The sequence below is a fragment of the Caretta caretta genome, chromosome 10 (assembly GCF_965140235.1).
Source record: "Caretta caretta isolate rCarCar2 chromosome 10, rCarCar1.hap1, whole genome shotgun sequence".
In the NCBI taxonomy this organism is placed as follows: domain Eukaryota; kingdom Metazoa; phylum Chordata; order Testudines; family Cheloniidae; genus Caretta; species Caretta caretta.
Genome location: NC_134215.1, coordinates 69425238 through 69497326, shown reverse-complemented (window position 1 = coordinate 69497326; position 72089 = coordinate 69425238). Strand labels below are relative to the sequence as shown.

Below are 72089 nucleotides of genomic sequence, written 5' to 3'. Positions count from 1 at the left end.
CAGTGCAGCCGTGAAACAATCAGTCACGCTTGACCCTGTGCTTACTCACCATATTGGGGTTCCCATGGGTTATGTGCGCTCGCTTTGGGATGGGCAAATTATGCTATTGTGTAGACTGTGCTTGCCCTTACGTACAGGGGAATCATTGCTCTGTCTGGTGTGAACAATGCTGCCTCTGTTAAGTGTTGCATTTTGCCTTTACAGATGCAACCTAGAGATCTCAGCCGTCCATGTTATCACCGACTGAAAGACTCCAAAGAATCAGAAAGAGGCCACGTAGAAGCAAGGAAGACATGTTGCATGAAGTAATGCAGCATTCAAGTAATGAAAATCAAAAAGTGCAGGAGTGGCAGGAGAGTGAAAGGAGGATCTGCCAGCAGAATAAGGAGCGCCGGCCCAAAAGCGCAGTGCTCCAGCAGCAAAGCATAGATCGGCTGATAAGCATAATGGAGTGCCAAGTGGATTCTATCCAGGTACTCATAGCCATGCAGGCGGACCACTATCACCCCATCCCCCCTTGGAACCCTTGTCCCAAAACTCTTTCCCTTGTGCCCCCATGTCACCTCCAACCCACTTTCCCCAACATCTGGGTTCTTACTGCCACCAGGTGCCTCCAACACTTGTAGCTTCACCACCCAGCCATGAAAACTATGACCCTTACCCTCTGCACTCAACCCCCATCACCATGCAGTATAGCCATCCTGAAGTGCTGCACCCATTGCACAGCACTCCAGATAGGACATACGCAAACCTGTGACTGTACAGTTCCCCACCCCACCCCCTTGCCCTTTCTGTTTCCCAAGCAGTTGTGTTTCTTTTCAATAAATGAATTTTCTTTTCAATAAATGGATTTTTTGGCTTCGAAAACATTCTTTATTTTTGCATAAAGTAAAAGATACCTTAGCCCAGGAAAGAAACAGGCACTGCAAGTCAGCATAGCAAACACAGATTCCTACTAACTTTAGAACCACTGCACTTCACTCCCGTGCAGGGCACCAGACATTACTGGTGGCTTTTAGCCTCAAACTGCTCCCTCAAGGCATCCCTAATCCTTGCAGCACCGCACTGGGCCCCTCTAATAGCCCTGCTCTCTGGCTGTTCAAATTCAGCCTCCAGGTATTGAACCTCCGAGTTCCATGCCTGAGTGAATCATTCACCCTTCCCTTCACAAATGTTATGGAGGGTACAGCATGTGGATATAACCATGGGGATGCTGTCATTGGCCAGGTCCAGCTTCCCATACAGAGAGCGCCAGCGGCCCTTTAAAAGGCCAAGAGCACACTCCATACTCATTCTGCACCGGCTCAGCCTGTTGTTGAACTGCTTCTTGCTGCTGTCAAGGCTCCCTGTGTAGGGTTTCATGAGCCACAGCATTAAAGGGGAAGCAGGGTCTCCAAGAACCACAATGGGCATTTCCACTTCCCCTACAGTGATCTACTTGTCTGGGAAAAAAGTCTCGGCTTGCAGCTTCCTGAACAGGCCAGTGTTCCGAAAGATGCGTGTGTCATGCACCTTTCCGGGCCAGCCTGCGTTAATGTCTGTGAAATGCCCACGGTGATCCACAAGCACCTGGAGAACCATCAATAAATACCCCTTCCGATTAACGTACTCGGAGGCTAGATGTGCTGGTGCCAGAATTGGAATATGTGTGCCATCTATTGCCCCTCCGCAGTTAGGGAAACCCATTTGTGCAAAGCCATCCACAATGTCCTGCACGTTACCCAGAGTCACAGTTCTTCTGAGCAGGATGTGATTAATGGCACTGCAAACCTGTATCAACACGATTCCACTCCAAACTGGTTAGCGACCGATCGGTAGCTGTCTGGAGTTGCCAGCTTCCAGACTACAATAGCCACCCACTTCTCCACCTTCAGGGCAGCTCTCCATCTCGTGTCCTTGCGCTGCAGGATGAGGGCAAGCTCCTCACACAGTCCCATGAAAGTGGCTTTTCTCATCCGAAAGTTCTGCAGCCACAGCTCGTCATCCCAGACTTGCATGACAATGTGATCCCACCACTCAGTGCTTGTTTCCTGAGCCCAAAAGTGGTGTTCCACGGTGCTGAGCATGTCCGTGAATGCCACATGCAAACTCGTGTTGTATGCATTACTCGAGTCGATAAAATCGTCGGAGCCCTCACTGTCACTTTGGATCCTAAGGAATAACTCAACTGTCAAACGTGACATGCTGGCAAGACTTGTCAGCATTCTCCTCAGCAGTTTGGGCTCCATTCCCGCAGACCAAAAGGGAAGACAGAGCGCGCAGTACAAAACATGTTGAAAGATGGTGCCAAATGTGGACGGAAGCACAGGGAATGCAGAGATGCGAACCGATGCATCACGGGGCATTGGGACAGGACACATAAGCCACCGCGCCAGAATGGGAAGAGGTGCTCCGTGGGATAGCTGCCCATAATGCACCGCTCCCAGTGCCGCTGCAAGTGCCGCAAATGTGGCCACGCCAGTGTGCTTGCAGCTGTCAGTGTGGACAGACTGCAGCGCTTTCTCTACTGCGCTCTCCGAAGGAGGGTTTAACTCACAGCACTCTACATCTGCAAGTGTAGCCATACCCTCAGCTTTCAGGCTCAGCTCTAAGTCACTGCCCTGACCCAGGATTGCCCTCACAAAGGAATTTACAGTCATTCTCCCCGTTCTCCACTCTTGCTCCTGGGAAGTAAGTTAGGACAAAGGTGCTGCTTACTACGCCCTCCCCCTTGGCCAGCTACTGTGGAGAGCACACCTCTTGAGTGTGCATGTGGAATTAAAGCGCAATCCATTTTCCACCCCATCCCTGCCCAGTTGTTCAGAGTGGGGCGCATCCAGAGGGCAAGGGCTGTGTTCTGTACCACACCCAGACCCAATCCAGAAAGGACAGGGATGGGGGAAGTGAGGGGTTAATCCCTCTCACGCCCCTTCATGGGTTAGTAAAACAAGGACACAGTCTAGGCCTAGTTAATTAAGCCTCAGGACATTTCTGTGTTTATTGTCCTCATTCTATGGATGGGCAAACAGAGCACAAGATCAGCATTTGGTCACCTTCTATGTACTGAGTAGTACCTTACTCCTCCAGTAGATAGATTGATTTCAGTGGGGCCGTTCATGGAGTAAAGTGCTACTCAACTTGAGTAAAGCTGCCAGAGAATCTGACCCTAAAAGTCCACTCTAATCTCTGCTGAAGTGAGAGTTGGATCAGGCTTAAGGGGGTGAGCCAGTGGCAGGATCAAGACTATCCTGAGAATCCCCAATTACCTGTCCTGTGGTACAATCATTAGAGCACACTCCCTCCCACTAGCCTAGAATCTCTCCCTCTGTACATTCCCAGTAAGATTTTATCAGCATGGAAGTAATGTTTGGAGAATCTAATTTACTTTTCATCATTCATGCTGCAGTACTGCCAGCTCCCAGCATTGCAAATATGTCAGCACCCCCTCCCGCAAATCATGAGATTGTTTTAAAGTAATAAAATGTGGATACTTCATATTTGCCTTCTGGTTTCTGAGGCTTTAGAGTGTTTTCAAACTTTTCTCTGCAACTATGGGGGCTAGAAGCTTAATAATATATCTAAATGAAAGCTGAAATTCTCAAGTAAAAATCCCTTGGTTCCAGCAGTTGGGGCTTGAGGAAAAACACCAAATATTGGGAGATTCATAATAGAATCACAAGACTTGACAACACTGATGCTGTCACTGAATTTAGACGGGTAACTTCCCCTTCCCATTTAAAGTGAGTTTCACTTTCCAGATTTATACATCTGTGCCTCTGTGTTTGGGTTTCTAAAACCATCAAAGGAAGTTTTAATCCAAAAAGATAGACCATTTTCGCTGACGTTTTTTTCAGTTGTGTAAATATTTCTGTTCATGTTGGGTGAAATTCAGAACAATGCAGAGGCCAGCCATAGGCTAGAAGAACTGCCTCAAGGGGACAACACAACTGGTCTGCATCCTGGCCTTGGCTTGGGAGGTAGTGATTTCAACTTTCCAACTGCCCTGCACTCCACCTGCATGCAACCTGGTTAATTGGGCCTCTTGCCATTAGTCAATTTCACCCATTAAATTTTGGAATTATTCCCTTTAAGTGAGCTGTAGCTCACGAAAGCTTATGCTCAAATAAATTTGTTAGTCTCTAAGGTGCCACAAGTACTCCTTTTCCTTTTCTTCTTTGAACCTCATTTTTGAACCGAACACTATTTACTGAGCAAGGCACTCAATGGCCTGGGCCTAAGATATTTAAATCCAGGATGAAGGCTCTGGTTGACAAGTCTGTTCCTCTGACACAATGGATCTCTTTACAATAAGGATAATGCTTGCCTGTGCAGGAGGCAGAGCTTTGTTGGGGGTCCCTGACTATGGAATGAGCTCTCCTAGGAACTGAGGACCATCACAAACGTCACCACTTTTCATGCCACCTGCAAGGTGCACTTCTTTGACCTGCCATCCACAATATAAACACAGAGCAGCATATACATTTTAAAAAAAACCCACCAAAACACTCCACTGCACACACAATTCTTCCCCGGGGAGAGGATGAGAGAACAAACTACACGTGACAGCTATTAGTCATGCACTACTGGAAGACACCCAGATACTACAGTGATGAGCAACATATAAAAACCTGTGCAGAAAAACAGTGTTGCCAACTCTCACCATTTTATTGCCAACTCCTGCTGTGATTTTTTGTTTGTTTATTTGTTTGTTTGTTTTTCTTAAAGCTCCTAATTCTGGAATCATATTATCACTCAAGAATCTCAGCTTTAAAAAAAAAAAAGTTTCTAGCTTTCATGCTTACAGAAAAAGGTTAGAAAATGTGACTCAAAAACCAGAAGCAAAATAAGGGTAAGGGTCATAGCAAAATAAAAAGACCATCAAACTGTACTATTTTTTAAATAATTTGTAAGCCAATCACATCGTTTTCGGGGCCTGACTCATTATTTTTGAATCCTTGGTGCCAGCAATCATACAGTTTCCCTTTAACATCTGCATTTATGCTTGTGTAGCTTGGCTTACAACTCTTGCAATAAAACTACCATCATTATTCAGATACATATTAAACTTTGTTTATTTTTCTTTTAGTTCTCTAGTCACTAACTGGAGAGATAGTGCTCTGCAAGGCAATTTCTAAGACAGAGCAAGATTAAAGCCTGGAATATATTTCCTGGAGAAAAAATATTTACATACTATCTACTGCACAAATGAAAAAGGGATGAAAGCTTAAACACAACCTGTTCTGATTCCTTTCTACTCATAAAATAAACTATTTGTTTGGTTTTTCTTCCTTGAAAGCAGAAAAATTGTTGGAAGACAAGGATTCAAAACAGGGGTGGGGAACTCATTGAGTGAGTTGTGGGGAAAATGTTTGTCATCCCTCTACTGTACATAATGTCTCACTTCTATAAGGCTCTTGTACTGCAGGCAAAACATAATAACCTGACGATGAATAAAATATTAAATACTGCTGAGTCTTTTATAGGGACTTTTTTTATAGTTCTGGTTGGTATAGCAGCATTCTTCTAAGTACCCTGACACTGAGACAGCTACATGGTAAAGCATCAATTCAGTAGTATACATATTTGCCATAAAAAAATACACAGTCACTTAGAGTAATTCAGCAGTAACTAAGGACTGTTAGAGCCTGGAGACTCTCTTCTCTATATATAAATGTTTCTTTTGCTGTCCATCCAGATGTGTCCACAGCTATTACCCTGCCAACTTTCTGGAATACATTTTAAAAGTGGTAAAATCTGTGTGTACATCACATTCCATCCTTTTTTGGGAGATGAGGATGTTGTTGATCTGGTAAACTTGGAAACTGCTGATCAGACTGATGTGACATTCAGACCAGCTGTAGAAAGACACGAATGCCAGCATGGAACCAGTAGCGCACAACAGGACACATCATCAGAACAACTCACTGACTGCTGAGGTTGTCCAACTAGGGAGAGAAGAGCCCCACAGATACTGACATATGAACAGTTAGGAACACCTATTAATCAGTATCTGAATTTAACTTTTGGACTGGTGGGTTGTCTTCATGTTTGTCCCTTGCTATGTCAAGTGCCTATTCCTGTACTTTACCCTGCATTGTGCCCAAGTCTAAAGTAATATTGGTAAATTAAGGGTTTTATAGTTCTGGATAGTTTGTACTTATGTTAATTTAATACGTTTTCTAAATAGCGTATGCCCAGTGACTTGGAGTTTCATAGTTATAACATTGATCATATAGGAAATTTTATTTCATAAGATATTAATGATTATCTTTGGGGATTTAAGGTGTTCAGACCTGGCTCTTTAGCTGGATAGTGGAACTAAAATTGCCACAGAAATTTTCAGCTTAATATGAAATAAGCTGAAGAGAGACGTAGAAGCTTCCACCATCAGTAAATTCTGACAGAGGAGAGACCCAAAGACTTGAGGACCACTGTTATGAGCTGTGGAACTCATGGATGACTGCTAATAAGTCAAATAGATGAGCTGTGTGTTATATTTTGTTAATAGAAATTTCAGGATAACATTACATTTATGAGTGGGGAGCATACAACTCGTAACGGAATGTCAGAGTTAGATTGACCTGTGCCCTGTCTCTTTAAGAATTGAAAGTCTGCTGAAAGGCTCAAAGGAGGTAGCTCTGGTTTCAGCAACAGACTTGTGTATATTCTAAAAGGACTAAGCAGCAATGGGGCTTGTGCAAGATGCAGTTGTTTGGGTTTTATGCTAATTTAATAACACTCCAGTTTTAAAACTGTCCTTGATCTGGGAGGGAACACTAAGATAACTTATTTACTTTAATTTATTGGATTGTGTGTGCCACTCAGCATCTCACAACACACCTGTGAGGTAGGGAAGTATTATTACCTCTGTGGCAAAGAGAAATTAAGTGATTTGCCCAAGTTCACAAGGAAAGTCTGCACCAGAGCTGGAGGGAAAAACTCAGGATATCTTAGGTTCCAGTCTTTTGCCTAAATTGCAAGACCATCCTTTCTCTATACCAGTGGGAAAGAGTTTATACAGGTTGTATCGTATGTGTATTTCAAGTGTTCTGGGGGAACATTAGTACATATTCTATATAGAGGGGACATAATTCTTCTTAGATCTAATTAAACTTAGACATGGACTAGTACAAGGACCATCGGTTTTTATGGTTCTCTCTGATATAACATGACTAAATATTGATTTTTTTTTACTACACAAAGCCGTACTCCTAATGCACAGCTTGCTATGTTATGGGTTTATATGACTCCCCACTCCTTTCTTCCAAGACCCAATATGTGCAACTGTATAATTAGGTACTTCAGCAAATTAACAGCAATGATATCAATCACTATAGATATACAGAATTTCTGGGTTTTTTACAGTCTCACAGTATGTGTAGGCATCTATCTAATCTGTCTAGCTATCTATCTATCTCTATACACACACACACACACGCTACTCTGCACAGGTAGTAAGTGAAAAATAGGGAAGATGAGCCGTACTATGCAGTTCTGAGAGGAAAGTATTACAGAGGAGAGTAATGTATACTGCAAAGTGTATTTTATGAAATAATACTCGGGATCTAGTAGTTCCAAAAAACTTGATATACTTAGATATCCCAAAGTTCCTTCTGACTGAATGGGATAGATACACTGGAATCTATGATCTCTTCATTTAAGGTACACTGACTCCTAGTAGTAAAGAGATGTAGCTTTCAGAAAAATTGAAATGACCATTGGCCAAGAAAATGACAACCACTGTGTGAAGGTGTGTGCATGAACTGTGTGCCTGATAACTACTCTCATGCTACAAAATTTGTCACTTGCAATTGTCACTCTACTAACTGGCAGTTTCCCAAAGCAGAGAAACTTTAGTAAGCCCATAAAATGTGCTCAGGGTTAGATCAAATGGCACCTACTATGCAAATCACACATCCACCAATGTGATATATGCCATCATGTGCCAGCAATGCCCCTCTGCCATGTACATTGGTCAAACTGGACAGTCTCTACGTAAAAGAATAAATGGACACAAATCAGATGTCAAGAATTATAACATTCATAAACCAGTCGGAGAACACTTCAATCTCTCTGGTCACGCAATCACAGACATGAAGGTCGCTATCTTAAAACAAAAAAACTTCAAATCCAGACTCCAGCGAGAAACTGCTGAATTGGAATTCATTTGCAAATTGGATACTATTAATTTAGGCTTAAATAGAGACTGGGAGTGGCTAAGTCATTATGCAAGGTAGCCTGTTTCCTCTTGTTTTTTTCCAACCCCCCCTCCCCCAGATGTTCTGGTTTAACTTGGATTTAAACTTGGAGAGTGGTCAGTTTAGATGAGCTATTACCAGCAGGAGAGTGAGTTTGTGTGTGTATGGGGGTGGGGGGATGTGAGAAAACCTGGATTTGTGCAGGAAATAGCCCGACTTGATTATGTAAAGAGTTGTCACTTTGGATGGGCTAGCACCAGCAGGAGAGTGAATTTGTGTGGGGGGGTGGAGGGTGAGAAAACCTGGATTTGTGCTGGAAATGGCCCACCTGATGATCACTTTAGATAAGCTATTACCAGCAGGACAGTGGGGTGGGAGGAGGTATTGTTTCATATTCTCTGTGTATATATAAAGTCTGCTACAGTTTCCACGGTATGCATCTGATGAAGTGAGCTGTAGCTCACGAAAGCTCATGCTCAAATAAATTGGTTAGTCTCTAAGGTGCCACAAGTACTCCTTTTCTTTTTGCGAATACAGACTAACACGGCTGTTACTCTGAAACCTTAGAACAGTATATTCATTTTGAAGATTGCCAGCCAAATGAAGGATTGGGAGGACATAATTATACATCCACAGTCTCCAAGGATTTTTAAATGAAGGGATAAAGATGTGACCCTATATTAGTAAAGATAAACCTAATAAATAAAGAAAAAAGGAAAGAAAGAGGAAAAATGGTCAGTGCAAACTGTGGAGGCGCAAACATGCACTTGCAAAATGACTTCTGATTGAGCAAATCAGGACACAACGTATGCTGTTTAACACATGTGGGTTGTATTACGATTTTGTTTGTGTTCATATCCCTGTTTATATGGCACACATTTCAACAAATAGATCTGCACAATACAAATAACTGAAGGAGAATAAAGCAGAAGTAACAATAGGAGAGAAGTAAGGAAGATGTGGCTTATTGCTAATGTCACAATCCCTCTCATCCTCTTGAGTAGAAGAGAAGATGAAAAGAGGTAGAGGGAGGAAAGTTGGGAGAGAGGATTGACTTGTCTCTCTGATGTCATAGTGCGATTGCTTATCGGTTATGTCACAATCCCGCTGCTCAACAGTGAGTAGTTCATAGGGCAGCAGAAGAAAGGAGAGGAATGTGAAAAGTGGAGAGGGAGGAACGATGAAGAGGGGGAGGGAAAGAGGGGAAGGAAGGAGGGGCCAAAAAGGTCTGGCGTTCTAAGATGACTGACACACCTTATGAATCACTAGCTGTGCTATTTAGTGGTGGAGTTAAAACGTTTCATTGAGTGTGATGTTACGGAGAAGCCTATCTTCTACCATACAGTCTTCAGTAATCATAATCCTCTTCCACAGTCTTCCTCAACAGTTACTTATGAAGCCCAGCTTGGCATGTACTGTGGTGTAAGACTGGTAAGTGTTACTGATATATATTATTATATTTTTGCATATTGGATGAAATTTTCAAAAGCACCTAGGAGAGTTAGGCAGTTAACTCAGTGCTGCATTAGGATGTAGCTAACACTCATGCGGGGCCTGATTCTCTGTTGGACCAAATTTCCACAAGGTGTAGCAGAGACAGGATGGGTACGAGTGTGCTCAGGGAGCCACTTATAGTTCCCTGATTCTCTGCCAGGTCATGGCCCTAGCACAGGTTAGAGGGGGGCTGTTCTCATGTGCACCAGCTGGCAATGGTCCCCAAGTGACTGGCCGCCAGCAGAGAATAAGCCATCCTCATCCCTATTGTCCCTCTGCTTTCCCCACCCTCTGCCTTCTGCACTGGAGACTGCAGGTAGGGTGGTGTAGGATCTATTATCCACCGACAGAGGTGATAGGGCCAGATTCTGTGCCTCTTGCATTGTGGCTGGAGCACAGAGGTCCGTATTGGTGGTAGAGTTAATGAACGGTTGTAAGCCTTTGCGATCGTTGGATGAAAAGTGCTAGCCACATACACATATTGTTATTAATTTTAAAAATCCATGAATCTCTTTTCTGAGCCAGACAGTCAGTGCAGCATTCCCCTCTGTCAGATCAACTATACACTTAAGGTATGTATAAGAAAACCCAAAACAGAAGGGATGTGGCAAAATAGATAGCAATTGATGGGAAAAAATACACCACCATCAGGGTATATTATAAGGCTTTCCTCCAGACTTACTAATGAGCACTCAGAAGGTCTCAAAAGCATTATAAATATCCATGGACCCATAGATATGTTCTGTTTTATGATTTTTCTCTAGTAATTTACTTTAACTAACCCCCAGCCTTCCCCCATCCCTCCCCCCCCCCCAAAAAAAACGGATAAATTGTTCATAGTGAAGATTAATTAGATCACTTATGGAAACACTGATCAGATCTATTTTGCTGTAAAACTTTTTATTTATTGTTGTACATTTCAAGTCACTTCAACCCTTAATATTTTCTTATGGGGAGGAATTCAGGCAGTATAATTCACAAAAAGTAGATAACCGCCTGGAGATTTTGGAAGAACAAATAGTTTACTTTGTGAGCAATCAGAGGGACATTTTTGCCTGCCTAATGACCCAGTTCCATCATGAAGCTGGAGATTCTGACACAAGATATTCCCTCTGTAGCCGCAGCAGACTCTTCTGTCATTGACAAATAGCATTTTTGAAACAGCAAGTTTAGAGGGACAGTCACAGAACAAATGAAGGACACAGACTTCCTGTGTGCCCTTGGGCAAGTCATGTAGTCTCTTTGTGCTTCATTTCCCCATCTGTAAAATGGGCATAATAGCAGTGCCCTGGCTCACAGGGTTGAGGGAGGATAAATACATTAGAGATTGTGAGATGCTCAGATAGTACCATTATGGGGGCCACATAAGTACCTAGATAAGTGAGTAAGCACTGACATTGCACACACAGAATCTTTCCCTTACATGTTTCAAGTGCATATGATACTCACGGTAGATGCCAATTTGACAGTCCCAGAGACTGAAATCTTCCATGCACAAAGCAGGATTGATGACATGGGCATCAGCAGTACAAGCTCCCTGCATGCCCCGTTAATGTACTTCCAACCTAGCTTCAGGGCAGGGGCTAACTTTATATAGAATCTGAATCAGCTCCACTGAAGTCAGTAAGAGTCCTTCCATTGCCTTTCAATGGGAGTTGGATCAGGCCTCTAATGAAAGGATAGTTCAGGATCATTCCCCTTTAATCCTTGGACTCTCCGGCCCAGTTTGTTCCCTTCTATGTTCAAAGCTATGGGGAAAGAATTTTTGTGACGAAAACTCAGCAAGGAATTCCTCACAGATATTCTCCCACCCCGTCCTGTTGGGGATGAGGTTTGCCTCTCTTGCCCTTGTGGAAAAGCTGCCTCCAAATCTGGCAGATCTCTCAGGATCCACAGGAGGCCAAAGCTATCCATGAGAAGGCCCTGCAGCTCCAAACCTGACAGCTTCCCCACCCTCAACTCTGTTCCCTGACTATAAATGCTCCTGTTGACACTGGAGGGAGGTGGGGAATCCTCAAAATAATTCATACAGTCTAGGACTGTATTAAATATTTCCAGAACATCTTTCCTGCCTCAGGTCCACCCTTTCCCCTTACACAGACACCATATTGTGTAGAGAGAGCTCAGTCATATATGGGAGTGCAGACAGTGTCATGGGCCCCCAAGCCTCTTTTCAGGACAGAGAAAGGAAGATCTGAGTGAAGGACCCCACCACGTGCCAATCTATGGGGCACAATCCTGGCCTCTGTTGTGACTGCCAACAAGGGTGCCAATTAATGCCAATTATGGTGGTGGAGGTGGTTTTCCTGCTGTGAACATTGGTCCACTAATAAGTGATCAAAGATCACCAACTTGCTTCACACTGCAGATTAGTATGAGGATGGTGGCAATTGCCATTGACGACTGCCAACTTGTGCTAAACATGAACTAGAGACTTAATGGGGAAAGGCTCCATATTACATGTCTAGAATCATCCAGTCCCCTAGAACATACAATGAACATTTATTAGTGGTCATAGAAGCATTCTTATTTTCTTTTCTGGTTGAGGAAATATCACAAAATTACTCATGAAAAATTCTTCTCTTTTCCTTTAGCTTGCTATTGTAAGAGACTTCCAAAAGTATGACATATTGCCATTGCATTGGTGATGTCCAGCTTTAGATTCTATGTATGGTAGTAGATTGCTATGGTGGTTTGAGAATTAAAATATGGCAGGTGTGTTCTAGTCAGCTTCCTCTGACAGTAACAATAATATGATAAACCAGTGACACATTTCATCTGCTAATATGATTTTTTAAAATTATACCAGTAACTAATGAAAAGAAAGTTAAACAGTATGGGTCAAATCCTCAGCTGACTTCAGTGTAGCTATGCCAATATATGCCAGCTGAGGATCTGGACCATAAACTTGCACCTCCAATTCTCACTAGTAAGGGTTTCATGTCATTTTCTTTTACAACACTTTTTCATTTGGATGTACTATTCCTGAATGGCAGCAAATTGACAGCCCCTAGGACTGAAATCCTCTATTTAATCAGCAAATAGCAGCATTGATGGCTTCCTGGCATTGCCCTGCAAATGTGCCTGATTATAACATATCACTTTGTAATTTATTAAATAGTGTTTGATAGCTGCTGGTGCAATCTCATACCATAAGTAGTACAGTAAAATGGCATGTGAAATCAGCAATATAGTAACTTTCTATTACAAACAAAAGGTCCTATCTTATTTTAAAAAATCACAATGCATATGTGCATTTTCCATCTGTTAGCAATTCTCTCTCTTCAACCTCCCAGGGTACACTTGGACCTGGGAGTGTGATTCCTGGCTCAAGGACACAAACACATGCTAGGTCTCATCTAGCTAGTGTGATAAAAATGGAACATAACCACAGCAGCATGAGAGGCTAGCCGTTCCAAGTATATAGGCATATGAGATGGTAGGCATGTCTCAGGGTGGCTAGCTGCTCGCGCTGCCATGGCTGCCCTCTAGTTTTAGCATGCTAGCTCTGATCAAGCTAGCACAGGAATGTCTCTTCAAGATGGGAATTACACTCCTAGTTCCAAGTGTAGACATACAGTCACACACTACATAAGCAGTCCTTTTGTGTTATATATTAGCCTCTCTCTCATCTTATATTAGCAACTATATCTAGCTCTTGAAGAGATTTCTCAAGTATTCTGTTGCACTGGAATAAATAAAATTGATTCTAGGCCATAGGATATGGTTAGGTGGCAGGATTGCTTCCATGGAACAGTCCATTCATTTCCTTGCTTCTAACTCTGAAAATGTAGGTCCAGAACCTCAGCTATGCCAGAACTCTGCTCGCTGCTGCAGAGTTGAGCTTTAAGCCACCTGTGCTCCCCTGATTCCCAAGGGCCAACTTGGCCCTAAGCAACATATTGGCCCAGAGCAGCCTCAGGGCTGCTCTAAATTCTACTGGCTTAGAAAGGTACCTTGGGGACTAGTGAGCTGTCCCAGGATCACCAAAATGAGCTGTACTCTGTCCAGAACCCTTCCTGCCCCATAAACTGAGGGGACTAGGAGGAGGTAGCATAGAGCTGGCTCTGCGACATCTGGGACTTCCCCCATGCCAGGGGAGTACTTAGCAATCCTGTTAAGTCAGCTTTCCAGCCCCTTTGCACCTCCAGAGTATGGGGCCAGAGCAGGAGCCAGGATCTGAACTCTCTGTGTTTTGATCTCTGTGTGAATAAGGGTTTGCACAAGCATCATAGATTGGTATTTTAGTGTTCCAATATTAAGGGCTTCCAGATTTTAGTTTAAACTAATAGTTAATAGTAAAATCTGTTTCAACATGACAGTAAAATTAAAAACCAGTAGCAGCATTACAGTAGTACCCAGAGGCCCCCACTGAGATCAGGGATCCATTGTGCTAAATACTGTACATCATAAGAGAAAGTCCCTGCCCCAAAAGAGCTTACAGTCTATGTAGACAAGACAGACAAAGGGAATGGAAGCAAAGGAACAGAGGCCTTGTCTACACAGAGGTTTAATCCACAGCTTTTATATTAGTGTCAGGTAACACACACGATGCATGCTTCGCTATTACCCTGCACACAGCATGGTGTGCCCTCTTTCAGTGTGCATCATTGTGTACACCCAGTGGTGGCTTGTAGTGTACTAAGGGCATGGTGTTCCTATGATGGTCCTTTGCTACAGAACAGTGTACATTCTGGGATTTTTCTCACTGTGGGATGTACAGAGAAAGCAAGGTGAGTTCAATTTTTTTTTAAAATCCCATGATTCCTCTGTCTCCACCCCAGACTTCCTTTCTGTTTGGGCTAGCACCATTTTTTAATTGCTGTTGGCCAGCATGGACCTAATAATGCTCCACGATACTAAAACTGGCCGCCTCAAACACGTGGAGGCTGCTTGGGCTCTATTTCAGCACTCAAAGTCAGATGTAAAGAGACTGACTTCCCCAATGTTGCTCAGCAGCCAGGAATAGAACTCGGGTCTCCAGAATGCCAGTGCCCTAAAACACTTATTCCACATATTAAGATCTTAAATAGGGATTCACTAGTGCTTAAAGATGCTCATACCAACATTTCCAAAAAGGGAGCCAAATGTTATGTACTCAAAATCCACATTAAAGCACCTAAATAACTGGCTTGATTTTCAAAGGCGCTGAGCACCCATCAGCTCTGATTGAAGTCAGTGGTCTTAATGGGTGCTTGGATCTTTTGAAAAGCAAACTACTGTAATTATCTAGGTGCCTAAATAAGGATTTGGGTGCTTAAATTTAGGCACACTTCTCTAAAAAAGTTGGCCACTGACACTATGGCAATGAAGGCCATGACAGATGGACAGACAGATTTGTGTAGGTCCTCTTCACCCATGAAGAACAGGAAGATAGTAAAATATTTGTTTGTACCAAGGTTCCCTCCCCAGCTCAGAAAAAATACTAGTAAATTCCTGGTCCTTGCACCATGGTATTTAATCTTCACACATTTCTAGTCCTTTTAGTTCTGATCATTTTCGCAATAGGAAACAGCATGGGACTGACCCCTATGAGTAGATGTGTAAATCTCCAGAATGGCATATATAAATGCAAAGAAATGGAATTTTCATCTTTACATTTCTTTGATGAAAAAATACTCCTTGAGATGTTTTGGAAAATAAATGCTGAAAACTGGAAGCCCTAATGTTAATTAATGAGTGTTTCTTCATTTCCATATGTGTAGCTTATATCGCAAAGTAAATGACATCTGCACAATACATTTCCTCAGTGTAATTTAAATGTGAAATACAACATGAACCAAGCTGTTACCCCTTATGATAACAGCATATAAACACTAACATAAGAGAATCTCAAGGATCCTGGGTCCATTTCTGCTCTAGGTTACAAATATGCAACCCCATTGAAATCAATGGAGTTGCATGCTTGCAAATGAGAGCAGAATTTGGACAATTTTTACAAGTTGTTGAATGTGGGTATTGTAACAAAAATTTGGCTACCCTGCTCATGAAACACCACTGCCAACCAACTCATGAGCAACATCTGTAGTAATTATGGGGCAGTCAAGACTCTTATTCTTGAAGCTAGAGAATAGCATAGGAGGCAAAGTAGAGACCTAGGACTGGGTACATGGAAAAAATCAGAATCAAATGAAATAAAATAAAAATTTTAAACTTTATTGCATGGGAAAGTCCTGCACTTATTTCTTTTGGGAGTGGACAGCCTGTTCGTATGTATATAGGACTCTGAGGGCCCAATTCTATTCTCACTGAAGTCAACTTCAAAACTCCCGCGGACTGCAGAGGTGCAGGATCAAGCCCTAAGAAAATTAGACTAAAAGAACTGGAAGCCATATAGTGCATTATGGGCCTGATCCAAAGCCCACTGAAGTCAATGCGAGTATTTCAATTTCCTTCAGTGGGTGCTGGATCTGTCCCTAAATGAATATGTTTCTAATATTTTAGAAGAGAATTCTAGCCCTACTTTAGCCAAAGAATGGAAATTAGCAAGATTCTGTCGCAGAAAACAAAAATAAGGGGATAGTTTAGATAGTTTAACCAGATTTTCTGGGTGGAGATTAGAGGAATCTCCTTTCATAAAATTGTGTATGCATCTTTTCTAAAAAGTTATATGAGCAGATGGCCCTTAAGACAAGAGTGTGAGAATATGTTATATTGAGATACCATGGTGATAGGAGCCTTAAAATATGGCAGAATATAAACAAATTTAGATAATACAGGTCAGGGAGATTAACAATTATTTTGGTTGATGTACTACAAACATGCCAGCACCTTTCACCAGTTGTTCTATTTTGCCAGGATATTGTCAACTTGCCAGTAAATTGGTGAAAATGTTCTCCCTTCTCTTGTGGTTTGAATTTCCACTGCGGCCCACTCTTAGTGGGTTGAGCCTTTTTGTTAACAAACTTGAGGCAAAATGTCATGCCCACTAAAGTGAAATTATGTGTAACGATAACTACCCCAATGTGTACCAAGCTCCAGCTGCCCCTATTGCTCTTGTGTCCTGCTGAGCTGCAATCTCAGAGACTGTCCAACCTGTTATATACAGCAAGTAGAGATGGCAAGCACTGAATAGACAATGACAAGACTGCACATTCTGATAGCAGTATTGAATAGACCAGTGTTTCTCAACCACCAGTCTGTGGACTGGCACTGGTCCCTGAGATCTCTCTGACACAGTTTAGGATGGCAGCAAATTGGTCCCTGGTATTGAAAAGGTTGAGAAAACTCTGGAGTACACAATGTTTTGTATGGTAGATTACTCCATTTCATGGTAGCATTATCTGGCTACATGAGGCAGGTCCAGAGACTGCTTTATGCTTACCAGATTTAGTAATGAGCTGATTGTCTATATGTGACATAAGCTAAATAAACAAACATGCTAGCATTTTCACGAAAACAATCAATGCTTTATATTCATATGACATAAAAGTCTCCCTTTCTAATTAATAATAGTTTTGAAATTAAAACTGTTTGGGGAAAAGAAAAGAGCAGAAATGAAAGAGGCAAACTAGGAAGATGATAGCATGCAACAGGCTGGGACTGCAAATGAATGTAATAGAAAAGCAAAACAGAAAGATCACTCAGTTGGAACGAGTGAATGACAAGGACAGAAAAGCGTGACAAGAAAGTCATATAGCAGTGATTCAGGGAACCTAGAGAGAAAGCTACCAGCTGATGATGCCCAGGAAAAGAATTACATCAGGGGCAGAGGGAAAGAAATCTAGTAAAGGCTCCATCTACTCTACAGAAAAAGCCATGTTTAAGCAACAAGACTCCAACATGCTCATCTCACATTCTTCTATGTGTCCACATGACATCATTTATCCTGGTATATTTTTGTGCCAATTTTGTTGGCCAGTCCACGCCTACCATGCTGCACACTGTGTTAGTGCATCCTGGGAAAGTTTGTGCAAGTATCCCATAATGCCTCAGCTACTAATGTCAGAGGGCATAGGATTTTAGATATTCATGATATAGTGCAATCCATTTTGGGATAGCTTCCCATGCAGAATTGGAAACTAAAAGAACTGGTTAACCCAACTACACAATCACAGTTGTATGGTTCTGTATGCTGATCAGAAGAAACATGTTGCAACCCAGTTTCAGCCTAATTGTGTTACAACCCCAGATAATGAACAGGTTCAAAATACAGTACAACCACACAGTTAGGAATCATGGATTAATATTTTGTGAGTAGACACAAACCATGGGGGGAATCAATTGTATCACAACCTAGTTGAAAAATCAGTTAAAATGTGCAGTGTAAAGTCTCATCTATATGTTAACTCCTCCCATGTTCAGGAAGGTTACAATACAGTAGTCTTCCGACAATGCTGAAATACAGTTGTGTCTTGCAGGGTAGACGTGACAGCCCTGTATTTTAACTGTGTTCCCAAATAGTGCTACAGCCCTTCAAAAGTTTGAGATTTCAGTCAATAGATGTTAATACTGCAAGAGCAAATCATGTTTTAACCATGCCAATGGGCTGTTGTTTTTGTAACCAGCTCAGCTCTGGAAAACAAGGAACAGTTGGCCCGTTAGGGCCAGATCCTGCTAGGTTCTAAACTAGCGTTGGACTTTTTAGTTCCATTTAAATTAATGAGAGACGGGGCACTCATCACCCAGCAGCAGGTGCTTAGTGCCTCACAGGATCATGACTCCTAGTCCTAATTCACTAATGGTATTAGTTCCTTTACTGCTTGTTCTAAAATCCAGACTGTGACTAAATCCTTACCATGTCCTCAACACTTCTCCTGCTTTTGCTTTCTCCACAGAGCTTGTGAAGGAGCATGCTACACTCTTCCTTTTGAAAATCAAACTTGCTACTTTACCTCACTCTTGGGAAAAATAATAAAACAAAAATACAAACTACTCACTTGATATTTACCATCTCATCTTCAGTCTCTTGCTCCTCCTCAGCAATGTTTTAGAGAAACTAAATTTCTCTTTCCACCAGCTGTTTCAGTTCAGCCGTTGACCTTTTGCATTCGCTGATGCTGATTTCTGACCCTTTCTCAGTATTGAGAATAGAGGGCCCTTCTCTCAGTGTTTAGCAATTTATTCTTTCCTCTGATCACAGATCCATCTCTTTTCTCATCCTACTTGACTTCAGGGCAGTTTTTTATACTATGGATGGTGCTATCCTTCTTTAGTTCCTCCAGTGAGAAAATTGGGGTTTCCTCTCTTGCTTTCAATCTTCTTTCTTTTATCAAAGCTTTCCCATTTGCAGTGAACCAAGATTTTACACCTACCCTCTATCTCCTCCGTTACTGTAAGATGCTCTCCTTGGGCCTCTTCTCCATATAACTTCTCCCTTGGGGACAATTCACTGCTAGCTTCAAATGCAGATACAATCTATGAAGATGACACACAACTGCGCTTCTCCTATTCTCTCTCTATTTTCCATTTTGCTGCCTTTCTTGGCTCTGTCAGCTCCTAGCTACATGATAATGTCCTGAATCTGAATACTTCAAGGAGGAAAGTCCATGAGTCTTTGTCTCATGTTTCTGGCTCCACTATCAGTCCTTAACTGACACATTTCTCTTCTGTCAAAGCAGTTCTCATTTTGGTGTGTATGCACTGAATGGTTGGGGGAAAACTTGGTACACAACTTCAGGAATGTGGCCTTCCATACCTGAAAGTTCTGCATCATTCCAGGTTTCAGTGAATACTTACAGCAGCTGTCCAGTTTCATTCACTGCTGCCTGCATCACCTACTCCTCCTCAGTATTCTCATTTTCCCTGCTGCATGGCCAGCCACTGTGGTGGTTCTGCAAATACAAAAGAATCTGTCATCCTGCCTCTGAAATAGACACAAGAGCTCCACTAATCTGTTCAGCATCCATATTTCTGATGGCGAGATGGTGAAAAGATTGAAAACCTACACGAAGGAGGGTAGACTATGGGATGGACCAGAGAGAAACATGGGAATTTTAAAAACGGTTTGAAAAAGAGAAGGTTATAGGATGGAACAGAAGAAATGGTGGGAACTTGACCCAAACTCCCACAGTTCCCTAAGAAGTGTGCCGGTATCCCACAATACACTACAAAATTTTCCCACAAAGTAGTGTGCCAGATAGTTGTTCAGGGGACACGGTGATAGCAACCCACAATACCACATATCTTTTGCCAGTACAACCTGGCACTGTGAGGTAGCACTGCACTAGCAAAAGTCAACAAATGTGAATGCGCTCTACAGCTATTTTTGGCAGACGCTTGCCAGCAGACATTTTACCAATAAAACTTTCTAGTATAGACATGGTTTCAGATAGCATGGCCAGAAACCTAGAAATTATCATTCATAAATCATCTTCATGCTGAACCTTTTTCACTTTTTGAATCTTCTCTGTCTATAAGTCTATTACTGGATCATCCATACCTTGATTTTATCTCTTGTGAAATCTTGATCTATGTCCTGTTGCAATCCTCTCTTCATGGTGTTCCCAAATTCCTATGATCTAAACTCAGAGATTCTAAAATGCAGCAATCTGGCTAAACTTTCCCTCCAAGAACTGGAAACATGTCCTATCCATGATCACCTTCCCTGGCTTCCCCTCCATTTCTGAATCTACTTCAAAACTGTTCTTTTTCCCTAAAAAAACTCCCCATGGGCTCACTTTACCTAACTTCTCTGACCCATCATCCAGCTATTATCCTGTGTGTACCTCCAATCTTGACCTCTTCCCCTCAATTCTCCATAGCTGAGGTTGCTTTTTTGCTTGTGCTGTTTCATCTATCTGGAATTCTCACCTCTCCTATCTGCCTTCAAGCCATTGAGTCATTCATGCTCTTTAAATCTCATTTTAAAACCTTCCTTTATGCTTTAATTTACAGCTGACTGTGTGGTTATGTGATACTGTGAACTGAAGAAGCTATATAAAAATCACTATATAAAAATAAGATGTGGTATATTGTCTCAGCTCTCCATGGGAAAATAAAACTGGTGTGACATATTGCACAGAACTACAAGATATTCAAAATCTGGAGTTGACTTTTTATAGGGGAAATAAAGTAGCTAAACTAAACTAAAAGCAAATGACCATGGATGTATTTGATTAACTGACTGACATGACTATATACTTCTAATGTCCACAGAACAATAAAAAAGGCTACACGGTAAAATTTATCTCAGTTTAGTAAGCCAGAATCATTCTTGTTTTCTCCATAAACTCCAAACATCTTCCTATACAGGAGTGGGTAGAGTGGAGAGCTGAAAAGATGAAACTGTAAAATCTTTGTAGCATCAGTCAAATACATAAATAAATAAATAAAGGAAAAAATACTAACAGATCATGCTGGTTTCAGTGAGCAAAATCTTTTAATTCGGCTCACTTCAAAGGGGATGCCATAGGAATTCTCCTCCCTCTCCACAGAGCACTCAGCTGCAAAGTTGTTTGAATATAAGGTAGCCTGCGACAGTGATTTAGTCGTGAAATATTCCTGGAATGGAAAGAAGCCACACAAAGGTCTTGGAGCTCTGGTCCGAGGTAAATAATACGTCAGGAAACTTGTAACAAACAATGACACAAACCACAGAAACAGACCTGCCAAGTCTAATTTATTTGGAAGGTGGTTCCATCCCTTATTCCGGACCAAGGCAGCTTCTGAAGGTAGCTTTTAAAGAGTATGATTCTGCAATATGTAAGGTCCCTGACACATTTTAAAATAGAATCGCTTGTTTTTAGCTCTCCCCATTTAGATCGTCACTGTTGGAGGCAGAGCTCTGCAGAGCAATATATAGAGGAGGGAGCATTGGTGCCCTGGCTGGGGAGTTACTGAACATTTAATGCATGGGGATGGGGGGTGGGGGGTGGAAGAAGGGGGGCATTTCCCTGACCTAACAATACATTCTTGTCTCGTGTTATGATTCATGTTACAGTTGCCACAAAACTGCTTCCTATTTGGCACTTTGCCCCTTGCCTTCTTCTTCCTCCTTATCCCTCCTCCCTCTATCTCCCCTTTCTCCTTCCTACCCATCAGCCCTACCCCCGCCACCCTTTCCACATCCCCGCTCTCCTTCCCAATCTCCTAGCCCACACTTGCCGCTCGCCTCCCCACTCCCCATAGCCTCTGCCGCGCTCCCGCCCTTACCTCACCTACTGCCCACCCCCCTCTGCGCTGCACCCCACCCCCTCCTCTTTTGCTACCCCGGCTGGCTCAGGCGGCTGCGGCGCACCGGGGCGCTGTCCCTTTAAATCCCTCTCCGTCCAGCTCTGTGGTTCACGTCGCCGCCGTCCCCTGTAATAATTAGTTGCGGGAGCCCGTGCTACCCTCCCGCCCGCCCTCCCGGCTCCGCCAATCAGCGCCCGCCCGCGTCACTCTCAGGGCAACGAAACAGAAAAAAAAAAAAAAAAAGTTTCGTAAAGAGCGAGCGAGCGGGGCCAGCGGCGGCGGCCAGGCGGGGTGGGGGCTTCAGCGGGCCCCGGAGCCAGGTAAGAGCGGGTGCCAGGCTACGGGGGCCCGCTGGGCGGCTGCCTCGGAGGGGCGGCTCCCCAGCATGGTGATGGGGGGCAAGCTGCTCTCCCCCCTCCCCAGCCCCGGGCGTAAAGGGACTAGCGGCCCCGGCGTGAGGGGGGCGCCCTGGCCGCAGCGGGGCCCTGGAGTGAGGAGTGGGGCCAGGAGGGGTGAGGGGGGCCCCACCGCAAGGGGACCTCGGGAAGAGTAAAGGGAGGCGAGGGGGTGGCCCCCCCATAGGGGAGTACGGGGCCGGTGGGGCGCACCCCTCCCACACACAAACATAGGAAGTGAGTCTCACCCAAGGAAGCTGCTGTTGCCCCCACCCCAGTCCTTGGGTGTTTGTGTGGATGAGTCAGGTGAGCGTCCAGGAAGGAGTACCTGGCTGTGTGTCTCAATCTCTAGGACTTCCTGTAATTTGTGGGGCACGGGGGGGGGGGGGGAATATATGGGGCTTGGACTCAGCCTGTCAGATACAGAGGGTTGAAGGAATCAAAATTGAGTTCCACACTGTGTGTTGTATTTAATTGGTGGTTTCTCCCTTTTTTGAGTTGTTTCTTCTCTTCTCCCCGATAACCCCCAACACTAATAGCATGAAAGCCCAAGGGCAACTTTATAAGGGTAAAAACAACGAGGAGTCCTTGTGGCACCTTAGGGACGAACAAATTTATATGGGCATAAGCTTTTGTGGGCTAGAACCCACTTCATCAGGTGCATGGAGTGGAAAATACAGGAGCAGGTATAAATACATGAAAAGATGGGAGTTGCCTTACCCAGTGTGAGGTCAGTCTAACAAGACAATTCCATTAAGAGCAGGATACCAACGGAGGAAAAATAATAAATTTTGTAGTGGTAATGAGAGAGGCCCATTTCAAACAGTTGACAAGAAGGTGTGAGTAACACTAGGGGGAAAATTAGGTTTAGGTTTTGTAATGACCCAACCACTCCCAGTCTTTATTCAGACCTAATGTGATGGTGTCCAGTTTGTAAATTAATTCCAGTTCTGAAGTTTCATGTTAGTCTGTTTTTGAAGCTTTTTTGTTGAAGAATTGCCACTTTTAGGGTAGAATTTCTACTTGTGTCCTTCAGTGACAGTTCCCCTTCCCTTGTTGTTACTAAACTTGTTTGCAGGTATGTTGGCTTCTACCGTAGGGATGGCTGAATTTCAGAGGTGATGTGATTCGTCTGTTTTGTAGAGTGTTATGTGATCTTTCTGAAGAAAAGGTGCTATATGGAGGTGGCCAGAATAGAGTGTCTTGACTTATTTAACCAATCCAAAATTATTTTGAGAGAATTTTCATAAATTGTTTTTTCAACCAGCTCTACTGCCATGTAAACACAGGGGGACTGCTGCTTCTGTTGTAAGGGTAAGGATTGAGTTTGTATGCCTGTGGTTTTTATACAGCAACCAGCACTCCATTGGGGGCGGGGTTAGGGCCTTAGGACAGTACTATAATATAAATATTGATTACTAGGATGGCTTCAATTCAGAACACCTGGCTGTTTGGGAGCATGTGGATGAATTTTGCTTCCTGAACAATCTAAATTGTGGTACTAAGCTCCTAGTCGAACCAGTGTGTATGATTGACTTAGGATTTCATTTTAAAATATTGCATTTTTTCTAGTCCTTACAATTGTGAAAATAACCTTCCAAATGTAACCTTGATGCAGTGCTCTCTTTCCAGTCTCTGAAAAGCCTGAAATGCTAGGTTTGAGTGGTGTGAGCATCCCCTTTTGTCTCGGTGGGTTGTTAACTCTGAAAGAATGACTTCTCACTGATCTTTTTTTTACACAAGTGTGCAGCAAATGTATTTATGTAGTGGCAGATACTCACCAGGAATGGTGGTGGCAGAAGCGGCTGCACCTCTTTTTCCCAGGGTTTATAAACGTGTACTACTAGGTATGTCTCGCACGGTTGCACTGCTTTCCCTAACTCTTTGTCTGCACTTGTTCTGTGACTGAAATCCGTGCCCAAAAGGCTTGGGGGGAGTGGGTAGAGAAATTAGTTGGTGGGTTTTTTTCTATTCTGCTGCGGGTATATAATCTACTTTCAATTATTGTCAAACTTCTATTAACATTTAGTGTATTGAGGGTATTATATATCCCTAACTTTGTAGCCTTGACCTTTAAAACTGAAGTTCAGTCCTCTCCATTTCATCCAGTTATTCCTTGTGATATCCTTCTGGTTCAACCTTAAATAATTCCTTTCTTGGTGTGTTTACACTCTCTTTGAATTGTAGATGGTTAATCATAATCTCATTCCCTTAGATGATTAGCAGAGTTATATGTATCTAGTCCTAAACTTTCTTTAATTTCTTAACCATTTTCTTCAGGCTTCTTAATGATTTTTATTGCTGCTCTTTGAATTCTCTCTAATCTATTGATATCTTTCTGGTATTGAGGTACATAGAAATGTATTTTGCACTAGAAATGGTCTCCAGTGTGCCCTATAGAAGGGGATGGTCCCCTTCTATCTAGTCCAGGGGTTCTCAAACTTCATTGCACTGCAACCCCCTTCTGACTACAAAAATTACTACACGATCCTGGGGAGGGGGAGAAGCCTAAGCCTGCCTGAGCCCTGCTGCCCTGGGTGGGAGAGGAGTGGGGGAGGGGCGTGGGCCAAAGCCTGAGCCCTGCTGCCCTGGGTGGGTGGATGGGAGGGGTGTTGGGCCAAAGCCTGAGCCCCGCCGCTCCTGGCAGGGAGCCAAAGCTGAAACCAATGGGCTTCAGCCCCAGACAGGGGCCTTGTAACCTGAGCCCTGCCACACGGGGCTTGGGCTTTGGCCACTGGCAGTGGAGCTTAGGCTTCGGTTTTGGCCCTGGGCCCCAGCAGGTCTTAAGTCAACCCTGGTGATCCCATTAAAATGGGCTCCTGACCCACTTTGGGGTCCCGACCCACAGTTTGAGAACCCCTGATCTAGTCCATAATATACCTTTTTGTTCTGCCCAAAGTATCATTGTGTGGTATGTGTATAGTGTTTTTGTTCATTTGCTGTATATCACTGCAAGCTCTGATTTGATATTCACTACTGCTCCTCTATCACTTTTGGTGTGACTGCTTTTCAGGTGTCTCCTTCACCACTGAATAGTTGTGATTTTTTTCTTTCCTCCAACTTTCATTACTTTTTTTTTAAAAGAAATCCCAAACTATTTCCTGCATGTATTTATGTCTTCAGGTCCCTTTGTATTATTTTTTTGTCTTCATAAGCAATTAGTTTGGTATATTATACATATGGAAAGTGGCTTCTAGTTTGTCATAGTTTTGCTCTCATAACTCAAGTGGTGTATATTAGAAAATGTAAGAACTTACGGTGTTTATAAATTCAACATCTGATTACCTTAAACTCAAACTGTCTCCACAAAACCCCATACAAATAACTTACCACTCTTTTTAAAGTTATCCGTAGAGGACAGAAATATTAACACAACCTACTGAGAAGTTACTATGGTTACTGATTAGGATACCTCCTGTTCCTGTGAAAATGTGTGCTTTTGTGTAGCAACTATATTAATCACTTCTCTTTAAAGAATCGTAAGTACACTTGGCAGCTAATTGGGATAAAGTTATATGCACCTGGATCTTGAGTAGCCTTTCTGAGTCAGGTGTTGAACAAATTTTGGCTTGTTCTATATAGGCTTATGGGACATGCTTATTTCAGTTTAGAGAAAAGGGCATACATTGATACTGTACATACATATTCTTAGGCCATTGAATTCAGCATGCTCAACCATACTGTAGGATACTGCTGTTCCACCTGAGCAAGATGGCTGATGTCAAGGGAATGCTCTGGATCCTTCCACAGGGGCTGTAGCCAAAAGGCATGATGTATGATGTCTACCACCAGAGCTTTCACCTATATAGTTCTATAATAGTCACTACTCTTTCCTGGTCCTATTGAATATCATAACCCTTGGGAGTGATTGAGACTTCTTGAAGCTACAGTTGTCAGAAAGATGTAGCCAATACTCAACTGTTTATACTTGGTGAAATCTCTCTGTCACCCAGGTATCCCGGCATCTGGGTTTGGAACTGTCTGAAGCTACTCTGTCCTGTTTTATGCTCCTAGGCAGAAGGAAGCACTGTAAGGTGCTTTCTGTCACACTGACAATTTGGGACTATTGGAGACTTCAGGATATTTAATGTATAGGGTCTTTCAGGATATTTTGTCAGACTTTCCTATAGCATCAGTCACAAAAACCCGTTTGACCTTCTATGGTTAGTCAGGCATATAAGGGCTGGACTTGGTCATGTGCACTTTTGTTTTTTCCAGACTTGATTGTAGCATTGCAGTATATCTTGGGTTGAAAGCATCAAGAAAAGCACTAGACTGCGATGTTTACCAAGAGCACATCTGTATACTGCTCATTCTGCTAGCTTCCTGTTGAACACACAGTCAGCTTCAAGGTCTTGGTCCTAATCCTCTGGGTTTACCCTAGAATACCTGAAATACTGCTTAACCATTCAGGCACTTGACTGCCATTGACGGTTTTGCTCCTTTTGAATAATGGAATTGTATATCACTAAGGAGAAGCTCATCTGCACAGGGGAGAGTTTGTTCTTGGTGGTGGAATTCACACCCACAGGATCAAAGGATGAACACTAACTTCAAAACTTTCAGCTGAAAATGCAAATCTCCATTCTTTGATCTTTCCACACAGCTTCTCATAACCTACTAGCATATCTGAAAAATGCAATCTCATGCAACTAACTCATGGAGGAGCAGGTATAAATAGAATACATCAGTGATGTAAATGACTCTCTCTTTTGAGGATGATGCCCAGATATCATGCCCATCACCATGGTATAAGAAAGTGAACAGAATAGTGTTTGGAATATACTTTTGAAACAATTATTTGTATGTTCATGTAGTCATTGCACTAGTGTACAAGTAAGTCATCTGTTGAGAGAATGGCCATTTTAATAGAATAATTTAAAGTATTCAGAGATAATCTGGTGATCAATAGATATACTATTTTCAAAATGATAAAGAATAGTAAACTTTTTGTATATAGTAACTTCAAAAGCATAATTACTGTTTGTGTAAATATTCATAAATTTTGAAATTTGCCTGGGGTGGGAAAGTTAAATATCTGCCTTTTAATTTTAAGTTATGGTAATAATTAACAGCGGAAAACAGGTTAAAAGTTAAAGCTGCATTTCTTAAAAAAAACACACCCAAGAATGAACCCCATAAGAGTACTGGCATATTGACAGCCCTGGAGGCTGAGGACCTTTTTCCACAGTGCAGGTACAGCACATGAAGGCTGTAGTTCCCTACATTGCTTTGCCATTTATTAACCTGTAGAAACCTAGAGGTAAGTTTATGTGTTTCCTAAGACTCCTTCACAAATGGTACCAATTTTTGGCAGGCTTTTGTGATTCACACATGTCCATAGGGACCTGGACTGTGACTGACATGTTTTTACATAGATCACCGAACAGCCATCAGATGAAAGCTTTTGATCACTACCATTCTGTTCTGTTTGAACTGGAGACTTAAATGTAACCGGCTCAGTTCTTCTTTTCCTGAGCTATCTAGTCTCACTAATTTGCTATATCTTTTATGTATCTTAATATTGCAGCAGAAATAGACTTCTGGGTTTTCTACAATTAAAATAATCAAATGAGACTTAGGCACCTTCTTTTCTTACTCCTGTCCCCAGTGCAAGTAACAGTAGCAGCTAAAATTTGAATTTGTCTTCAAGGCTGCTCATGCTCAGAGCTTCCCTAATTAAGGTTTGCAACTATGATGATCACACCAGTTTCTGCTGTCTCTGACGATGTTAAAGAGCAGCAGAGGCTTAACTTCCCTTCTGAGTTTGAAATACAGTGAATTTCTTCAGACTCTGATCCAGACGAATATAGGATGTGTGCAGAAATTGGTGTCCTTCATGCTCATTTTCAACAGTCCTGATTGTGGTCGTCTTTGAGGCTGGACAGGGATTTGAGCAACAAAATTCTAACCTGGATGTCTAACCCCTAAATTCAGCTGTATTCACACATGAACTTTGATATGTAATAGATAAGAATCCAAGCCAGTTGTGTCCTTATCTCACTTCTCTGATTTTGGGGGGGCGGGGGGGGGTGTTGGTTTACTTCACAAGGGCAGCAGACTATTCCCTGGCCCACTTAATAAAAGTAGGGTATCCCTGGACAAAATTTTCTCCCCTTTTGCTGCTATGCAGTGTGCTATTTGTTTGGATGTTGCAGATTGCCTGGTGGTGGCTGCATTTCTGTGGTGATGGATAGGTATGGATTTTTAAAGCACTCTGGGATTCTTCAGGAGGAAAGGTACTATGTAAATATATGCAACCTTATATTGTGTAAGCGACAAAACTTGTTTTTAGGGCAGAAGATGTTGCCTTTCCAGAGTAGGGTGGTTTTGATCATAAGATTTTTGTGACTGCAGCTATTTTTCTCACAGACGTGCAACTTCATGAACTCCAAACTGAAAGTTAGAAGTTTGTCCTGGGTATCGTGACCCTTTACAATTCTTAGTCATGTTGCTTTATTTGCCTAAACTATGTTCTTGCCATCGATTGCTTAGATTGAGTTGCACTTTTATGATTTAATGCTGTCTTTTGCAATACAGCTGTGAAACTGTATGAAGAGGATCTGAGTAACTTTATTCTTAATGTTCTGTGCGTTCAAAGTACCGAATTCTCACAAAGCATCTTGCGATTAGGCCTCTGAATTGACTTTTTCAGTTAGTATATGAGACACTATAATACATTGTGCAGATGTAGAGCCTTCTTAAAGTTAGTCCTTTTATAGTGGTTTTTTTTAAAGAAGCTTTTTTTTTTTAGAAAGTGGTGCATGCATTAAAATGCAGCCTAGTACTTTGCTGTAAATATTCCCCTCGAATGTGGGTAATAATATAGTATTTTGCTATGACTAACTTATCTTGGACTTTTAATCTATAATAGCAAAATAGTTTAGAGGGGCCCATTGCTCTACAAATACAATCTTGGAGACCCTATTTAAAACAGTTATCCCTCAACACTGTTGAAATTGGCATCCATTTTGCAGTATAGCCTAGACCTTAATTATTTCAGAAGGAAAGCTGCTGCAATGGAGTCTTGAGGAAAGAGGGGTGAAAGAGGGCTGGGAATTGGCTGTTCTCCCTGGAGATCTCTGTTTCCTTCTCCTCTCTCCCTCCCTCTAACTTTTCCGTTGTATTAAAAAACCAAAATTACCCCCCCCCCACACACACACACACAAACAAACAAAAAAAACCACGACAAAAAGTACAAATGTGCAGATAATTCACAGCTTGTACCATCCTGGATATAGTTTGAAACTGATGAAATATTAAACCCATGAAAATTTTGCATGTAATACAATACTAACTGGGCAAACTGTGGTGGCACTAAGAGGGGGAGGTATCCTGTTCATCTGTCAGTCTCCAGATTACAACATTTTCTGGGTTGAGTCAGGGAGAGGTCTTCCTGAAGTGATCTGTGCATTTGTGAGACATGATGTGAGATGCCTCTTTATTCTGTGTAATTTTTTCCCCCTGAATGTCAGGCTTGTCAGTTAGGTAGACTTTTTTGGCTGGTGGGGAGAGAACTGTTCAGATTTTTTTTTTTTTTCGCAATGATGCCTAAGATCTTGATAATACAAACTGACAGTATTTTGTATTATACAGTTATGATGCATAAAGATCAGATTAATGGAATATTTAGTCATAATCTAATTATCAGATCTAATTAGAATTTTTTTTAAAAATAGTTTTAAAATACTGTTAAAGATTGGATCAGCAAAAAATAAAAACCAGGGACTGTCTGACACAGAAACATACATAGACCCTGGTAAGATCTAGATATTGGCTTCCACACTATGGAAACACTTTTGCTGAGTCATGTCTTAAATTAGCAGAAGAAAGCAGGTTGAAACAAGTGACTGACTATTCATATTTTCAAGTTTAGATTACTAAATCATACCTTGAAAGTTACATATAGTGTGCCTAATTTTTCAGTTAGTTTATTCTGTGATTTTTAAATAGTGAATTTGTTCCTGAAGCTTGAATTAAATTTTATCCTATATTAAAAAGCAAGTAGCAAAGCTTTATATAGATAGAATTCTTTCAATTTCACTTCATGAAGTTTTACAGTACATCTAGTTCTTTAATAATGGACTGATCAGATATGTCAAAAGTATGTATTCTTTAACATCACTTTTATATTTCTAGATAAAACCCTATGAATCCATATGGTTTTGAGTGTTATGTTCAAGATTTGGAGTGGCAAAGTCTAGGCTTTCACTGTTCAGTTTTATGTAATGTTAATTGGTATGAAGCTGGTCAAAATAATGTAATAAAATGCTGTAGTTTGGCACAACTGAAGACTTGTGTGCTGTTTCTTTAAGAAACCAGCTAGTCCAGGGTGTTTTAACCATCTTAACCTAACCTGCTAGCAAGGAAAAGTTCTTTAAATAATGGATATTAAGTTTTACCAATGAGAGATACTAGTTTTACTGAAAGGGTGGAGTTTTTTCCATTTCAGCCACTAGAATTGAAGAAGGTGGGGCTTTCTGTTCAGGTTAGGTTGCTCAGGAGTACAGCTTCCAGTGAAGTTAATCTGGGGTGAAGCAAACAGAAAATTGTGCAGATTTTCTTGGTAGGATTTTTTTTTTTGTTCTAATCTTGTTGTATTTCTTCATTTTACCCTTTAAGGCACTTATGCTTGTGTGTGCCAAATTTCATGATTGTTTTGTTTTCCAGTGCTGGCAGAATATTAAAATGTATGCGGGGAAGCAGAACAAAAGGGCTCTTTGGGCAGGAAATAAGCTGTTGAGAGATGCAAACTTGATTGAGTTTCTTTTATCATTTATTGCTAGTTTAAAGTTTGGTATTTTTATTTGGAAAAAGTCGAGTTGTACAACAATATCTTACCTAGTTGTGTTAATTGTAAAAAAATTGAGGATCATGCTGCTGTTTTCTATAATGTTGTGTAACTCCAAAAGAGCTTTATTTTTAACTCTAACTTCTCTGGTTCTGATGAGACTTGAATTAACTGAATGTGACAGTTGCTACTAGATTATACAATGATAACATTTGTTTAAAGTCATCTGCCTTTGTTTTAAGTCATGTCCATGATTATATCACTTAAGATTGATGCTATTTATTTTTTGTGTTGTACTTTAAAAAGGAGAAGAACACTTTGTATAGATTTTGGTGTATTAGGAACAGTGTATGCAAAGAGGTTTAAAAGCTAGATTTAATGTATTCTAAGTCCTCCCCCGACCCCCCCTTCTCTTAATACAACTTCCTGGAATATCAAGGACCATCAGAGCTCTGATTTTAAAAAACAAAACAAAAGGGGGCCAGGGAGGAAATTAATTCTTCTTGTGTTTGTTGCAGCCGCTTTCCTTCCAGCTGAAGATGGGGCTTCCTTCAAAACTAATCAATACCCTACCACCCTGAATCTTATGTGTTGAGCATAGTGTGGTGGTTACTTGTTGTTTGGGAGCAGGGTGAGGGTTATCTTCAGTTTCTACACCATTTTTTTTTTCCTTTCGGCTTTCATATTTAGGGATGAGTTTTTAGTAATACCTTTTCTCAGTGCCCCAAGGGTCTTCAGGCTTGGAACATGCTATAAATTAGTATTATGGAGAGGAGTTTCTGTTGAGTATTGCAAAGTGTTTACTGTGATCCCTTTTTTATTCCTAGACAGAGAGATCAGATAGTTCCCAAGTCTGGGTATTTGGTTCAAATGCAAGGCATCCTTTTTTTTTTGTTTATTTTTAAAAGCCTTCCCTAATTTGCCCCCCTTCCTTCACAAAAGAGTCTGTATATGCATGTGTGCATGCACACACAGTTGTATTCATGCAACCTGATCCTTGGGATCAAAGAAATACTATGTTATGTTGTTCTCTGACATTGATTAACTTTAATGCTTAGATACCAAGTTGATGGATGCATTACAAATAGCTAAGATGTGGCAGTACCTGGAAGTTTGGGGAATACAAGAACAGACATGAAAATCAAACCAGAATCTTCCAAGTGACCACGCAGAGCATTTCACAAGATAGTTAGACATGGTCAACATAGTACACTTCACACATTTTCAATTTTCCATTAGTTAATTTTCTTTAAAAAAAAAATTGGATTATAAATAGGTTTCATTTTTGTCTAAGTACATCCTAATACAGTGGCATCTCAGGCTTGGTTTGGTATTTTATAGGCTTACACACACTTAATACATATTCTGATTTTATTATAGCATAATTTTATTCACTTTCTAAACTTTTTTGGAATGTGTTTCTCTACTAGTAAGTATTATTACAAAATGCATGACCATCAAACTATGGAATTATTTTTAATACTCATCAGTAGCTCTACTGGCCATTCTAACTGCCTTTGGGCCAGATGCCTCTTATTTAAATGGCTACTCCTTAATTAGAGGAGAAAGGGAGTACTTAGACAAAAGTTGACTTTAAGTGCAAAGTGTCACAAATATCTTTCAGCTGAAGTTAGGCCTTAATTGAGTGACCAGAGTTCATGTTTCAAATGAAAGCAAAAAGAAAAAATAAACGACAGGCTTATATTTGTGCAAACTAAGCATGTATTATATATATGTATATTTAATGTACACAAGCAAAATCATACATATTTGTGTAATATTAGATACTAATTATGCAGAATGCTGCTTTTACTTAGCTGACATTTTCAGCAGACTTTTCCAGTTTAACTTATTTCAAACCAGTCAGTGGTTGAAGCAACCATTCTTTAATTTTTCTTCTATATGATCTACCTAGCTAGTAAAGAAGGGACTAGTAATTTTCCTGATGCATTAAACTTTCAGAAGTGACCTGTTCCAAGTTTTCATCTCACGTATATAATTCTGATTGGCCCTAAAGGATAAACGTACCACTTTGCTGGCATGGCTGGAGAACTTCTGTATCAAGATACAGCAGGTAGTCTTGCCTGTATTCAGAATTGTAGATAAGCAATCTGAATACATTTGCTAGTTATTCCAGCAATTTATACTAGTAAAACATTATCTTACACTGACAAGTCTTCTACACACTGAGGGGTGTGTCTTCTGTGTTCGAAGATTCATGTACATACTACTTACGTCAAGATGGAAATTTACACATCTGATGTAACTGAAGTTTACATTCTCTTTAAGATTAAACTCCTAACAGACACTTAGGGCTAGATCATGCTTTCTTCATCCATTCATGGAAAAGAGGGCAAAGGCATCGGTGACCTCATGGACCCATTCTTCCTCCCACCTACCTGCTGAAATCACTCCATGGAGTAGTGATTGGATGGCCCTGCATTGAGCATGGGTGTAGCTGAAGCACACTGCCCCCCCCATCCCCTTCAGCCCTGTGTAAACTACTTGGGAAAGTTAGTACAATTTGAGGCTGTATTGTATTTCCCATGGAACTCCCTTCATGGTGAGAATACTGCTTTAAGGTTGTCCAAACTAGGAAAAGTGGTGTATTAATATGTTTGTAAAAACTGCCTTGTCCATACTAGAATTTTTATCATGTTAGCTACCATCTATTTTCCTAGTGAAGACAGGGCCTAAATGGGGATCCAAGGGGCAGCTTTGGTTGTTGGTGCTGTGCTGCCAGCAGGTGGATTAGGGATAGGATACTGGAGGTACCGAGCTCATACATAAGAACAGGGACTTCAAGTAGATATCCTTGGCTTCCCATGGTGTGGAATTTTGCTGAGGAAGAGGTTGACTATTTTCACACAACTTTGTTACAGTATAATCAATCAATAAAATGACCTGTAAAGCAATAAAAAATAGCTTTAGCTCATTTTAGCTGCATTAAGATGTATATAACAGAGCCTTGAAAAGTTTCTTCAACATAACGTGGGTTTTTTTTCCTGCTTGTTTTTTTTACTTTAGAAATATCAGAAACGTTAAGTCCTTCCCTGATTTTGTTGGATGTGTGAGGGTGTGTGGAGACTTTGAGCTGAGGGGGTAAACTGCAGCTCAAGGAGACATACCCCTGGTGTGCTAAAAATAGTGTATAGCAGCATGAGCAGAGGGAGGGACTAGCCACCCTGACTATGTAGCCATCCAAGACCCCAGTACCTACTCAGGCAGCTAACCCCTTGTGCTGCTGAGGCTATATTCTGTTCTTATTGAGCTAGCATGAGTGTGTCTCCTTGAGCTGGAATTTATACCTCCAACTCAAAGCGTAGATGTACCCTCAGATATATGTGGTAACCTCTCAACCCTTAATTGAAGGATGGGGGGGCAGGTGATCTATTATTTCAACTGTGTTTATGGGGCTTTTGAGTTAAATAGGGATTAGCAAAAACCATGCTTTATACAGTCTAAATGAAAAGCATTTCCCTCCCTCAATCAGGCCTCACTTTCTTATTGTGCTCCTAGTTCTCTAGTTGTTCATAATCTTTCAGGTAAAATGGGGTAAACAAGACACGAATTTTTAATGTTACATACAGAGAACTTTCTAAAAAAGGTTTTATTCATCATGAAGAAACAAAATGAGTTAAAACCTAATTTCTTCCCCCACCCCTTTAAGACCGCTTCAGGCAACTTCTTGAGGCTCTTTGTCAAATAACTGAAGCCTTGAACTTAAAGGCGCGTCTTCACTAGCAATGTTAAAGCGCTGAGCTCTCCCAGTGCTCTTAAAAAAAACACCTCCACAATGGGACTAGCTCCCAGCGCTGGGAGCACAGTCTACACTGGCGCTTTACAGTGCCGAAACTTGCAGCGCTTGGGGGTGTTTTTCCATCCCCCTGGGCGAGAATGTTGTAGCGCTGTAAAGTGCTCGTGTCGACAAGCCCTTACATGCTAAACAAGCTGTAGGGATTTAAAGCTTCATATTTGCCAGAAGGTGGTGATGAGGGGTATAAGAGGGTGAATATTTACTTCCCATACAGTAGTTTTTAAATGGGAAATCCATAGAAGTTACCCCTTCTGCTGTTAACCTGTCAAGATTTGCAGAACCTGAACTTGTCTCTGCATTCATAGTTTGGGCTTCCTGTGCACAGGGTGATTCCTGGTCAGCCATCTTATGTTGTGCCATGACACATTTGTATCGTAACACTGACAAATACCACATCCTGAAGGATAGCCTAATATGTAGTAATACCATGTTTGCTGGACCAAACTCTGAACAGCATGGCTGGCCTGGCGGGCTCTGACAACCACCCAAACAGTTTAAGTAGCCCATGTTTTAAGACAGTAATGCTATGGTGTGCCTTCTGTGATTCATAGTGCTAATTTGTGTAGCCACATGAGGTGTTGGGGGGAGAGAGAAATACAAATTCAAAGCCATGTTACAGTAGGACCTTAAAATTAGTATTTTTTAGGCCAAAAATTAGCTATTGCCAGCATACTTGAATGTGCTGTATTGGACTTCTGAAATTCTTTTACTAATAACTATTTTCAACCACAAATGTGTGTCTGCACTACACTTAACTTTGGCAAAGAAAATAGACTAGACACTCACTTTCTGGCTGTTGAGTACTAACACAACTTTGGACTATTGTAATTGAAATAAAGATGTTTAAAGTTTCTCCCATAAAAATCCTATTTATACAGGCATTTGGGACTAAATCAAGCTGACAGTAGTAGTTTTTCAAACTAAGGAGTAATTTATATATCTTTGACCTAAATGTATTTAGAAATATGTAGATACATTTAACCAGTTGTTGGTCATATTGTGTATCTGGTGGCAAAAGAAATAAGGCTAAGTATCAGATTGCAAAAAAGTAACCAAGTTTGTATTAAACTGTTGTAGGAGGTGGAGTGAATGAAGTTGCTTTCAGAAGTACAGTCTCATGGAATTATGTCCTTAATGTTAAAACAAAAGGAGTACTTGTGGCACCTTAGAGACTAACCAATTTATTTGAGCATCGGATGAAGTGAGCTGTAGCTCACTTCATCCGATGCTCAAATAAATTGGTTAGTCTCTAAGGTGCCACAAGTACTCCTTTTCTTTTTGCGAATACAGACTAACACGGCTGTTACTCTGAAACCTGTCCTTAATGGTGTAGTAATTCTGTTGTCCAGTAGAACATTGTTTAAAGCAGCTTAGGAGGACAGGTGTGGCAATACAGTGAACATTTCTTAACAAGAGATCTGCAGCTTTTTGGTAAATTGGTATGTCTGTTAAAGGGTGAGAATGCAAAATGAGAAGTTGAAGGTGGTTTTTCTTGTCTAGCTTCTCTGAATTCAAGTAAGCAGCTTACCAAGGTAGCTTTTGTTGTCAGTGCAGGGGAGTTTATATGATTAAAATTTTCGAAGAAGTGTATTAGGCTTTTTATGTTGGGATAGTTCTAACAATAATTGCATGATACCGTGGGATATTGGTGTTAAATCTTGGAATAAAGTTGATTTGCAGTTATATTTATGGTAATCCATTAACAGTTCAACAACTTTGGCTGAGTAAAATTCAAAGATAAGTGGTCATGTAATCACTACACAGTATCAAAAATCCCACTTTATTAAGAGTTAGGGTTTCCAGGGGTCCAGTTTTTGACCGGAACACCCGGTCAAAAAGGGAACCTGGTGACTCCAGTCAGCACCACTGACCGGGCTGTTAAAAGTCCGGTTGGCATAGGGCTGGCAGGCTCCCTACCCAGGTCTGTGTGGCTCCCGGGAAATAACATATTCTTCTGGTCCCTATGCGTAGGGGCGGTCATGGGGGCTCCATGCACTGCCCCTGCCCTGAACGCTGGCTTTGCAGCTCCCATTGGTCAGGAACTGCGGCCACTGGGAGCTGTGGGGGCTGCACCTGCAAGCAGGGGTTGCGTGCAAAGCCTCCTGGCCATGTCTCTGCCTAGGAACCTGAGGGACATGCCAGCCGATTCCTGGGAGCCGCCTGAGGTAAGCACCCCCCCACAGCCTGCACCCCTCACACACTCCTGCACCTCAACCCCCAGCCCAGAGCCCCCTTCTGCACCCCAAACTCCTCATCCTTGGCCCCACCCCAGAGCCTACACCTGCAGCTAGAGCCCTCATTCTCTCCTGCACCGCAACCCCCTGCTCCAGTCCAGAGCCCCCTCACACACTCTGAAACCCTCAGCCCTGGCCTGGAGCCCCTTCTTGCACCACAATTCCCCCATCCCTGGCCCAACCGCAGAGCCTGCATTCCCAGCCAGAGCCCTCACCCACTTTTGCACCCCAACTCCCTGCCTCAGTCCAGAGCCCCCTCCCACACCCTGAACCTCTCATTTCTGGCCCCGCGCTGGAGCCCTCACCCCCTCCAGCTCTCCAAGCCACTGGCCCAGCCCAGTGAAAATGAGTGAGTGAGCGTGGAGGGAGGGAGCGACCAGCGATGGAGAGAGAGGCCTCAGAGAAGGGGCAGGGCCTCAGGGCAGGGGTGGGGCAAGGGTGTTCAGTTTTCTGTGGTTAGAAAGTTGGCAACCCTATTAAGAGGTGGTGAAACACAAAATGAAACATGACAGTCCAAAATGAGACTTGTGTCCACCTCGGTAGAGCAGCAGGGATTTTAAAGAGGGGGATTATGAATTATTTTACAGAGCACATAAGCAACTGTTTTTAAACAGCAGACTTCTATTAAAAACACACTTTGCTTGGGCTTTGCTGTTTAATGTTACAAAGACCCTCTTTTATTTCTAAAAATGAGCAGTCAACTAATTTACAACAAATCAGTTTCCCAGTAAGATTTAGAGGTCAGAATAGAAAGGATGAAAGCTTTCATCTCACTATATTTAAATAATTCTTGTGGTTTGGCCCAACTTTCAAATATTGAAGCCTTTTCATAGGTGTAGTACAGATTGTAAGTTTGATTTAAAACTAGGTGTTATGTACCATATTGTTAAGTCAACTAAATTTCTTATCTTTTGCATTTTAAAAAATAACTTGCTTCTGTTCTATCCTTTTTATTATCCTTAATGTCACACCGTTCTCTTAACTAATCACAATGTATCTTCCTTCATTTTCATGTGTGCTCTCTCTCTCTCTCTCCATTGCTATACTTCCACCCTATGTTTTTTTCCTATATATCTAAGTAGAATTGCTCAGTATACTTTTCTAACTTGCCAGAAAGAGTGACTTGTACATATTGTCTACAAAACTACATTTTAGAGATTTCAAACTGACATGGCTAATGTTTAGTTTGATTTTGCTACAGCAATTAGCTTGCCATTCTGCAAAGTCACAGTGTGACCTATGGCCTCAGTTTTGTATGCGTAGTACGTAAACCAGTCCTTGCATGCTGCTGTTGCCCATTTATCCCTATATCTTTCTAATTTTTACATCAGTTCTTCATTGCACAACCACAAATTCCAGAAGTGATATCAGTCTGTCCCGTATATTGGAAAGTTCCTGACTCAGCCTTGATGACAGTTTAATTTCTCACTGTCAAGACCCTAGAATGCTGTTTATCCTGTCATAATAATTGACTGAAACTCTTTGGTAAGCTTTAATTGACCAGAAGGCTCCTTCCCGCAGCTCGCATTGGCCGGGAACAGCGATCTGCGGCCACTGGGAGCTGCAGGCGGCCGTGCAAATGTAAACAAACAGTCTAGTGGCCCGCTAGTGGATTACCCTGATGGGCCGCATGCGGGCTACAGGTTGCCCACCACTGGTCTAAACACACAAAACAGAGGGGAAGGAATTATATAACATGCAAGCAAAATGACTGAGTTGATATTTGGCATGCATATTGTTAGTTCCACATATTTTCTTTTTCCTCCATCCCCTTTATCTGCTCCCTCTTGCCATATGGCCATATATATTTTTTTCTGTGTAGTGTTATGGAAAGAACTCTGTACATAGGTGCCATCGTATTAAGAGGAGAAACAGTGGCATCCAGCAAAATTGTTTTTAGACCATTGTGATCTTAACTTGCTCATCTAAATATTCTGGATGGTAAATGAGTAGGGGGATGGTGGGAGGGGGAAAAGCAATTAACCTGGAGTTGCATATCTGAGGGCTTGTCTTCACTATCGTGCTTCATTGGCACAGCTGGATGTCATTACTCCATCTCAACAAGAGGTGGAAGCTCTGTCGGCGGGAGAGTGTCTCCCGGCAACATTGCATGGTGTAGACACCACTTTAAGTCTATGTAACTTGTATCACTTGAGGGTGGCTTTTTCACACCTCTGAATGACGTAAGTTACATCAACTTAAGCGATAGTGTCAACAAGCCCTAAATCTTGTCCAGAAACCACGTGTGTTAAATTTGGTTGTCCAAAAAAGGTGGTTGACAACTTTTTGTACCCAAACTGAGTACTTATATTGTGTTCTGGATAGAAAGGTTGATTTAGTGACTAAAGCACTAGATTTGGTATGTAGACTTTTATTCAAGTCCTGACAGTCAACTCTGTCTTTCATCCTTTTGAGGTTGCGAAATTGAAATCCATGCAGTTTATTCTATATGGGCTTTAGGAAGAGATGTTAAAAATGTGTCTGTTCCATGCTGATCTTTAAAAACACACAGTGCCCTGGGCCTCTTCCGAAGACTGGAGGATTTGTCTGAGGTCTGATGTACACCTAAAAATTACGTTGACCTAGTTACGGCATTCAGGAGCATGAAAAACTCACACATCTGAGAAATGTAGTTAAGCCAACCTAAACCCTAGTATAGGCACATTAGATCGATGGAAGAATTATTCCATTGACCTAGCTGCTGCCTCTCAAGGAGGTGGATTTACTACTGCAACAAAAAAACCCCTTCTGGTGTTGTAGTATTTGCACTACAGTGTTACAATGGCATAGCTGGGGTTCACTCCTGGGGTAAGTCGACTTAAGTTATGCTACTCCAGCTATGTGAATAATGTAGCTGGAGTCGACGTAGCTTAGGTCGACTTACCCTGGTGTCTGCGCTGCGTTGATGGGAGACGCTCTCCGATCGATTTCCCTTACTCTTCTCAGAGAGCTGGAGTACTGGGGTCGACTAGAGCAGTGGTCTCCTAACTTTGTGGATCGCGCACCCCCAGGGCTGGCTCTAGGGAAGCAAAAAAAAAAAAAAAGAGCAGCTACTGCCGGCGTGCTGCTGAAGATGGAGCGGGGAAGAGCCCAGCTGCCGCTGGCGTGCCGCCCGAAGAATCAGAGGTCCAGGAGCGCTGCTGCCATGCTGGCGGTGCTCCTTCGGCAGCGCTCCTCCTGCCGCGCGCCCCCAGGGATGGTCTTGCGCATCCCCTGCGGTGCGCGCACCCCACTTTGGAGACCACTGTACTAGAGAGCGCTCTGCTGTCAATTTAGCAGGTCTTCACTAGACCAGCTAAATCGACAGCTGTTGCATCAATTTCAGCAGCATGGATCTTCCAGGTAGTGAAGACCAGCCCATAGCCTTAGTGTCCTTGGCTAAATGGGCTTTCCTACACCACTGTTGTATGATTTCAGTTAGCTGCCCCAGCAGTGCCCATATTTTAGCAGAGTGGTGTGTTTTGGGAACCTTCAAAAGGCAAGTCACTACATAAACACAAACTGTTGTAGATTCAGTATAGTGAAATAAACACCCCTCCCTCTGAGACAAGGTGCTGATTTGACATAACATAAATCCTGAATGGACAAGATTGAAACCTGAGGCTGATAATGAAATCTGACCTGCCTGAGTATTTCTTGTAAATGATCCCCAAGCTATACTTCAGGGAGACTATATACATATTCAGCTTTGTGCTCCCTGCCTAATGTGTGGCGGTTGGCCTTCTTCCTCAGTTTCCTTGTAGATGTCGAAAATGCCAACTTTCATTTCCACTGTGACTTTGGATGTGCCAATCAGTCAGTGCCCAAGTGCAAGTTGACAGCTTGTGTTATGGGCAATGAATAATTAAACTTCACTTGTGCAGATGGGGTTCTGGCGAACTAAACTGCACGAGACAAGGTGGGTGAGGTAATATATTTTATTGGACCAACTTCTGTTGGTGAAAGACAACCTTTCAAACCACATAGAGCACTAGACTTTCTTAGCCGGCATGCAAAATCAGTACTTTTGTCCTATGGTTACGCTCACCTTTTACAATCATTGGAGAACAGGCATTTAAAATGTACCGTATAAGTTACTGGATGGCCAAATACAAAAACAGAGGAGCACCCTCTGAGTCAATGGATAAATTTAAGTGCATTGTGCATGGAAAAGTGATTCTTGCCACAGGGAACTGAATACTTATATTTCTCACTATACTGAAAATGTGTCCCTACATATCCTCTCTACAGTTGGCAAGGCAGTAACTTTCAGCTGAGTGCCCCATGTAGCATGTGATCACAGTGAGAATATTGTATATTCTGTACACTTAAATTGGACATGGCGCACAACTCCACATGGAAGCAACATAGCACGCTATTGTGAGTGGTAATAGCGATAACCCCGGAAGTTAACCACATCCCCAGGTCTTGAATTGCTATCTTAAATTATATAATTTGTATTGGAGTAGCACCGAGGAGCCCCAGTTAGGGACCAGGACTCCATTGTGCTAATTGTACAACTGCAATTCTATAAACTGACTTTCAAATTTTACACTGTACTGTTTATGCAGCAATTGCTCTTAGTTTCTGTTCTTGCCGTCAAAATTCCCTGCGACAGGTATCTTTTGAGAACTTGTATTAAAACAGCTTTTATAACTGCCTCTTTCCTCTAGGTTTAAATAACTGTTTAAAATAAGCGAGACCCTGGCTGCTTCAGGAGAGTATGTGTATGCTGCAATTAAACAGCCATATCTGGCCCATGTCAGCTGCTTCAGGCCTGCAGGGTTTGGGCAGTGGATTGTAAAATTGCAGTGTAGATGTTCGGGGTGGGACCCTCCCTCCTCATAGGCTCTCAGAGCTTGGGCTCCAGCCTGAGCTCAAACGTCTGCAGTGCAGTTTTATAGCCCTGCAGCCCAAGTCCCACAAGACTGACTCAGTTGACATGTGCCAGCTGCGAGTGGTCTAACTGCAGTGTAATCATACCTTCATGGGATGTCTACACTGTGATTTTAAAAAACCTGCAGCATTGAGTTTGAGAGCTTAGATTAGCTGACTGTGGCTGCTGGGCTAAAAATAGCAGTGTAGACATTTGGACTGCAGCCCAGACTGAGACTCTCCACCCTTGCAAGGGCCAAAAACCAGGGTTCTAGCTTGAGCCTAAATATCTATGTTGCAATTTTATAGCCCTGCAGCTTGAGGCCAAGTCAGCTGACACAGGCCAGCCGCAGGTGTTCTATTGCAATGTAGATATACTCCCACCCCCAGGGTTTCTGGGACCTTGGATCAGCATGATTTGTGTGTAGACAGAAGAGGGGTTAGGCTTGATCCAGAGTTCAAATCCTGGCTTACATAGTAGCGTAGATAGAATAATCAATTCACTGAGGCTCAAAATAAACTAAAGCTATAACAATTCTCCCAGCAATTACTTGAATAATTTAGTAAATGTTTGAATTTACTTTGCAGATTATCATCTTGCAAAGCTAGAACGGTTTTCAGACACAGGATCCGAGACAGCTTTTGGAGTTGTGCTACTCTGCTTTACATTTTATAAATGATATTCAAAACATACTTGATCTTATCCTTAAAATCCTAAACTAATCTAGATAGGTACCCCTTCGGTTAGCTAAACCGAATAGCAAAATTTTACATTGTGAGAACACATCCTCTCTGCTTCAGCTTCCCTTGCCCCCTGACACTTCAGTAGGACAGTGTGTCCCGGACAGTCTCTGATATCCGGTATCTTTTTCCACCCTACCATCCCCTTTGCATCCCTGGTGTCCCTCAGTTATACCTCTCAAGTTTCCTTTATCATTCCATCGTTCCTCATGACCTCCCCTAGAAAGATATTCACACAAGTCCCTTCAGAGATGGATAAGACAATCTCATATGTAATGTCCATATTTATGAGTCTGAAATTTATTCAGAATTAGTCTTTGCTTGTACAAACAAACTTTGGTTCCTGTTTTTCCTGTATTACTATTTAATTTATACCAGTGTTCCAGCCACCTCTGTCTTCGCATTTTATTGCAAAATAAGCATGCCTACTCTAAGGATTGTTTGCTATTTGTTTAACCTAATAGACATTATTTTTCATTTTTATTTCCTGTTTTGGGGAAATCAGCCTGAATCCAGCTCTAGTGACAAAGCTCTTATTTTCCTATGATTTGTAGCTTTATAAATGTGGATTGGCAGTTTAACATTCCTCTGTCAAGGGGGTAAAAGTAATTTAGAATGTTACAGCAGTGCCCTTTAGTCTTAAATTCTGAACATGTCCTGATGACGCTCTCGGTAGCGCACTCACCTTTGGGCCACAATGTTATGGCTTCATCAGGACTAATGCTGTACTTCAGTTTTGGAAAATAGAGGTGTGTTGCTATTGGTACTATGACTTCAGTCAGATGATAAACAGCGATGTTTCTTGCAATTTCTGGGAACTAAAAATTTCCTGGTTTTGCTTTAAGATTAATTCTCCCACACTGCTTTGACAAGTTCACTGTAGGCTCTTTGGCCTTGTCTTTATTAGCTTTTTCTCATAAAATGTCCCACCAGTGGGACAAGGCAAGCTGACTTGGAAAAACATGATTTAAGTTTTTGAGATTTTACAGCCCTAACTCTGCAAAGTTATTTCTGAAGAACTTGGAAACCAGAAATATACACAATTTAAACACATTAACGATGTTATAATAGACATCTGAAACACATCTTTTGATTTTTATTTCACTACTTTGAACTGAGTATGTATAAACTGGGAAAGAACTCTGAGATTGTATAGTTGGACTGGGGCATTTGGTTTCCTATGCAATGCAACAGGTATGTCAGATGCTTCAGTATAAAGAAGTGGTACTATGTAAAAGCAATAGCTCTGTGTAACAGCCTGTAGCTTCTGGAATTCTAACGTTTTCATGAAACACTTTTTTTTGTTCATGCTCTGCTTCTTTTAAATCTCTGGTGTAAACAAAATGTGATTTCTCTTAGTATTCAATAAAACTGAGTGTGTGTGTTATTATGCTGATATTCCTAATACTTACACATCTTTCAATAGATTTTCTCTGTCTTGATATGCTAGAGCAGCTTGACTAGAGCAGTGAAACTTTATGGAACCACCACTTCATTTTGTTCAATGCAGCTTGATGTGAATACATTTTGTACAGAAAGTGATTTTGCTTACCACTTATATCCTCTGAGTGGTCATTTTTCAGAGTAGCAGCTGTGTTAGTCTGTATTCGCAAAAAGAAAAGGAGTACCTGTGGCACCTTAGAGACTAACAAATTTATTTGAGCATAAGCTTTCGTGAGCTACAGCTCACTTCACCTTAAGTGATCACTTTGGTTATGATGTGTATGGTAACACCCATTGTTTCATGTTCTCTCTATATATAAATCTCCCCACTGTATTTTCCACTGAATGCATCCAATGAAGTGAGCTGTTGCTCACGAAAGCTTATGCTCAAGTAAATTTGTTAGTCTCTAAGGTGCCACAAGTACTCCTTTTCTTTTTGAGTGGTCATTGTATGTAATTTGCTCTACCGGTATGAGATGAACCGGAGTCCCTGAAGTGCCTTATTTTCAGCAGCTAGGATCTTTGATACTTAAAACAGTTTTTTGCTAATCTGTTTTATGTGAATGTTGAGCGTGGCTGTAAGTAGTAATTACTGTTTCAAAGTAACAGCTATTCATGGTGCAGTGTATGCAAAGACATTTGCTGAAAGCTAAATCTTCATAATCAGTGATTCTCTTAGTATTGATATAGAGAGTTTGCTTTTCTTGTAACTTTCTTTATTTTGTGTAGGAGTAGTAATGAAATATATGTTCAGCCAGTCCTGATGCAATCAAATTTTGAAGAGCACATCAGATTATGGTAGTAAGTAATATAGGGGCAGGGAGCGATATCTTGTTAGCTGTTGGTACAGCGCCTAGCTCAGTGGTCTACTATGACTAGGTGTGTTATATGGTAATACTACTAATTATAGTAACTTGTGTCCTAGCCCAGGTCAGACATAATCCTTGCTGATCTTTCTCCTCTTTCCTGCTCCTGCTATCCTGTGGCCAGCTCATTGCTGGGATTGTGAGATCAGAGGTAAACCACCACTTGCATCCTTTTCCCTCCTTCTACCTACTGTCCCTACCCAGTTCTTTACCTGCTGACCTTCCACCTTCATCCTTACCTCCCCACTTGTTGCTGTTTTCCCCTCCTTTTTGCAGTGTGACTGTGAACCACGTAAGTAAGCCATTCATCTCCTCTCCTCCCCTCCCCATGAACAGATCAGTGTGGAGATTTACTATGTTACTGGATTTTTGGGAGGTTCCAAATATGGACTGTATCAAAAAAACAGTACTTTATTGCATATTTGCTGGTTGCTGACTTTCAGATTCCAGTAAAATTACAGGAATTGGAGATTAAGGGGAAAACCGATTAGGATTGTCTTTTCCATCCTCTGCAGAGCTCCAACTAGGATAGGTCTGATATATAACTTGATTTTAGCTGAAAGGCCACATGTATGAAACACGGAAGAAACACATCTTTCACCAGAAATTGACTGCACGATAGGAAATCATAAATGAGTATCAGGTAGCTGACTTATTAAAAAGTGATTTAATAGAATACATTTTTATATAGTTTGTGGGCATTAATATGGAACATGAAATAGTATTGTGATTATCCAAACTAAGGCAATATGACTGCTTCAGTGGTTCAACATAATATTAAAAATTTATAAATCAATTACATTAAATATTACAGGAAGAAAACTGAAGAGTATTGGAGTAAACAAGGTTTTAAAATGTACTTTAAGTAGAAGGGAAGTCAGGAAGCTAGTGTGCATGTGTTAAGCTGTTTGTTCCTCCCCAACTATGTGAGTAAATATTTTAAAATGTTGTCCTGCTAACCTGGATATTGAGAACTGACTTCAATGAAACTAGGTTTAAAACTTACTAAACCAACATGGTTAATCTTTAAATTCTACAAAATTTATTTTGATGATTTTCTTTTAACTTTTTCACATAAAGCAAGCTCTCTCTACCAATATAGTTATCTGATTTGTAAGAACTAATTTACACACATCCATATTTGCCATATTTCCTGTAATGAAATTAACAAGATAGATCAAGGTCTAGGATCTAAATATCTAGTATTTCACTTAAAAGCATGGCTTTGCCCAAGTTTCTTTCAACAGTGTACGTGAAATTCTGATTTTACCAGAGTTTAGAATTGGTCTAAGGAAAAAACCTGACTGCTGTCTTTTGTGTGATCACCCCCAAATTAAGTGTTTTTGTTTTTTAAAATGTACAAGTTCTCTCCTGCTGTTTAGTCATGGGCCTATAGAGTACTTCTGAGGTAACCTGTTCTCGGAGACTGATATAAACTCATAGCTGTTTTGTCTAAACTTGCAGCATTTGTGACTTCTGTGTATGTAGTCACTGTTTCCAGCTTTGGGCTCTTCGCAAGCAAAGGAGTTTGCATCTCTTGAATGTCAAAGTAGTAACATTTTATTCTGGTTCTCTTCATGAACGCTTATTATTTTTTAAAGTTTTTCTTTCAGTGGATGTGATTAAGTCAATTATTATGTTCTTGGCCCTCAGTAGACTTGGCAGTTGCCTCTTACACCAGTTAGTTTCTCCTTTTCTAGAAGACTGGGTTTTATGTAGCAACTTTACATGTAACTCCTTCCCATGAAGTCTATCAACAAAAAATGGAAAGAGCTACTACACTTACAACTCCCATGTTTCCTAGATGAGAAAATCCAATACGATGTTTAGCTCAAGAGAGATCAATTTGTTCTAAAGTCGTGATAAAGAAGTCCTGTGTACAGTTGCTCAGATGTCTTGAAGGCAGTGATATTGCTCATGTGATACATGTAGTGAAAACAGTGTAATGTAATATATTATATACACTTATAGTGTGTGTGTATTATACATATATAAACAAACAGGATTTCTGTCTTACGTATGAGAGAAATCCTTTTTACTTCCTTCTCTCCTCCTTACTTTTTTCTAACACCCCTTCACTTTTTGAAAATGCTGCACAAGTATGTGTGATGGGTTCTTATCCCCCCCCCCCCACCTCCGCTTTTCAGTGTGCCACCTGGGACTGTGGCATCACTGAGCCTGCGTGACCCACCAGCCTGGGTTCCCTTTACACTGTATTGCTGAGGCAAGCCAGCCAAACCCTCCCTCCCTCCCTCAGGCTTCAGACTGCTCTTAACCAGCACACATACAGGTAGGAACAGCTATACACACAGATGCTGAGATCAGCCCTGCATGGGAAGGCTCAGCTAAGGAACTGCCCGGTACTCAAGTGCACACCCCCCTCTGGAGTGTAAACCCAAAATTATACCATCTTGTGCTGCACAGAGAACTTTACAGTGTAAGCTTATGATATTCGCCCCCCTCCCTCCAATGTGGAGAGGGGTATACACCACTTTCTGCCCCCAGGTAGGATTTATACACAAAATAATTTTAGACAAAAGCAAATTTATTAACTACAAAAGATAGATTTTAAATAAGGGATAGCAAACAGAAGAAGATTGCGTATTTGTTTTATTTGCTAGGTAATCTAAGTTTAATATACTAACGAAACTGGTTATAAGTAACAAATTCTCACCCTAACTTTTTTTTAGGCAGATTGCAGAGATTCTTGAAGACAAGCTGCACTTGCTTGAGGCTTTAAAACTCCAGATATTCCTTTCATGGGCCAGACCCCCTCGAGTCTGGGCTCAGCCCTTCTTTCCCCTCCCCCCCCCCCCAAAAAAAACCCCACAAAACCTCAGTCTCTGTTTCTCAGGTGTTTCCAGCAGTCTTCTTTCTTGGCCGGGGAGTTAATGATGGATGAGCCATGATGATGTTACTCCCCTGTCTTGAATAGATTTTGGATATGGTGGGAATCCTATGTTTCCCAGTGTGGTTCCCACCCCCATTAGTGGAAAAATACTAGTATTTTCATGGAGTCCATTACCAGGTGACTTGGTCACATGACCCTGCAGCCAAAACTCAGAGGCTGTTTGTAGCATCCCCAGGAAAACTTCTCAGTGGGTGATTAGCATCTTCTAAGAACTATTGTTTTCCCTAATGGCCCTTCCCAACCACCATCCATTCTGTCTAGTGGGCATTCCCCAGATGTAAACACATTTATAATAGATGCCTAGACAATATTCCTAACTTCAGATACCAAAATGATACATGCATACAAATAGGATAACCATATTCAGTAAATAATAACCTTTCCAATGATATCTCACATGCCTTATCTAGTATAAAATACATCACAGTTATGCTATAATATCATATAACAATATCTCTATGAAGAATATGGTGGCATAATGCCACAATATGCATTGCCCCTTTAATGCTTTTCAGACCCTCAGGACTTACCAGATAGTAATACCAGTAGGTGCTATAAAGTGCAGATGATTTAATCATGCACATTGTCAAACATTGCGTCTGGTGAGAAAATACAACATGAGTGAGCAGCACAAGTACTACCCTCAGCCACTGGGGTGGCTGAATAGGGAAGGGTGTGTCTGCAGTTTCTTTTCCTGTTTCATCAGCAATGGTAGAAGGTTACCATTAGCAGTTCCACAGTGGACCAGTCTAAGTGTGCTTATGGTGGTGGGGGAATAGTTTAGCTACTTAATTTATTTAAAGTCTGCATTTAGTGGTATTCTAGTCAGATTTCATTCCTCAAGTGAAATTTGAAATGGAAGGCTCTAACTAAAGTACTGATAATAGTCTTTGTTAATACAACAGGTATGTAGTTTAATGTAAGCTTTCTCTCCTTCATTCTCCAGTCCAGTAGTGATACTGTAGTATACTGATAACAACATGGCACAAATTGTATTTAGTTTTGTTATTGTAGTTGAGGCACCAGTATATCATTCTTGTGGTCTGCTCCACCCTAGTGGTTATGGGGGCCAGAATCTCCATAAAATATATGGGGAGCACCTGTACAACTCAAACCTTGCTTTGGAACCTGAAGGACATCTTGGAACTGGAAAACTGTTCATGATTTGTATGGGCTTAAGCAGAGTTAGCTGATCTGCATCTGCATCCTCACTACACTAAATTTTATAATAATAGTAATACAGTAACAGCTGCACATATGATATACACTTACAAGTATACAAATAAGGAACAGGGGCAAGGAGACATACCTCTGTTCTGGGGAGGAATGCTGGGAGAGTAAAAAGTGGAGGGTTTTTTTTTTATTTTTAAAGGGAGATTAAAAACCTGAGGTTTAGACTAATCCTACTAAATGCCGCTGTCCCTGATCCTTCTGATTGATGACTGAAGCCTATGAACACTAACAAGTATAGAGTGTTTGAGACTGGTAGTAACTAAAAGACCAAATGCACATACTTTTAAAGTTATCTGGCATCATGATCCATTTTACTCTCCATAACAAGATATACCCATACAATGGTACTAAGAATTATCTTACTGAACATAACCATTATGCTCAGTGCAATGCAGAGCCTTTTTGGAAGACCTAGTCCTTGCCCCCAAAGAACTTACCGTCTAGAAACTTACTCTAGAAACTTAGTCTGTTTTACTTTCTTCGCTATTTCAAGTTTTTATAAATCAAGTTAGAAGTGTATAAAGATTCATCTGACACCGAGTGCTGTCTGCTACATGATGAAGTGTAAGAAAGGACTTACCCGTGAAAACTTTCTGTGCAGGAGAAGAACGATAGGAATTATAGGGACTGTACAGATACGTAAATTACATGTGATGTTCTACTGTAACTAGGAAGCCTATGAGCTATATTATTCCATTCTGTTATCTTTGTGCTGTGGGAGAGGATCAGATTTAGATGGATTCTTATCTGTCTTTCAGTGCATTTTAGCAGGTGAGAACAGAATGATATAGCACCATGTCACCAGACAGTGCTGCAGACCACTAGTAGTCCACAGACTACAGTTTGAGAACCACAATGTTAGGGGGTTTATCTAGCTGCAGTGACAATATTTGTTAAATGAGCAATGTATGAACAAAAATATCGATAGCAATAATAATCACCGTAAGTGTGTGGAGTGCTCAAGTTAGTTACTGAGGGTATGGCTAGACAGCTCATGGAAGGGAACCTCCCAGCCCAGGTCTAGTTTTTAGTAGTCTTGCTCTTCTGTCTCTGATCTGTTTTAAAGAAAAGTGGTCACCCTTAACTAAGCCCAAGTTTTAATTACATGAAGCATGAAACTTTAGACTGGTGTGGCCAAACTGCAGCTCATGAGCCGCATGTGGCTCTTTTACAGACATTGTGGCTCATGAGCCTGTAGCCCATTGGGGGGAGTGGCTCCTCCCCCTCCGGGTCTGTGGGTGGCCAATCCGCCCCACTACAGCTCCGGGGGTCGCTTGACGTGGAGAATCAGCGGGCAATGAGAGACGTGACCTCAGGCTTCTGATCAGGGCCAAACAACAAACAGTTACAGAGCCCCAGCCCCCGGTTGGGGCTGGGCAGTCTGAAGGCTCAGGCCTGCAATCAGGCTGAGCAGCAAACAGTTGGGCCCCCTAACTCTGGCGGAGGGCTGACAAGTGCAGGCTTCTTGCCAAGGAGAGGGGGAGACGGCCACCCACTCCACTGCGTCCCGGCCCAGGGCCCTAGCAGTGGCAGAGAGGTCTGCCGCTGGGTCAGTGGGGATCCTGACCGCAACACGCTGACTCACTCGCTGTCAGCGTTGCAGCCAGACAGTGGTCGGCTACCCCTGGGCCACCTCCCAACTCCCCCTCGGGTGTACATGGCTCTGTAGAGGTCATTCTGGTCTTCAGGGAAGAGAGCCTCTGTCAGCGCTTGCAGCTCCTCTGTGCTTAGGTCTGTAAATGGCCCTGGTGGTCCAGGTCAGTCCTCAGCTCCCTCAGGGTCTGCCACAGCCTCCCAGCGTGGGGGCTCACAGGAGGCATCTGGCTCCTCCGGCGGCTGCCTCTCAACTGAGTTCTCCAGCACGCCTTTTGTACTTCTGGTCCCGCCCACTGACTTCTGGCGGGAGGGTTGAACATGTCGTGGCTCCGCCCACCAGGGTTCAATGAGGGGCTCCTTCCCCTCCAGGTCTGTGGGTGGCTAATCTGCCCCACTACAGAGCCACATGTGGCTCTTTTACAGACACTGTGGCTCGTGGAGCCCCCCACTCTGCTCCCCCCACTCTCCACCTACCAGACTTGGGGCGGGGAGAGCTCAGGACCTCTGCCTTGCAGCAGGGTGGTGGGGTAGGGGCTTCTGCCCACGGGGGTCTCGGGGCTTCAGTCCCATGGGGCGCACCTGCTGCGGCTTGGGGCTTCACCAGGAGTGGGTCTGAAGCCCTGAGACCTGGCAGATGCCTCCCGCAGTCCTGAAGCTCAGACACCCAGCAGGTGCACCCTGGCTCTCAAACTTCTGAAGATTGTTGTATGTGGCTCAGAGGGTCAGTAAATTTGGCCACCCGTGCTTTAGATAGTTGAGCTGGTTCCGAGTAAGACAATTAGTACCCTTTTTAGATGTTTAGTTCTTTGCAGTGAAAAAACATTTTCTTTAAAATTGATACAGTAGAACCTGAGAGTTACGAACATCTTGGGAATGGAAGTTGTTTGTAACTCTGAACAAAATGTTATGGTTCATTCAAAAGTTTACAATTGAACATTGACTTAATACAGCTTTGAAACTTTACTATGCAGAAGAAAAATGCTGCTTTCCCTTTATTTTTGTTAGTAGTTTGTTTAACATGGTATTGTACCATATTTGCCTTTTTTGGTCTCTGCTGCTGCCTGGTTGTATACTTCTAGTTCCAAATGAAGTGTGTGGTTGACTGGTCAATTCGTAACTCTGGTGTTCGTAACTCTGAGGTTGTACTGTATACAAAAAGTCAGACGGCTTTCTCATGATAAAAATGTTGGAGACTTTATATATCTGAACTTGTGAGTTTTCCTCTGCTGCTTTAGTATCTACACAAAGTTTCCATGCATTCTAGAGCACTGGTAGTACTCCTATGGTAAATTGCCTGTATAAAATTGGCTGACTGGTGAAAAAAGCATTGACTTTATTCTCTGGTTTCAAAGCACCTGCTGTTAGTGGTAAAATTATTAGTATATACTGACATGCCCTTGCTTGGAAAATGAGTAGGATTGCTGAAACAGGCCTTTGGTCTCATGTTTACTATATTGCCTTGATCACTTCAAACCCATTCTGACATATCCACTGTTCATTTTATTTATAGTTTGACTATGCCTGTGATGAGGAAAACTTAGGAACATGGATTTGTCTTCCATACAGTCAAGATCTGCTATACACTAAATGTCCATAGGTCTAAACCTATTGAATCGTTCTTACTCGAATTCAACTGTCAAGTCTTGACAAGCTTCCAGTGTGCAACAGTATCACCTTTTGGGTGGTATATATTGTATACATTTTGAATGGACCATTGCAATGATTAGGCAATTGGTGATCCTGAAATTTGTTTATGCTAAATTTGTTTTTTGTTAGCTCATCCTGTTATACCAATAAAATAAAAACCATCAGGATCTTATTAAAGGGGAAAAGGCAAAATACCACATTTATTGTGAATACAGAAAGAATCATAGTAAGCAGTTAGTTATAGCTATAACATTCCATTCAATCTCATATTTATTCACACAATCATTCATACAAACACACACACACAGGTTCTGCAAGGTTGTTATCATAGTTACCAGCCTTAGAGTTGCTCATGCCAAGCCACTGGCCAGGTGGCCTGGACATGAGGAGGGAGCTGGGCCTTGTCAGATGCTCATCTGATGCTCCTGGAAGTTGGTTTGCAGAATCAGACCCCAACGTTCTCACTTTCTAGAGTCCATTTTTATAGGAATTTGTTCCTATGCCAGTCTATGGGAATTGCTTCATCATGCTGTTGCTGAATCAATCAGCAGATAGCACATTCCTGATGGCTCCGTGCTGCTAGATGTTATCTTGTTCTTTGGTTCTCCCATTCTTGAGGCTGTTGGGTGGATTCCAGTCTGCCCTCCGGGAGGGGGTCCTCTGGTTATTTCCACTTGATGCCTTCTTCAGCCGATGGACACTGGATTCTTAGGCTGGCACCTCCCTGATCATTCAGTTATTATCCACATCAAGCATCCATCCACAGACATCCTCTATCTCTATTTTAATCACAATTGTTAATACAACAAAAGGGTGGGGAGTCTCTGGGTGCTGTTTCTATTGTTACAGAGTATTGCTTTGAGTCTCTCTCTGTGCGAATTGCTTTGAGAACAGACTCTGTCTTAGAATGTACTAACGCAATTAGCAGCTTGCAAGTTTCACACATAGAGGGAGAGAAACAGTACCAAAAACCAACAGACCTCTTAATTAGTAATACCCTGGAATTTAAACTATGGGGAATCAAACTCACTTGTGATTTTAATACAGAACTTCTTTAATATGATCCAACAATCCTTTCATCTCCAGTTATGTCTGTTTGTTTCATATTTGTGCCCTGTCACAAACCCAGATTTTTATGCTCCTGGGGGCACAGATTAACTCTGTTACTTGCTTGCATAATGCCTTGCACAAGGGGCGTTTTGTTGAGTGGGGTCTCTAGGTGCTATATTAGTACAAACAGTAATGGTCTGTAAACTTCTTAAATATTAATTCATAACATCTCCTTAGATTCGGAAGGTTGGATTCACATTACTTTAGACTCCTAATGAAAGGGCAGTCTCCCTACACTGATATACTTGTGAAAACTAAGAAAGATGAAGAAAGATGTTGTTCAGAAATTTCTACCATTGAAAATTTGTAAGGCAATATTTGAAGACCTGTGACCATGAGGGGAAAACATTTGAGCATTTGCCAGATGTTTAAGAAGCTGAAGTTAAAAGATAAATTTGACTGACTCTGCTATAAGAGTATTTTTCCTTCTCTAGCTGAATAAATTGTACAGTGAGAGCATTTTATGAACCAAGCTTAAGCAATCTGATATCTGCCTAACAATTCTGTGGTATTTTGTACTTTACAGTCAGCTTGGCATTCTTTAAGGTAATGGCACATTGATATGATCTATTTGAAACTGACAGTGTAGTACTGACTAACCTTGAACTATATACTATGGTCAGTTTTGAGGGGTTGATTGAGGGTGAAGAAGACAAAGTGATTGTATTAAATTCATGTGTTACAGTCTGGATTCCAATAGCAAACAGAAAAGGAGGACTTGTGGCACCTTAGACTAACCAATTTATTTGAGCATAAGCTTTCGTGAGATCGATCTTCTACACTTTCCACAGTATGCATCCGATGAAGTGAGCTGTAGTTCACGAAAGCTTATGCTCAAATAAATTGGTTAGTCTCTAAGGTGCCACAAGTCCTCCTTTTCTTTTTGCGAATACAGACTAGCACGGCTGCTCCTCTGAAACCGATTCCAATAGCTTAATCTAAGACTTGGGTCACTTGAGAACTGCTAAGGCAACTCATCACAAAAGTTCATGATAGAGAAGGCCACCTGAGCTTTTTAGCTTGCAAGACAAATGTTCCTTGTTAATAAGGAGAGAAATACAAATAAAAGACAGGGTAACTTGCAAAGCAACCCTTACCAAATTGACTACCACATACGATCTAAATTGTATGAAACAATATTCTAAAAATGCAAACATCTTGTTGGAGTTGAGGTATGGAGGAATGTATCTGTTCAAATGCTAGTCTTGACCAAAATGGTAACTTCTGAATATGAAAATCTAAATATGAATTTATAATGTAACAGATTCCTAAATTCAGAGAAATAGCCTGAAAATTTTTGTAGTTGCTGTTCATGATTAAATGTTGTGAAGTAAGCAGCAATATTTCCCTTCTTTAGTCTTCAGTTTATACTTTCAGAGTTTGAGTAGTGTCATGAGTACAAGCTTCAAAAAGTGTGCTTTCAGGGTGTAGGCTAGGAATTAATATAGTCTCTCTGAAAGTGATAAATTACTGAATGCTCCACATGAAAGTAAAAAACTGTTTGCTTATGAAAATGTACACCCTGCTGCACATTCATTTAAGATGGCTCAGTCCTGCACAGTCTTTACCACCAAAGTCAATGGAAGACACTCTTTCTTCTGCAATTTTTGTTTTTAACCAGGGTCTTGAAATTTGGTGGTGGTTTTATTTTTTAAAGACACTGATTTCCATGAAACAATTGTAGAGAATTTGACCCAAAGATCCTTTTTTCTAAAGCAGACTTTTGTGCCTAGAATAGATGATGCCAAAGCAGTAGGAACCTTTGTATTTTAAAATGCAACAGTTGAAAATCATCTGAGTTCATTAGATAATTGGCTGTGTATGTGAATTTCAGGTTTACAGAAGAGGAAAATGGCTCAAGAAACTAACCATAGCCAAGTGCCTATGCTTTGTTCCACTGGATGCGGATTTTATGGAAACCCTCGTACAAATGGAATGTGTTCAATTTGCTATAAAGAACACCTTCAAAGGCAGAATAGTAGTAATGGTAGAATTAGCCCTCCTGGTAAGTATTAGATTAATATCTAACATCTTGATTCCAATTTGAGCAAACCTTGTGTGCTACATTTACATTTAGATGTCCCTGCCTCATCCATTTTTTGAAGTGGGGATTTGATTGATTTTTTTCAGCAGCCGATGATGATAAAGAATGAGAGAGAGGGCAATCCACTGTACTGCTGCCAAAAAGTCTACTGTTTTACAGAATTTTTGAATCCGCTTTAAAATGAAATAAACATACTGTGGATAATCTTTTTTATAAGTGTAATTGTAGTTTATATTTTTGTGCCTTGCATTTATTTCTGGCAAGATATAATAAGCACTAGGTGTCTAATATCACTATAAAAATGCTAGAAATTCTTTTCAGAGAAGATTATCAGGAATTACTGACTCTACAGAGAACAACCTGTCTTGGGCAGATGAAAAATATTTAGAACAAAATCTAAATTCTGGAAGTAATTGGTGCAGTATTAAGATTGACACTTCAAACACAACTCAGGAAGCATTGGTCTTCAGAAAGAAAGGTTCCCATAGCAGTCTTTACGCTCACCTGGATTAAGACAACCCATAGCTTTAGGCACGCTTCATGTGGGCTTCCTGCACTTCGGCCCTGCTCCAGGTCAGCAGCAGAGGCCCTTTGTCCCCTGACCACTTGGAATGGGCAACAGTTATGACCAGGGGCCTCTCCTTCCTCACCCTCAGCTGCCTAGAGGAGTTAGGAGACTCCTTCCCCTCTGAACCATTGGTAGTGTCCCCCTCATTCCAAGCAGTGGTGAAAGCAGCAGCAGGGTCCCACTAGCCCCATGATATGGTGGTCTTTCATGGTGTAGCTCAACCCTGGCCTGCTCTTGTGGTGAGTGTGGGGCCAGACTGTTTTTTTCATGACTAATGGCAGCTGCTTCTTCTGCTGGAAACTGCATGCAGACTCTGGTAAACTTCATGGTATGGATTACATTCAGGTCACATTTTTAAGCTTTTTCACAACCACCAGGGCTAGAGTCTCATTTAAACGGAAAGCTCTGGTTCTGATATCCCATGACTCTAGGATCTGGGCCCCTAGATGTGGACCTGTTCAAAGAGTTTTTCAATGGAATCTTTGTCTGTTACTGCAATTTTATGTTACTGTATGTTACTGCAATTTTATATTGACGAATGTTCCCTCTTGTAGTAGTGTGTGTTGCTTGTTTCTGTGTGTGGCTTTTTGTGTTTTTGTTGTTTTGTTTTACAAAACCCAGGAGATCCTTCAGGAGTATAGTATTTGGCCTTAGAGAAGATGGTTCTTCCATTTCAAAATTTCTTTTGGCCAGACAGTGAAAGTACATCCTACCTTGTGTGGCAAGAATTGTACCTCTTTCAGTGGAGATGTCATGATTCACTACACTAAGTGATCCTGGACGCAGTGCTTCTGGTAGTATGACTCAATGAGCTACTTGCCAGTTGGCTCAATAATAAGTTGGGTCAACACAGAGATTCGTCCATAGTGGTCCCGTGGCCTAAGTCTCTCTTTACAATTGAATAAACAAATGAAGAAATTTGCCTTCTAGTACAGGCAGTCTGTTAGACTTCTTTGGATGTAGACACAGTACAATATCTTCACAGAGATACTTGTATAGTTCTTTGTTGTATGTATAGCTGTGTCGTATGTTATGTAGTTTTAACTACTTGTTGACTGGAAGCAGACCATGCAGAAAGCATAACTTGTGCTACTAAATGTCATTTCATGTAGGCCCTAACATTCTGTTCAGTTTAATGGCATGTTATTGCCTGATGCATTTCCAAAAGTGCAGTGGTGGATCTATAGTGAAAAGGGTTAAGTAAAATGATACCTGGATGAAAGATGTCTGGGCATACAGGGGAAGTTGGATACTGGTCCCAAATATCCTAAAATATCTTCTGTGGTATTGGTCTCTTACAAAAATGTGAAGTTGAAATACCAGTTATTCATAGAAGCTTTTGAGTAATTTAAAACAGTCATGCTTTCCTTTGTTTAATGCTGCTTTTTTTGAAATATGTGCAGTGTGGGCTTTCGGTGGACAAGGGTGGGAAGTGGGCAAATGTGACCAGACATAATTAATTTAAATAATTACAGTACAATATAATCCATTAAAATGTAGGCTCTGATTCAGCAAGGAATTTCACCATATGTTAAAATAGTATGTTGAATTGTGACCAGAGTGCAGAAGAATCTTTGTTATGGATAAATTCTGTAACTCCAGAAGGCAGTGAAACCCGTTTTACATTAGTGTCTTTCTTCCAGCAACTTCTGTCAGTAGTATAACCGAGTCTTTACCAGTACAGCACACAGAAGGCAGTGTCCCAGAAACTCCATCAACATTAGACTCTACATCTACCCAGTCTACACAGCCAAGGTAAATTATCTTGTCTATGCTTGTTAGTCAACATTTTACATACAAACTGATATAAACATGACTGTTTCAACTATGTCCTAAGGCTGAATAATTAGGTATTAAAAATTGGGGGTGAGAAATGAGCAATTTGATCTTGCATGCTTAAAGATGAGATTTCTTTAAGTAATTACCAATTACTATTATACAAACAAGATCATCTTATAAATATATTTGAAAACAAACAAAATTCTGATTTTTAATTCAAAGTCTCAAATACCAAAATCTCTGCAGTGACACCTTTCTGCTCATAGAGAAATCATATCTGCACTAAAACAGTCTATGAAGCCTCGTCACTCCACAACATTCAATTTGGCGGTTGATTTTCTGAGGGGAAACTATCTTAGAAATAGGAGTTATTAATTATATATACTTAAACTGGACAGGAAAGCTCTTCTAATTGCAGTTCTCTTTACTGACCTGCAATGTTCCATATTGAACTGCTTGCTTCAGTTCATCTCATCATTTCATCTAGAGGATAGGTTATTCAGAATAGGATATAGGAGACTTGAGTTCTATTCTTAGCTCTGCTACTCAACTGCTGTCTCCTTCACCTCTGTCAGAATTAGTAAAGGATATACGTCTCTTTGTAAATCATTCCAATATCTACAAATGAAAAGCAGTATGTAAGAGCTAAATATTTACTTATTTATTTTGGTAGCTGCATTTCAGTGTTGAATGACATGAACCCAACAGCAGTTTAATTTTTTCAAGGACATTGGGATCTTTTGGCATGAAAGACGTTAAACAAGCAGATTATATTAAAATTTTAAGTAAATTGGCTTGCAATTTCTAACTTCATCAACCAACCTTCTCCTTTTTAAAAATGTCATAATATAGACTACAGTTAGGTAAGACTAGAATCATTCGTTTATAATCGTCTGAACATAACCAGTCCTAGTTTACAGCTTCTCAATCAATATTTATGAAAGCTGTTAACTTGATAACTCATACTTGTAAACTTGAGTAAGAGCTGAATACTATCTGCAGTGCTAGCTGATCTAGGAGCCTTTTACCCTTCTATTTCCAGCTTGGGTGGAAGGTTTGTACTTCATACTAATACTGCCTTTCTATCCAGTCAAACTGCACAAAGTTCATGCCAGGTCTGGAAAAGTGTCAAAGTATTATAGGCCCAGGGGCAGAGGAAAACCCTCTGAAGTGATGCAAGGCACCTTTACCCTTCTCCCTCCCCCACATCCTGGATAGTATCCAGAGCCAGCCTCTTTCCTTCCAGTCAGTTCTCTGATAATCTCTGGCTTGGTTGGCAGATTAGGTACTGGGCCAACGGGGCCCATGTCCAGGGTCACCAACCAAATGAGGGGTCCTGGAAAAATGATCACCCCAGTGCCCCCACACGCTCACCCGGTGCTTCTGCCGGGGTCTGGGCACGGGGTTTGCCCGGCTCCACCCGCTCACCCAGCGCTTCTGTCAGGGTCCAGGCGCAGGGGCTTGCCCTGCTCGCCCAGCACTCCTGCCAGGGTTGAGATGCAGTGGCTCGCCCTGTTCGCCTGGCGCTCCTGCCAGGGAGCGGAGTTGTGGCATGGGGGCTTGCCCTGCTCACCTGGCGCTCCTGCTGGGGAGCCGGGGAAGCCCCCGCAGCCCAACCCTGCTCCCTGACAGGAGGGGCAAGCCCCTGTGCCCTGACCCCATTCCCTAGCAGGAGTGCTGTTGGGGGGGGGGCGGGGGAGGGACTGCAGGCGAAAGGGGCGGAGAGGGGCCCCCTGCTTGCTCTGGCCCAGAGCCCCACAAAATTGTAATCCACCTCTGGGTTAGTGGATTCCTAAAAGGGAAGTGGACTTGTCACCCTCAATGACTTCAGTAAGTTTCAACTTCAGTTTTATTTAGAAAAGTATTAAATTGAAAATCTACCCCCTGCCCTGTCCCCTCACAGCACCTGGGATTTTTGATCTATTCTAAGTAGTGCATAATTAGTGTGGCTGAAGGCTCAAGTCACAAAGTCTTATTGGCTTCTCTGTGCAACAGGGGATGATAGGATGGAAGAGAAGAATGCAAGATGTTCTGTGGAAGTCCTAAGTATTTGAGTAGATTCCCCTATCTTCCTGGATTCAGGCTACAGCCTAATGACCACTCACAGGGACAAGCTGCAATTTTCTTTCTCACGTTAAACATACCAGTATATGAATCTGAGGTTTAGTAGCCACTATGGTTACTTCAGCTAGTTGTTGGCATTACTCTTAACTAGGCTTGGAAGTATTAGATTATCTGTGAATTTTGATAAACATTGGTTTCACTACACACACACATACACTGACAAAATATTTCTATCAATAATAATCAAAATTTACAGATAGGCAAAGTAAGAAAAATCTGCTTGAGAATTTATTAGGGTTTGATTTAAGTATACATACTTTGTTTGTTTTGATTTGGTTGACAATTTATGCTTTAAAGATTATAAAGCTTTAACTATTTGAATCTCAATTCCTAGTGTCATTAAATAGTAATTGCCTAATCCCGACCATAATTTCCTGAAACTGAAAATTCAAATGGGTAAAAATAAAATACTTAAAAATCAACATCAGTATTATCAGTTAAAACTGAAAGAAAATAAAAATTGAATTCTGTCAAGCCTACTCCTAACTCAAGTGTGTACTACAATGGAAGCTGAAAATATTTGGCTTCTCATCAGTTTGTTTGTTTAAACACTAACTAGTGCTGTAATTTGCCACTGAAGTCCTTAACTTCTAAATTAGAAGATTGGTACACTGCATTGTTGTCCTATCATAATATCTGAGCAATGTTTGTGAAAATAAATCCTGTACCTGGCTCTTACGAATTCTCAACTGTTTTCTTCCTAGTCCTGTGTCAAACCAGTCACTTTTAACAGAATCTGTAGCATCATCCCAAGCAGAAATTACAGCTGTGGACAAAACAGTACCTGAAACAGAAGATTTGCAAGGTTAGTGTCTGAATTTGCATAATTAAAGCATGTATGAAATATATATGCTGTTTTTACACCTTGACTAGTTTTATAATAAATTCTAACGTGCTTCATTCTGAGCAATGTAAAGACAATGTTGCATAAAGCTGAAAGAAAATGAAACATGGCATACATATGCTTTTAATTTAGAAATACTACACGTATGGAAACTTCAAATAAGGTTGACAAAAATGTTCACATTTCAGTTGACTTTGAATTCTAACTATGTACAATGTGCTTAAAATCAGTGTGTGCCTTAGTGCTGGGTTTTTAACTGGGGTTGGGGAAATATGAATTTAGGTAACATTCTGAATGGATTGATTAATTTTTACTAAAACATTATTAAAATCAGATTTTCACTATGGAGTGATGAAAGAACTTGGTGCTGTTAAAATGGACAATGGTCGTCTTTTAAAAAAAAAAAAAAAAATCTGCCCAAACTAGATTGTGAACTTTTTGACATAGTTGGATATCAGTTGTAAATGCTCTAGCATTCTGTTTGTTCTGGAATATAGAGCTGGTAATCAGCTGATAAGAGGTTTCTCCTCCTGCCTCCAAGGCTTGCTCCTCTGGATACACTGACAGATGACCCTGCTTCCTCCTCTTCCCCTCCTCACCCAAAAGAGTGAAAAGTGTATTGTTGGTTGTTGTTTTTTCACCAGAGGGCAGGCTCACATAAATTAGAAACCCTGATACAGTAACTCGTCGCTTAATGTTGTAGTTACGTTATTGAAAAATGCAACTTTAAGCGAAACAATGTTAAGCAAATCCAATTTCTCCATAAGAATTAATGTAAATAGGGGGTTAGGTTCCAGGGAAATTATTTTTGCCAGAGAAAAGACATTATATACATATACAGTATACGTTTTAAACAATTTAATACTGTACTCAGCAATGATGACTGTGAAGCTTGATTGAGGTGCTGGAGTCAGGGTGAAAGAGGGTGGATCATCCTGCTGCTCCTCTTTCCAAAGTGCTGGGGGGTGCTCAATCCTGGCTCTGCCCTAGGCTTGCCCCCACTCCACCCCTTCCCTCAAGGCCCTACCCCCACCCCGCCACTTCCTGCCCCTGCTCCACCCCCTTTCCCCTTGAGCGCGCCGCGTCCTCACTCCTCCCACCTCCCTTCAGCCTCCTGAATGCCGCAAAACAGCTGATTGCTGTGGGTGGGAGGCACAGGGAGGGAAGGGGAGGTTGCGAGCCGCATCCTCGCTCCTCCCCACCCCCATAACCTCCTGAATGCTGCAAAACAGCTGATTGCCGCAGGCAAGCGGCATGGGGAGGGAGGGGGGAGTTGCTGACCTGCAGGGCCGCCGGCAGTTGGAGGTGCTGGGGTGGGGAGGTGAATCGGAGCTGATAGGGGGGCTGCTAGCCCACCCTGGTTCCGAGCCCCCACAGTCAAACAACATTATAAGCAAACATTGTGCAACTTTAAATGAATGTTCTCTAATAGATCAGTTATGTAACAATGAAACAAAGTTAACCGGGACTACATTACGTGAGGAGTTACTGTAATGGGAATTTTCCTGTGCCTAGTGCTTGAGGAACTCTGGACCTTGTGGTCTCCTGCCTCATTTTACTGCCTGTTTCACTGTAAGGATCACCAGCACCTAGTAACTACAGATCTAAACCATGAGGACCCAGACATGGAATTCCCTGTCACAAGCAAATTCATAAGTGCTCTCCAGTGGTGGCAGTCAGCCCTCTCTCTTTTGAAGGGAGTTCCTGTGCAGACCCTTAAACTGTACATTGCAAACACAAAGTTGTCTGTTCACTTCCAGGTTTTGCAGGTAACAGTTAATTTTTTTGTTTAGATGCTTAGCAAATAAAATAATTTTTGCTGGGAGCTAGCTAGACTCTACACAAACATGTTTTCAAGCTAGTGTAACAATTTTGTGTGAGGTAAGATAATGTAAAAACATTTTTTTTGAATGAAATTCACATCCATGCCAGTAGTTGGAGGATCTATTAGAATCTCTTGGGGAATATAAGGTAATATTAAATTCAAAAAACTGTTTGTTTGATCTATAGTAGCACAGTGCAATTTACCCATTTTACTCACCCCAGCTTTCTAAAATTCCTACTTCTAAGAACAGGTTTCAGAGTAACAGCCGTGTTAGTCTGTATTCGCAAAAAGAAAAGGAGTACTTGTGGCACCTTAGAGATTAACCAATTTATTTGAGCATAAGCTTTCGTGAGCTACAGCATCCGATGAAGTGAGCTGTAGCTCACGAAAACTTATGCTCAAATAAGTTGGTTAGTCTCTAAGGTGCCACAAGTACTCCTTTTCTTTTTACTTCTAAGAAGCAATTCTTGCTTTGTGCATCAGAAAGTTGTACCTGTTCACCTTAAATTAAGAAAGCTTCATGTTTTGGTAGCTGCTTCAGTAGCTACCATAAAAATAGCTTGTACTTTCTGATCAAAGCAGTGTGGGGAATTAGTGCCAGATTGAAGCGTTAGTTCTTTATTGCATAGAACACTGCATCAGCTGAATATTCAAAATGAGAAAATACTGCACAATATAATCAACATAACCCAAATAAGTCATTTGACGTTTTTGAGTATGTTCCATACTGGTCATTTAATAAAGGTTAAGGTACACACTGTTTTTTGTAGGAATCTAAATTGGTTACTATTAGATTTGTAAAGCAGAACACACAAGGCTGCGATAATGGGTAGGTCTGCACTTAAGGCAGTGTGCAGAGTACAGACATTGCATACCCAGCTAGCACAGGTATAAATAGCAGTGTAGACACTGAGGCACGGCTTAGGTGAGTAAAGAGATGCCAGAACCCTAGGATGCATACCCTGCATGTGTCTCTGCATGCCCAAGCTGTGCCTCTACATCTACACTTTGTTTTTAGCAGTGTACTGCCCCACTGCAAGAGCCTTTCACTGTCGCCTCTAGCTACACACAGCATTGTGGCTGCAGCCTGCCTTTCCCTGTGGCATGTGGCTACGCATATGCTACAGGCAGCTGCAAGTGTAAATGAGAGCCGGGACAAATCACACTTACTTAGACTCTCCTAGAAGTTAAAAAACAAACTAGCAAACAGACACATGGAGTATTATTTGTATTTGTGCAGATGATATGTAACATGTCAGGCAACCTAGGTAAAATTGCAAGGTTACAAATCCCTCAGGTGGCTCTGACTTGATCTGGTCTGTGTGGCTTTGCCCTTTATACACCCAAGTTTGTGTTATGCCTTGCAAAACAGATCAAGGAAGAGGTAGGAAATCTGAGCGAACCTGGCTTTCAAATAGTCAGCATGTTCTACAGTTTGTTTACTCAAACTGTTTGCAAATATTAAATACTGTAGCAAAGCCAAAAATATTAAATAACTCTAAAAGCAATTAATTGTGAACATTCTCAAATCTTATGAACATTATCCCTAATATGACAAGATAAAATGCATTAAGATAAAACCTAACTTTTTTTTCCCTCATGAGGTTTTTGCCCTAGAAATGTTCAGGTAATAGTCAGACTTTGTTTTCAGATTGCTGAACAAATATTTACTAGAATTTTTACCTTGCTTAGTTTTCAAAGTCTTTCCTCAGCTGTAAAATGGAGATTAATATCTGCCTACCACTTTGCAAGTTATAGTGCTACAAACCATTCATTATCTTCATGTATGCTCCCTGCTAAATGCAGGGTAACACAGTAATACTTTTGTTCGTGTGCAGTTAAACTCTCCAATATTCTTTGACTTCTTCTGACTATAATGTAAAGGTCACTTAAAGGCATACATAGCATAGCTGGTCTACCTTTTTTCTTGCTCTCTAGCAATATATGCATAACTTTTAGGATGGGAGTGGGTTTCAACAAGTGGTAGGGTTGAGAGCTTTTTTGATACGTGCACTCAACGTTATGGTAGATACATTGGCCCAGAACGGCAAAAGATTGAGGCCAAAAAAACAGGTGCTCAGGCCTCCTCTGTAGATAGCTAGGAAGTAGAAATAGTTTGATTTAAGTCACTGGGCATTGTGTACCATCATGAAACTTGACTGAGCTCAATGAAAATGAACTTGGCAAAATGTATGAAAGGTCTGTCTGTCTCGTCTGACCACTGGAAGGTGCCCACTTTTGACGCATGTCTTGGTCTGTCCAGTCCATAGGTAAATAAGCTTTTGAGCTGGACTATTATTTAAAATAAAAATGGACTAACTACATGGAACACGTTGCATGCAGTATTGAATATCTTAGATAAATGCTATGGTGCTCACAATATCTGCTGGTGTGACTGAAAGCACATGTAAGTCAATGGAAACATTTCCATAGACTTCAAAGGGCTTTGGATCAGAGCTGTGACAGAACTGCTCATATTCAGTTTGCATATATTGCCCTTACTGCTTAAAAGAGCACTTACATTGCAAAAGGCAACATGGAGCAAAATTAGGGAAGCACCCTGGTGGCTCCACAGTTATGAATATTTTGTGTGTTCCATTTCGAGTTGTGCTAAAATCCCTTAAACAGAAAACCTGACATTGATCATTCTAAAACTAGATTATTTCAATGAGTACAAATCTGAAATTTCTAGGCCACTATCAGACTCCTAGGAGGCTTGCTTCAACCAGTATAAGATGACAACTGTCCTTTCAGGCTTTCTTGAACTCCTATAGTTTAACAATAACAGTTATGAACTTCAAATTTCACAGAACATTTTATGTTTCAGACCCAGCATTACATCACCTGGGAAGACTTAAAGTATCCAAAGATAACACTACTCCATTCTGTGCTTTTTGTTTTCCTCTCTGCAGTGGAAACTGATAGAACAATCTTTGCAGTCTACTTCCATTTTACTTTGTCTGGCTCCATGTCTTCTGCACCCTTCCCCAGTTAGTCTCTCCAGCAAAGCTCAGATTCCCAGCAGAGCTGCCCAGTGTATCTCCATAAGTATATTCTCCAGCAAGCTCCTCCCTGTCGCTTCCGAAACATATATCATAGTACGCTATGCCCTCCACCCCAAGTCTCCTTTGGACCTGCTACAGTTAGCCAGTGAGACTCTCAATCTGTTGAGCTAGCCTTTGGGTTCATTGGATTAGGGCTTCTCCTTGGCAAACTGTAGGAGAATCAGATGGTGAAGTTGTGTTTGTACTGTTGTACAACCTCTGCATTTTAAGCAAAGCTTCAGGTAGATCTGCACATTGAGGTGACCCTTTACCTTGCAGATTTAGGATGTACAACCGGTCCTATTGAAAGTGGAGGAGACCTTTTTGGTCATTGGAAGTGTTCTTTTCAATATATTATACTTCTAGCCTCGTGTTTTTGAATGTTAACTATCAAAACTGTTTGAGTTTCTGGGAGGGAGCATTGGAGGCTCTTGATTTCTCTGTGTATTAATCAGGTAAAGATATTATCTGGTTACTGCATGACCCTTCTGGGCTTTGCAGTCTAAATACTTAGTACTACACCAGCCATTTTCACTCCTTGCTCAGGTGGGTCCCCAGCCTTGTTGCATTAATATGGGATTCTCTTGTTGGACAGGCCCAATTAGGCATACAAAAGCTCTCCTTTGCAACTTGCTCTAATACAGGCAGCAAGCCCTGCTATGCCTCCAAATCTCTGGTTTATGTAATTAAGATTAATAGTCACGACTCCTAGGCAAGTCAGAGATCATTTACTTTATAGTGGGGCTGTTTTACACAAACTCAGTGCCACAGTTCAGCGTATTCTTGCAAGAGTTGGGTTCAGGAGGGTAGTCTAGAAGTGTTACTTTGCTACTTCAACTATAGTGCAAGGAGGTGTTACAGGCCAGTAGGGCTAAAGTTCAAATTAGAGGTTTAAAGGTGTCTGAAACACACATTATAAGGGGGCTGCTGACTTTCATGTATAATGTAGCTACATGAAACTTTGAAACCCAAGAATAGGGAGGATGTAACAGGGAAGACGTGCTAGCAGAGTGTTGCTATGCTGCTTTCCCATTAGTACTGTTTTGTTTTGCTTTTTAAATAAGGGCTGTGTTTGCTTCCACTGTTTCCCAAGCTTTTTGCTACTTAGGAATCCACCCTCCCTCTAAGAAGACTGGATTACGCTGGGGAGGGAAGCGTAAGTGGCTTTAACGCTATCTTTCCAATACCCCCCTGATATTGGGAGCTACTAGGGCCTCAGTAGCCTTAGTGCTGCTGTAACACAAGTGGAAGCTAGATCAGCTTTAGTGCTTAAGAAGTAAGGAGTGGAATGAGGAGGGGCAGAGGATTAGGCTCAATATCTTGCATGAAGGAAAACTTTGGCAATGCCACTTTAAATAACTGGTAAGTGGCAAAGTACGTTGCCCCTTGCTTATTTCTCGCCTTCCCCTGCTTCACGCTCATCTGACCTTTCTTGTGCTACTGTTGCTGCAGCCAAAGAATATTTTAAGATGTCCCTTAACCCATCCACTGCTGAACAAGCAATATAAAATGTAGTGTTTGCAGCGATCATAGACTACCTGTCATAACTCCTGAAATGCAAGTAGTTAAAACTAAATAGAAAGTGCAAACAAGTAATTTTAAATGAGCACAGATTATTAAGACATGTAAATAAAATGGATCTAAAATGTCCCATCCCAGTCAACATCGGTGGACCTCACCTAGATAGAGTATTTCAGTAGGCCATATGGGAGAGGACTTGCTGATGGATATTTTAGATTTACTTGATACTACAAAGGGCTCAGAAACAGAGTACACTTTGATACAAGCATAGAAAATAATGTAGATGATCCTGACTTCCTAGATGAAGGCTCCAGAGAGAGAGGAAAGATGTATGATACAGATTTTAAACTATGTACTATAGGTAAGTGAAAGTTTTACTTAAATACTATACATTTGGTGACACACATATTAGGTTATATAAAATTCTTTGGTACAAATGTGTCATGATGGTAATATTGCTTTATAATGGAATGAATGTCTTCATGGATATGTTTCATTTATATATTTATCCTCACTAGGTTAACCTTTCAACCAAATTGATGTATTTATTTGCATTAGGTCTTTGCTGTAACAAATCTTTATTTTGCAGCTCACTAATTTTACTTTTAGATAACTCACTAAAATGAGGTTTTTCCTCTCTTGCACACACCTTGCTGCTATTGTACATGCTGTTGCATGTCCTGCTTTGTCCCAAGTCTCTTTGAGTAGATCAGTGGAGGTGGTTACTTTGGAATTTCATCCTGTTAGTCCTAAAAGACTTAGATTCTTCTGTTTTGCATCCAAACTTATTTTCCTGCCTCTTGTAACCTTTGATTTTATTAGTTTTCAACATGTCAGATTGGCAATCTACAAAGTGGACTTCTAGTTAACAAACACTTGGCAGTTATAGTTGGACCACTGATAATTTCAAAGTTGTATGTACATACTAAAGACACCCCAAACATTCAGATACTATTGAGGGTGAAAAAGTATGAACTGTCAGGTGAGTCTTTAGGAGTAGTAGTGAGATTGGTAGAGAGCTGTTAAGTGATACTTCACCGTATCTCTGACAGATTCTGCCTGGTAAGCATGCAGCTGTGTGTATATTGTCAGAAAAAGTAGCCAAGTTGCAGACAAACGTTTAGGACTACTACTGTATCCCTTCTTTAGCAATTCATGTGATTAGCCCTGTTTTTGCTGGCACTCACCCAGTTGCGGCCTCCTTTCATTCTTTCTCTGTCCCTTCCTTTGCACACCCTATTTCTTCTGTTCACTTTCCTACAACGTAGGCAGTGAAAGCTTGTCCTGTTGTGACCTAGCAGATAGCTGGTAGGTAGTGTTTGTCTTACAGACCCATTTAAAACCAGGTTAATTTCCCTTGCTGTCAGTTTTGTAAGTTTCTGATACACCCAGGTGTAGAGAAGAGGGCAGCAACTGAACAAAATACCACTCCTGTTTTTCTTGGGTCAGGCAATTTGTTCAGTTGTATGTTCTCTACTCGGATTCTCCCATATGCAGCCCAAGTCTCTTTCAGATGTGAGAGAAGATTAGAATTGCCTGGAAACATTACACCTCCACCTTCCCAAAAAGATGTAGTTTTCATTTCGGGTAATTCCTTCTCCCTCGGATTTCATAGTTAAATTCTTTTCTCCATTGGCAATGGATGTCTTTAGCCTTCAGTAGCATAAATCTGACATACCGAAAGTTGTTTGATCCAATATTGTTATCCTCCATAAGAGCATTGTGAGGCAGCATTGCGGAAGGGAGAAGTGTTTTATTGAACTCTGGTAAATTATCTGTGCTTCTCACTTGACTTGAATCAGCTTTGAATACTGCTAATTGTAACAATTTTATGGAACTGTTAAACCTTACACTTGCATCTTGCCAAACTTGGTAACTTCAGAGCCTTTTTTAAATCTTGGTTTTTGAGATTTAAAAGGAACAGTGTGTGTATATTTAAACCTTGGTCTTTCTTTCTTACTAGTCCTTACAGTAGTTTGTAGGTTATGAATTGTATATAAAACATTTAGCACTGTCAACTGACTTCTCTCTTGGATGAGTCAGGTTGGATAATTAAATTTAGAAAGAGGGAGCTCAAGTGCACTTGTTGTGTGATGCAGAAATATTGCTAAAGCAGAGTTCCACACGTGACTGGATTGTAGATTATGGAAGGAAAAATTTGATTACAACAAGGTTACAAGTCCCAGAGCTTGAATTTACAAAATAGGCTTCAAATTTCTCTTGTGGCTCAAACAAATCTCTTGCAATTTTTTCCACTCTTTTTTCAGTTTTTATCTCTTTTATATTAGCTTTAGTGTCAGAGAGTGCAGAGTCTACATCTGAAGAACAAGACAAGTCACTTGACAAACCAAAACAGAAAAAGAATCGCTGTTTCATGTGCCGGAAGAAGGTGGGACTTACTGGTAAGAAATATTTCATTTTCTTTCTTAGTCCAAGACTAAGTTATGCAGTTAATATCAAAGGACCAAATTCTGCCTTCAGATTCACATGTGGGTTAGTCTGTTGACTTTGATGGATTTGAAGTAAAAGTTGGCCCTAAGGTGTTTTCAACCAGTAGCTCTTATTAAAGAGGACTTTTCATATGTCCTTGTGTTTAACTGTTTCATTTATTAAGCAAAATGCTCTTCATTACAAGTGCTCCTGTTTGGGAGCTCTTATATAATGGCCTGGAGAGTTGAGGTAAATGTAATAGTCTGCTCATTAATCAGCCTTCGTAATGAAGTGGTATGATTCAGTTTAAGTATTTGAAAATCGTTTGAGTCGTTCCTCCGCTTGGTGACTGAAAAAATGTCTGCAGTAAGTCTTGAGGGACTGTATTTTTGTAGTGCTGTATAGCAATGCATATTTGAAGTGAGGGCTCTTTATAATAATCACTACAACAAAGATTTATAACTTCGGTGCTTTATATGTCAGCAATTTTGGCAGCAGAAACTGGCTTTGACTGACGGATGCTGGTAACTGAGATTAGTTGATAACGAATGTGAATGTAGTATTTAGGATATTAAAAAGGCCAAACCTGTAGAATTAAGTCATCTTTAGTGTCTGTCTTAATAGATCAATATTTCTGTTTACAGGGTTTGAATGCCGGTGTGGAAACGTTTACTGTGGTGTGCACCGTTATTCAGATGTACACAGTTGCTCTTACAATTACAAAGCTGATGCTGCTGAGAAAATCAGGAAAGAAAATCCTGTAGTTGTTGGGGAAAAGATTCAGAAGATCTGAACTGCTACTTCTGCTGGAATATAAAATCCCCTGACCATCTGCAGATTAAATTGACTTGAGCTTTTTCCTTAGTCATCAGGAATGTAGAGCAGTGTATCTTGCCTAGATCTTTTAATCATGCATGTCATCAGAAGAATAGATTTTTGTTTTTGTTTTTTGTTTTGAAAATGACTCTGAACATTTATTTTCATTGCAGTTTTCTGTGGCTGAAGACTTAAGTAAACTTTACAAGTATTATCCTTTAAGATCATTTTAATTTTAGTTGAGTGCAGAGGGCTTTTATAACAAACATGGAGAAAACATGGGAGGGCTGTGCTTTTCCAGTACAAAACATGCATGCATTAACTTCGCAGTTTATTTTCTTGTTGTATATAGCTTTTCTCTGCAGCACGATTTCTTTTTTGGTAATGCCTCATGGCACAACTAGTTATCAGTAACTGAATGTATTTTAATCATTATGGCTGCTTCTGGTTTTCATTAACAAGAAAGGTTATACATGTTAGCATATTAGCTTGTTTGCACCCACTACCTATTTATGTATGAATCATTTGTAATGAGAGAGTGTGTGCTGAGATTATAAGTTTGTGTGGTTTTTAAAAAAAAATTGATTTTGTTTCTGTGTGTGTGTGGGGTCGGGGTAGGCTAGTATGCACTTCATTGCTGACTGAAGATTTCACTGGGATTACATTCATCAGTCTGTATGTACACAAATATGAAGAATGATCTGAAGTAACTGTGCTGTATTTATGTTTATCCATGTCTTAACTTTGATTAAATAAAATTTTAAAAAATTGGGGTATTTTGTGTTGATCACTGGTATCTGTCACACTGATTGCTTCTTTCTCCAGGTACAATGCATTCTGATATCCTTGTAGATCTGAATGGCAATTAAATCAACTTTTATCTGAATTTATTTTACCTACTGTTACAAGTAACACCTACCTATTGAAAGACTGGAGGGAATAAAGTCATTATCGGCATTCTTAACTTGTCCATTTGAAAACACTTTTTGTATACAGTCAGTGATTTTTTTTTCTCCCCGCTTGTCTTTTGCACAGCAACAAGATATATAAAAATGTGCTTTAAAATAGGTAAATGTGATCATAAAAGGTGACAGGGAACTCCTGGGGCAAGTGAATGAAATTGTTTTTCATTTAGCCTCGTGAAATTGACTGGATCAGAGGTTCCAACATTGCAGTTTGTGGGAGCCACTTCTGGCTTGGAGAACCAGGCAGTCACAGGGTGATGGCTCCTCATGATTTCAGTCTGCTAAATTGCATTCAAAGTAGCCAAACATATATTGTCATTTTTTCCATGTAAATAGTTGCTGTAGCTGTTGTTAATTTGTGATGATTTAACATATGTTACGGGATTTGGTCTGTGCAGTTCTGTTTGGGAGAGCTGGCCCTTGAGACAACTTCTTCATTAAGATGTGACCTATGCTATACGAAGGTTAGAAACCTTTAGGCAGTTTTTCAGATTTAGTGTCCATTTAACAGACCTGGCGGCTTGTGAATCAACTTCTCTCACTCAGGGTATGTCTTCACTAGCAACGTTCATGCACTGCCATGGCAGCACTTTAATGTGGCTGCGTAGTCACGGCACCCCCCCTACGAGGGGAGTAGCTACTGCGCTGGGAGCACGGCTGGTGCACTGTCTACACTTCCACTTTACAGTGCTGAAACTTGCAGTGC

The 72089-nt window shown here is 41.2% G+C and overlaps 1 protein-coding gene across 3 annotated transcripts; it reads left to right on the top strand.

The window, feature by feature from the left end:
• The first annotated feature begins 21973 nt into the window (after positions 1 to 21973).
• Positions 21974 to 71191, top strand: ZFAND6 (zinc finger AN1-type containing 6). 3 transcript variants are annotated; one of them, XM_075133164.1, is made up of 6 exons: positions 21974 to 22105; positions 55258 to 55428; positions 57679 to 57790; positions 60643 to 60743; positions 69461 to 69574; positions 70247 to 71191. In XM_075133164.1, exons 2-6 carry the CDS (start codon positions 55275 to 55277, stop codon positions 70393 to 70395), a joined length of 630 nt encoding a protein of 209 aa, XP_074989265.1. In that variant the 5' UTR covers positions 21974 to 22105; positions 55258 to 55274; the 3' UTR covers positions 70396 to 71191. The 3 variants fall into 3 exon arrangements, with proteins under 3 accessions (XP_074989265.1, XP_048722461.1, XP_048722462.1); XM_048866504.2 differs by having other exon boundaries at positions 69440 to 69574; XM_048866505.1 differs by lacking the exon at positions 21974 to 22105 and adding an exon at positions 30644 to 30746 and having other exon boundaries at positions 69440 to 69574.
• The last annotated feature ends 898 nt before the right edge of the window (positions 71192 to 72089 follow it).

Bases quoted from the DNA above. Each gene is read 5' to 3' on its own strand.
- ZFAND6 (XM_048866504.2), top strand. From the start codon at position 55,275: ATGGCTCAAGAAACTAACCATAGCCAAGTGCCTATGCTTTGTTCCACT. The intron at 57,791-60,642 runs GTAAATTATCTT...TTTTCTTCCTAG, and splicing joins ACCCAGTCTACACAGCCAAG to TCCTGTGTCAAACCAGTCAC. The intron at 69,575-70,246 runs GTAAGAAATATT...TTCTGTTTACAG, and splicing joins GAAGAAGGTGGGACTTACTG to GGTTTGAATGCCGGTGTGGA.